Genomic DNA, 72,089 nt, shown 5'->3' on the forward strand with positions numbered 1-72,089 from the left:
TTGAACAACATTTGTCTTATTTGACATTATTATTAGTAATTTTGTTATCAAATTGCGGTTATTTGACTTTTGTGTTATTTAACAGTTTTCAAATATTTCATAAATAAATTTAAAGGCAAGTATTTATGTTTACTTTATTTGTCTCGAGCATTACAATTTAATGTACATTTTATTTGGTTATAACTATGAACTTATCCGTTGTGAAATACATTTCCTATTTACATATATGCCAACAAAAACTCTAGTTGTATATCAGAAGGAGAGGCAGTTTTTAACGCTGATCATGTGGTACTATATGGGAAAATTGGGTAAAGTTAATTTAAATTTAGAAATTTATATTGTGTCTGCAAACTAGTGCCCTTACTTACTAACAACCCTCATGAAATTCAGGGAGTATTATCTATCGGCAATAATATTTTGAAATTTTCTTCAATGGTTTGATGAAAACTTAATTCTGCATTTTTCTTGGACCATGAAGAGCAACCTTGAACTGAACAATAATAGTTTGACAGTTTCTTCTTTCTATTCACAATTGCTGAAGTTTTCCTCACACTATTTTCTTAAAATAACAGTGTTCAAAAAACGAACACTAAACACAGTTTTAAATAAAATACAAAACGGAATGTCACACACAGAAGAAATGTTTACCTTGTTTCGATAGTATCACTTGTCACCGCCAGAGGGCGAGCTCTTAGCTGCATTCGCGAATAATAATTTAAATAACAATTATCTAGTAGGTCAGTGTCAGTTTAGTGTCAGTTTAAATTTTCTTGTCATTTGGGTTGACATTTAATAGACGCTGATCTATTCTGCGACGCTGATCGTTACTATTACCATTTATTAGGAAAAATGTGCGATTTATGTTCAGATTCGGACGATATACCGAGCGATATCGAAGAAGCGGCAAGAAATGCCGTATGTTCACTGATTCCTGAAAAATCCAAAGCGGTATATGACTTGGCTTATGAAAAATTTGATGAAAATGACGTGAATAGAAGAAAGTAAAACACGTCAATGAGACAGTACTATTGGCATATTTTGAAAGTAAGAAGAATTTGAAGGCTTCTACGCTATAGACACGGTACTCTATGTTGAGAACTGAGTTGACTTTAAAAAAAGGTATAGACATTAAAACATACAATAGTTTGATAGCATTTTGAAAAGGCATTCTGATGGATACCACGCTAAGAAATCAAACGTTTTTTTCAAAAGTAAATATTGCGAAGTTTTTGACGGAGGCGGATGACAATGGCTAAGGTAACTAATAATTGCTTCATTTAGTTGTCAGTTTACTAATTCGCATTTTTTGCTTTAGGTTTTGTGTTGGTTGTGGAAAGAGCCGGTGCATGCAAACCTAGAGTAATTCGTGAATTTGTAATCACCCCGGGAGATATAGAAGGACTAAACTTCGTTGATATTATCATTCCTTGTTAGATATAGAAATGGTAAATGTGGTGTACAATCAGTAGAAATTATAATACTATTGGTCAGTTACCAAAGATGATTGTTCAAATGATTGGTTTGGGGCCAATATTTTAAAAGTAAAACAACACGATGGCTGGAAGTCAAATTCTGTTACAGAAGGATATGTTGAAAATTCTATAGAAAATAAAAAAACAATTTCCGGTAATATTCTTGGAGAATCGAGTAATACCAATAACATATCACGGAATATTACTGCAAGTTCAACAAATAAGATTTCTTCTGGAATTAGTTTCACTAACTGTACCAACTGCGTTCTGAATATTTATAATTAAATAATAATAATTAATAAATAATTAATAAAGTGTTATTTGTAAAATTACTGATATTATGTGACTAGTTACATAAAGTAGCACGTTTTGACACTTGTTTCGATAGCAAAAGATGTTACTTTATATGTCAAAAAAAATGTCAGAAAGGCTATTAACACATTGTTTTTAAGCAGGTAAGTGGATTTTACCGTAGAAATGGAAGTTGCTATGGACAACGGGAGGTAAGTGAGGTAACTTACCTCCCTAAGGAAAAAAGCGATTTCAAGTTATAAATACATATTTTATGAATAAATAAATTGAAATTACATTACATTATATTTTATTAATTATTATGAATGAAGGTTAATAGTAATCATACAGCTATTACATTTAGTAACATTTATAATCTAGATAATTATTTCCCTCGCGTTTACTAATTAATTGTCACATTTTTCTCAAAATGATTTGACCGTTCCATTTCAGTCACCGGAGGCTCAATATTATCCGAGAGTACTACTAGAACCTGGAGTTGAAGTATCATTGTAAAGAATCCTGTTGGATATTTCATTTTTGTTACTTAAACTGTCAGTAACATAATTTTCTTCAATTGTGGCTGATTTCCACCCACCATGTCTCTTGATTGCTAATACATCAACTCCTTTATTAGCCAATAACGTTGCCGATGTTCTTCGGAATAAATGGCCTGTATATGTTTCAGGATGTTCTAGTTTCAAAGACTGTGCAATCTTATTATAAATCATAAAAAGGGTATTTTTGCCGACTTCGACTGGTTGGTTGTAACATCTATGTCCCGGGATTGAGTTTATAAGAGGACAAATGGACCCAAAAAGTGAAAGATACGAAAAAAGACATTCTTGATAAAAGTTTTTGCTTGTTTAGAAAATACGAATCACCACGACGAAATCAATTTTGTTGTACCGGGTGGGTCAAAAACATAAACATATTATTTTGAGTAAGAGTAAACATACCTTATTTTGCAAGATAGAAGAAAAGGCAGTCTTGATTAAAGTTTTTGCTTGAAAAATGAATAAGAGTCACGTTATCTCAGTGATATATTATACATATAAATTTTCTCTCCTATTATTCTAATTCGCCTTGACCCTTGGCCGCAAGAACATTATTCAACCCACGAAAGTTTCGACCCAGTCCTAGTCAAAACTAACACTCATCGTTGACGCTGTAAAAAACATATTTGCAGGCGGCGTCGGGTCCTTCAGGCCTGAAAGTATAATGAACCGTAAAGGCAACCCGCGTCAAGCTGAATTTTTGATAGAATCTAAACTTTCTAGTAACTCCGTCACATGACACATTTACGAACACTCAAATTACCCTCTAATACGGTTTACTGACAGGTGCTTTATCTTTAATAATGCGTCCGAGCAGCGCCGCGTCCGCGTCTATCGGAAGAACATAGCACTTCCGGAGTTTCGAGTGGTGTCAATTTTTAAACGGATTTTTATAATTCGATCTGTTTTAGTCTATAAGAAAAATACGTAAGGTAAAAAGAATAATTTAAATATAACTTTTAACGTTTACAATATCTAACAGCATATTTTTAATCCACCATATGACTAGGTGGGCTATGTCCTACCATAACTGTTCATAATATGTGACTACATGGTTGTTAATTTCCTGATTCTGAGAGGAATGTTATCTTACCAGATGAGTGAACTACCAGTTCGAACCCAACGGACACACCATAAGTGTGTACAAATTTACTAATTTAGCCGGGAATAAATCAAGTTCATGTGATTCTTGAGAAAAGTTACCAATATTTTAGTAATATTTGGAAGAAACGTAAGTTCCTTTTACTTTTAACTAAATCCAAAAGCATTTTATCTCTTCACGCCCAATGTGACAATTAAATAATATTTCACACTGTAAATAAATTTCACTCAAATTCACTCAATTTTACTCAATAATGTATCAATTTCTGTCTACACTCGATTGAGTGAAATTTTCACTCTATTAGTATGAGTACAACAGAAGTGAGTGAATTTTACTCAAATCCGAGTTTCTGCTAACTATCAAGTGAGTGACTTTTGATTCTATTCTGAGTTAACTCTTAATTCGTTTTACAAAACCAATTAAGAGTTAACTTTTTCTTTAATATCATTTAAATTTGAGTAACTACATATTGAGTAATTTTGTACTATGATAATTTCCAAGGGATGAAGCCCCAGAGCCCCTCCGCCGCTGTTTCCATTTCATTAATATCTCATACCACTACCACTTTATATACTCTTTAAATTTTAATTCAAATATCATTCTATTAAAATCATAAACTACTAAACTATCATAGTGGTTTCTACACATATCTATTTTAGAGACAACATTTTAGGTCTCGATTAAAGGAATTGTTTAACTGATCGGACGAATAGATTGCCATAACCTATAGTGAACGTTCCGGATACATAAGTAAGTATAAGTAACAATTTAACTATCCGTTTATTTAACCAAATATTAATCGAGATTCAATATATTATTGTTTTTAATTATTGTAATCAAACAACAGCATTTAAACATAATTTTCACGAAAACAATCGGATTAACGGACTACACGCCATACACCACGCTACGAGGTGACCTAATGAGGACGATGGTAACAGACAAAGATAGCGCACGACAACCGTAGAATGGAGTGGGGTCACTCAATAATGGGGACATTTACTCCAATTTAGATACAAGTGCACCAAATACGAGTTTATCTGCACAATTTATTTAACGGGTACTCATATTTGAGTGAAAGTACTCAGTTTTAATTCAAATATTATCATAAATGAGTAAAATAATTAAAATGCTCAATATTGAGAGAAAAATGTATTCAATAATTTCACTCCGTATGTTTATTGCTTTCACTTACTCTGACTTTTTTACAGTACATTAGTCTGCATAATATCGTGCTTGAAAATTTAATAAATTAATATAAATAAAATATGTTACTACCTTAACTTTTCTCTATCAAAAAGACACTTTTAGATACATCAATTTTCAAACAATTGATATTATTATCATATATCTTTTCCTGTTAAATGACTATTAATTCGAAAATATTTTTTATGGTTACATAGTCATAAATGATAGTCAAATTTGCCTGACTGATATACGTTTTAAATAATTCGACTATTTTTTTAATAATTTAGTACTTAGACAAATAAAATAAATCGTTAGCAGTTTTCAAATTGTACAGAATTCTAATTTTTCCAGACATGGTTAACTCTTCTAAAGAACAAGCAACGCCGTCATACGCCACTGTACAGGTCTAAAAAAAAACTACACAGGTTTACAAATTTCGGTCAACTTTTGTGCCCGAGAAGACAAGTGTTTTTTTATTATTTTCGCGAGCTGAATTCAAATCCGTAGCTCATTTTCCGCCATCAGGTTTTTGGTATGAGGGTATGTTGAGCGATTATTGTTGGTCTCTTATACGTGAAGTTGACCCCAAAAAAATACAAATGATGCAGTTCCACCGCACTTCATTTCTGATTTTTGGTATTTTACGAAATAAAGTAAAACACGTAAAAACGGCTAAGAAACCTGAGCTGACTGCAAAAAACAGACTGCGGATTCGTAATCAGTGCCAAAAGTTACCTTAAAAACTGCTTTCAGCTGCATGGGTACAAAACCGTGTAAACTTGTGTTATGCAACGGCACCAGCGATACCGAAGACGAACGTGAGATCACACTGACCACTCTATAAGGTTAAGTAGAGTAGCCATTGGCTAGACTTCAACTTAGGTGAAATTGTATTTTGTTTTGTACAATATTCAAAAATAAAAACATTATTATTATTCCATATAGGCGTGGAATCGCGCGCAGCAGTGTTGACGTCATTGACAACGTAAGCGGGACCTGTCACTACATCCTACCACTGTACTGCGCATGTCAACATGCGCGCGCAGCGACATCGACGCTATAAAACCGGTGATGAGGTTTTGATCGGTGAAGTTTTTGCAGAGTGACTACTGAAAATGTTTGTAGGCCCTAGAGCCAGCAGCAAGAACTGTCCCCACAGAGCCCATTCCGAGAAGAACAAGTACATCGATACAGAGATATTAATAGTAACATTTTTCAAATCATAATTTTGACACCTTGTATTTTAAAAAAGAAGCACGTTAATAAAAAATGGCATAAGAAGGATTTAATTTCTTTCACTCCCAAAATTTGCGGGTAATTGCTTGACATAGTTTTTTGTAACACTCTGTATATTCTTACGACATAAAACATTCCCTTCCCTTCTTTCAAGGGCGACTTTGATGGCATCCTAAATTTGAATACTGAGTGTCTACATGAAGTTCTTGTGGGTGTTCACATTCGCTAAAACTAAGAGCCTCACATCGATTATTGGAAGTAAACAAATAATTGGACTTTCAAATCATGAAAGTTGTATAATCGGAAACAGAAAGGCAATCCATAAAAAGTGGCAACTTTCTTCCCTCCTTATTTGTGATTCCGAGTTCCGGCCGCGACTTGTATCCACCGGGGCATTTCAATAAACCATTCGTCTACGTCTCCATTTATCATACGGGGAAGTCGGGGCGAAAAATCAAAATAAATATGCAGACACTTCTCGCGCCCCCGAGTATTATTGAACTGGAGGAAGTGGAAGGCCTCTAATGCCGGATGCGGCCGAACGGGGGTCAGATGACCTCCGCCTTTTGGCTTTACTCACCCCTCCGCCGCCGAATATCGGGATAAATATTGCCCCTCGCGATATGGTGACAAAACAAATAATTCTTTGTGTGTAACATGTCCTTTTACATCCCAAATATTTGCGGACAGAAGTATTAATCCACTAGAAATATGTCGTATTTGTCTAAGGCTCGGAACTAGGGGTCGGACGATTTTGTTAGATTCCAGGGGGCGACCTTAGAGTAATATAACTCAATCAAGCTTCATCTCACTCTATTTCTCTGTTTAATAAAAACGTTCATCAAACAAAGACTAGGTCCTTCCGAAATCTAATGTCTACAATACTTGTAATTGTTCTATATACAGGGTGTCCCAAAATAGAAGGCCATACCATTAACCACATATTCTTTGGACAAAAATAATCCCACTTCCCTTATGCCATTTTTTATTTGGGCGTCCCTGTTTCAATATACAGGGTGTTAAAGTTACAATTTAAAAAACTATTTTTGTTAATAATCCCATTATTTTGGAAGATACACACTTGAAATTTTGCACGTACTTTTATCTTATTCCGGCATACTTATCATGTAATTTTGATGAAAAAAATCGAAGGGCGAATGGAGGTAACTGAGGGATGCAGGACCCTTTATCCCCTCCAATTATTTCTAAGTACGCCTATGAAGCTTTTTCTTGAAATATCAAACGTAGAATTTTCTTCTGATCATTTTATCTCTTTTGTAAATTTTTGTTTAAATGCTCCGTTTTGGAGAAAAACGACATGTATTGATGGGTTACAAATGTCTTAGCGGCCGATGAATGTCAGGAAGAAATAGTGAGCTGTGAAAACAAATGTTCATCTTGTCAACATAATGACATTAGTTACTATTAATTCTTTGATTAGGCAAATCGAGAAGTAGTAAGTGGTTAATAAATGCATATCTGCCATATCTGCAAAAGTCAAATTAACTACTGTCGCCCTATTAGCCATATTATCTTAAATTAAAAACTTAATAACCACTTACTACTTTCCTATTCAGGTACCTATATTAAATAGTGCAAATAATATAGATAGCCGGATTCGTTGCGCATAACTTTTGTTATTGACATTTTGTTCTATCTCTCTACAGAGAGGGTGGGGGAAGCCCCTAATGTCTGATCAGAACACATTTTTTAAGGATTGACTCATCACAAGCCCTTAGTGTTATACCTCATTGGAAAGGTCTTTCCATGCTTTATCTCCTGGTGAATGCGTAATGTTACACTGAAAGAAATGGGCTTATTAAACTGTTTATCTAGAATAATGTGTATAGCGCATATTAAAACTTTTATAATCAATATACAACTTTTATTAAAAAAAAAGCAATCATCTCCATACTCATTATTCAATCAGTTTAACTGGAAGGTGCTTAATACACCTTATGCATCTATGAAATAAAGGTTATAATGAATTACTTATACATTATTAGGTGTTATAGACTTTATATTCCAATTGTATAGTAGGGAAGATTTGTTGTATAAAGACCAGTATCCGAATTTGTATATAACAATTGTATTAACAGAATTATTCGTTCTTATACTGAATATGTTTCCGTTTTTAACGTGTAAAACGCATCTTATAATGGTTAAGTGATCGTCACCTCTCGGTGCATAATCGGTTATGATCGTTGTTAAGTTATATTCATAGTCTTGTAATAATAATCATATGTCAGACCCGAGAGCGAAGTGCGCCGACTCAATAAGAAACCTGGCTATTCCAGCCGCTGATTTAGGGTTCGCCGCACGAGCTCATCCCTTCTAAGATTTCAGTAGCATGCTATGCATGAAGCAGAACGGTACTCAACTATCTTATACAGTCCACTTTTATTGTCCATACATGTTCAATCATTGTCAAAATAAACACACAAAACCACAACGTCTTTATTATCTTTACTCAAGAAGAGAAAATACAACAATCGTAAAATTTCCGACAGTCCGCTGTGCATCGACTTACACACGTCTAGTTTGATGAAAATGGACAGTATATGCACATGTTTTGTGGGATACATGATCATATCGCGTTGTGTGAAATGGAAAATTATTATGTAAGTATCTAACTGTTTTATGGCTTGTAATTGTTTTGTTTTTTCAAATGTAAATCTTGTCTAAATCTTAAAAATTATTATTTTGTAGGTCCTATTAGAAATCGCTGATGTTAAGTTTTACATAAGATGGAGGAACAGAAGGTTAACGGTGACAAAGAAGAGCATGGGTATAAAGTCAATCAACCAGAGGAAATAAAATTATATGGAAAGAAGCTCAACCTTTCTGGGGATGCTTCATTCTTAAGGTGGAAGAGTTATAGTGCAAATTCTCATGTAATACAAGAAAATACGGGTGCATCGTTGCTAAGAAAATAAACTGGACAGTTTTGGGAGCGATTTGTCATCATTTTTAATGCTTAAAAGTATGTTTTATGTATGTTTACATTAGAACCTTAGCTTGTAATTACAGTTATCCAATAAAATTTCTGAAAACTTAATGACATATGTTTTTAACTCATACAGAGTATACAACAGTTTAATACATTTATTATTATAAAACTTATAACCAGTACTAGATGTTCTAATAACGATATGGAACACTTTAATAACAGTTATTGCTATTATTTCGTAAAGGGTATAAAAAACGTTGTATACTAGTTATACAATAATTTAATAAAGAATAAGGTTTATAGTCACTATACAACTGTGCTAGCAATACGCGTTTTATATCCAATATTCACCTGTTTAACTGTCACATATTGTATACAATGGTCTTACAATGGTATATAGAATTCTAATAAAGAATAAAACGCATTTCTTTCAGTGTATTTACCTCAATATGGAAACGCATAGATGGCGTTATTTCAAGACTGCCGTTTTATAGATTTTTCTCAAAAATTTTCAAATGTAATGCTATAGTTCTTTCCATAAATGAATTCAGCACAAAAAAATGATGGATCTAGTATAAGTTTGAAATTTCTAATGAAAGTGTTGTATATTTATTGGCGCTATTTATCCAAGTTTAGGTAGTTTTCTTAAAAAAGTTTTATAGGTTAGTTTGAAGAACATAAAAATACAGATAGCTACATTTTGACGCCAAAAAGGGTTCGATATCTTTTTTTTCTTTCGTTACATAATGTCAATATCTTTTGTTACAGTTTTAAAAAACGTACAAAGTTAATTATATTAATTAAATAAACAACAAAGTACAAAATTAACCAACTTGTTTTAATTTATTTTTTACTCTTCCTCAGTAACGGCCACCTCCAAATAAAGATCATTTTTAAATAAATAAATTTTTGTGGCCGCTGTATAGTTTTACTGTACACATTTGTGGCAATTTAACGACCAACCAATAGTTATAACAAATAACGGTAGAAACCTTGGTAAAAAGAACAGATACTAGCAATAAATTTAGTAAGGTTGAAATGGTCTAGTAGTTTTCATATTTTTCTAGAATAAAAGCCAAAAATTTGGATGAATCAAATTGTTCTAACAGAACAACACAAATATTTCACTTCATATGCGTAAAAGATACGCTTTACAAAACGGTCTAAACCCATATCTACGGCGCTGATAGCTGAAGTATCAAATGTATCAAATTCTACAAAACTATCATTATGCGTTCTTGAAAAATTAAAAAGAAAGATTTTTTTTCAAAATATCTGAAGGCCTATCTCGGAAACAGTGCTTATTTTTACTCGATATTCCTTGTGCACTTCCTTGTGACTACATTATGACTAAAATTATTAAGAATGAACGATACACGAACAAATACGCAACTTTTTCAATCAGGAAAAGTCGAGGAAAAACTCCACGCTCCGGAAAAGCATCCATCCGCCTTTCGCATCGACTATTTACCTTGCATTAATGTCTGGAGCTAACGAAATGGTCTTTGAGCAGCCATATTTAATTACAGAGAACGTGTGATGTTTTAATCATTATAAGTAGCTACCTAGGAGTTGGAAACTTTATTTGTTTTCTTACACAAAGTCTGAGTAAACGTAGCGAGATTATCTTGATTAATGGCAAATATTTTGACAAATATCGCCTCGGAAGAATCGAGGATCCCACTTTGAGTTAGATTAGCGCGTTATTGCCATCACATGGGGCGACCTCCTACTCCTTTAAAAGAGAAACGTTTAAAGGTACGTTGTTTATGCGCTTAAATATGTGTTGCGCATTTAAACATTTTTATACGACGATGTATTGGAAATGTTTTAATTTGAATTAAAGCATTACAAATAATACAGGAAGAAAACCCAAGTCAACTGGAATTTATTGAAATATAAACGTCGCTTGTAAGATCTACAGATGTGAAATTTAGAGCAAAAAAATTGAGGGTAAACAACTCTGTGTTGAAAGTTTAAAAACACGTTTTTTAAACATTCAATCAAGTTTTGCTTTAACGACTCTTATAAACCATTGGATTTGGGGTTGTCACCAAAAGTAAAAATACAGTGGGTAGAAATTATATAGAACAAATATACGTAAAGTTGAAAGTAATATTAACACTGAAAAATTTTTGACAACAAAAGTCGTACGAAAACTACATCTACATTCGTCCATCTGGAAGATATTGCCTAACAGATAAAAAATTTGTGAATTATTTTCCAATTTACTCTCATAATTTTAATTGAGATTAAAACCTGAGAACATTAAAGACTAAATTTATAATTTCTATGTAAATAGAGGTGGCAGACGAGACAATGCTTTGCTTTGTTTTTCAGATAATATGTTCTATTCTACGGTGGAAATAATCAATAATGCCACAAATATAATTCGTGAGTATGAACGAATATTTTATTCGATAATAAAAACTGTCTCGAATTTAATGGATAATCATTCGAACATATTTACTAAGAGTGCTAACTTCATATAATCTTAAGGAAATGATATCCATCAACACCCATCCATCCAGATCCCCCATGTATGTATATAGTTTATTTATTTTACTGAAATTCACCTATCTTATTTTTTTATGGAATTATTTTCATACCATAAACGTTCCAAGTCAGAGCAGATTATATTCACAGAGCCCCAAAGTGTTGGCAAAGGAAGCGCTAAAGAACGCTGCAAATTTTTATACGTTTAGACATTTTTGGAAAAACAGATCAGAAATCGAGTGATGCCAACGCATTCGAAAATTCATCTTGGGAACCATCATTAAGCGCGATTGAACATCTGTTGCTATGTGTTAATTTTGATGTTTAATTACTAATAATTCATTTGGAATTTGTACATATTCCTTTCTTCTACATACATATAAAAATGAAATATTTTAAATACATTTTAAAAGTGAATTTAATTGTAAACTTAATTATTTCTCTGAATGTGGCAATATCTTATTATGAAGCAGCGATGCCAATATAGTATTCCACTACCACCATCGAAACGAGTAGTACCTTCTTCTCATATTTAGGTACGTCAATTTTGTCCTGTGAAGTACGAAGCATATTCAGAAAATAACTTTAACTTTTATACATTATTGGAACTACTTGTATCCTTCAAAGTACCCCCCCCCCCTCATTCAGTCTTGGTTAGCTTCATTTGAAATTGCCTTTAAAGTCTGTGACGAATTTGATGTCGTCAATAGTCTCAAAACGGTGTTCTTTCAGCATTGATTTTAATTTCGGAAATAAGAAAAATCGAAAGGAGACAGGTCTGGCGAGTGAAGGAGGACAATAATCTGATTTTTTAACACAAAACTGACGAATACAAAGCTGAGTGTGTAGGCGCATTGTCATGGTGCAAGAACCATTAGTTGTCTAGCCACAACTCTGGTTTGTTTTTGCTTTTTTTTTTCACGTTGTAAAACGCCTTGATAGTACACAAGGATCACTGTTTCACCTTGATACAAGAATTCATAATGCACAATTCCATTAAAGTCGAAATAACAGTGAACATCACTTTGAATTTGGATTGAGACTGAGGTGCTTTCTTGGAGCGTGGAGATCCTTCGCCAATCCATTGTGATGATTGTACCTTTGTCTCAATGTCGTTGCCGTAAATCCAGCTTTCGCCTTCCGTTATGATCCTTTGCATGAATCGCCATTAGGTTATCCAAGAAGTTGCCGACAAACGACCACACGATTTTCTTTTTGTTCGGTCATCAAAAGAGGAACAAATTTTGTTGCAACTCGATGCATGTTCAAATTTTCAGTAAAAATTTGATGGCCTGAGCCAATTGAGATGCTAACCTCTTCATCAATTTCTCTGATAGTCAATCGGCGATTTGCACGCACCAGATCTTTGACTTTCTGATCGTGGGAGTCTAAGGCCTTCCTGGTCGGGGATCATCTTCAATTGACTGACGACTACTTTCAGATCGTGAAAACCATTCGTAACACTGCGTACGAATCAGAGCACCATCTTCGTAAGCTTGTTTCAAAATGTTGACACATTTCCGTTAAAGTTTCCTCAAATTCACGCAAAATTTTACGTGAAATTGTTGTTCCAGAAAATCACACATTACAAAAATCGTCAGTAACACTTAAACACGTTGCACTTAAATAACATCACGAAAACTAAACGAGATATCAACAATTCAAGAACATTCGGTTACAGAAGAGGTTATGCGCTACGCAATGCTGCCAACCGCATATAACTACATATCTTCATTAGCGCGTAATTCAAAAAGTTCGGTTATTTCCTGAACATACATAATCTGGTACTTTGTCAGACGGATCCGCAATAACCTACTTCCTTGGGATTGAGGCTTCGATAGCGACTATTCCTGCGAGTACGAACAATGAATGTGAAGGGATACGATACCGTCAACTCCACTTTTACTCAATTCAAATAAATCACCCTGTATACAAACTGCTGATGTCGATGCATTCTTAAGAATACGCCTATAAACACAAAACCAATAATCACCCTGAGGAGTCTCCTCATCCCAAGTTGACAATTGTCAAGAATTTCTGGCAAAGTAGGTATTTGGTGGTTGCGAAGGAGAGGTACAAGTATAAGCCTGAGTAAATAATGTGGATGGAGCATACAGCGGCGCAAGAGTCATATGTAACCGCTTCAATAGTCATTAACCGCGAGGGGATTCGGCATAAAGGAATTAAATCACCGCAGCATGTCAAACAAGCCTACCTAACGGCACCGCCGACTTGCCCGTCTTTATTTGACTTCACGTCGCTCGTACGCACTACATTATTATTCAAATCGTACGGAAATAGCTGCAAGTCCTCAATATAATAGTAGTTAAAAATTGACAATACAAAATGTCTCAAAAATATGTGCCAAAATTTTAAATCATCAAAAGCAACAATTTTTGTTGTACATGTTTATGTATGTACCTAGTATTTTTTCTCATTAAAACATTTACGGGCCGCCCATACGTTTAAGGAATATTTAAGAAAAGAAACCGCTTCTCACACTAGATGTATTTGCAGTAGGGATTTTTTTTTACCAACAATTGAGATACGAGTTATGGAGACTCATCAATTAGCCTTCAGCTCCCGTTGAAGATTTCCATCCACCATACATTTTTAAAGTTGTGATATGTTTATTATTACTAAAAATTATTCGATTTTTCTCATATAAGTTTGTTTTGATATAAAAATTAATAGCGCACTCTGATTTATAGTCACTACTCTTGATACACTTATTTTTCATAAAATCTGGAGTGCACAATTTATTCTGAAAATAATTTAATATGCCTAATACGGACTTTACGGAGACTGAAATAAAAAGTATTATACAGGGTGATTCACAACTTATCCAAAAAAATTTGGGAATAGATGCGGCATGAGAAATGGAGTCAATATTGTAAAAAAAATTGTAAAATCCTTATANCCGTCTTTATTTGACTTCACGTCGCTCGTACGCACTACATTATTATTCAAATCGTACGGAAATAGCTGCAAGTCCTCAATATAATAGTAGTTAAAAATTGACAATACAAAATGTCTCAAAAATATGTGCCAAAATTTTAAATCAACAAAAGCAACAATTTTTGTTGTACATGTTTATGTATGTACCTAGTATTTTTTACTCATTAAAACATTAACGGGCCGCCCATAGGTTTAAGAAATATTTAAGAAAAAAACCGCTTCCCGCACTTGATGTATTTGCAGTAGGGATTTTTTTTTGCCAACAACTGGTTTACGAGTTATGGAGACTCATCAATGTAACCTTCAGCTCCCGTTGAAGATTTCCATCCACCATGCATGTTTAAAGTTGTGATATGTTTATTATTACATACTAAAAATTATTCGATTTTTCTCATATAAATTTGCTTTGATATAAAAGTTAATAGCGCACTATGATTTATAGTCACTACTCTTGATACACTTATTTTTCATAAAATCTGGAGTGCACAATTTATTCTGAAAATAATTTAATATACCTAATACGGACTTTACGGAGACTGCAATAAAAAGTATTATATAGTGGACAGGGCTAGGCCCCAAACTTCTTAAAGGTACGGAGCCGCGTGCTTACATAAACATAGAAATGAAATGCAGGTCAGTATGCGACACTTTTATTACCGGTACTTTCTGATCTGTTGGATATCGATGCGACGGGCGCAGAGCAGATGATATGCATGTGTTCGCTCCCGCGGTTCTCTATGCACACATGTTTATCGTACATATTATTCAACTTTATACATTATATTTATATTCTGGCTATTATGATTAATGAAATTTTATGAATAAATGATGTTTTTCTATAAATTGTTGCATCTTGTTCTGTATTTCACAAAGAAACTGAGACATTTTTGATATTTTTAACTATGCATTTATAAATATAAAGCTGTGTGTACAGACTGTGTGTAAGAGCGACTGCCAAGACAATCCAGGTATAGCTGCTCTACATGTGCATATTGTCCAGGTAAGAACGATTCGGACCCGGGATTTGGAGCCTGGTCCTCTATAATCCTTTTTATTGCAGTCTCCTTGGAATCCGAATTAAGGCATATAACATTATTTTTAAAATAAAAGGAAGAGTAGTGATTATAAATCAGATAATAGTGCGCTATTAATTTTTTTATCAAAGTAAACTTGTATCAAAAAAATCGAATAATTTTTAGTAATAATAAACATTTTTATATATTAAGGTATAACAATTTTTTTTAAATTTGTTATATCAAAAAACTTCGAGTAATATACGTGTTGAGGCATATAGTTCTTTTCATACTTATAGTAGACATAAAAAATGTCAAAGCCTACCGGTAAGTGTGATAGGGGGAGAGTAGGGCAATCATAATGCTTTTATCATATACACTCATGTAGATAAATTGAATACAAAATTAATGAGAAATAAAGTGATCGCCGGACGTGGGCCCTGTGTTGCCGATATGTAAAACTATTCCCTAAATGAATAATTGATAAATTGAATGAAATTAATTCATTCAGATATTTACGTTTAAAATATTAAGTTATGTTCTGAAAATATAAGAATAGGATGAATTTGCATACAATAATTGCATTATTCACTTCATTCTTGAAATGAATGTTGTTCTTTTTAGTACAATACTAACTCGCCGAAACATTTGGCAACACACCTAGGCTGGCAACAAAACAGATTCTGAACATCTCTCTAAGACGTACGTTGTTCTCAAATTCCTAATGTGAGACAGAGACAATCAACAATTAAATACGGTGAACTTATTGCTTTAAATTTCTGATAGTTCAGTTTGCGCGGTACAGGGCAGGAATTGGTGCTGCAATACTGTATTCTTATTTCTTAGAGTAGTGTTTTGAGTAGTGATTTTTGTGTTATTACAAGTTTTTTATTGGATAACTTTTATAATTCACTGCAATTGTTTTCAATTTACAGCCATTGTATAGTAGTGTCTGTTGTGAATTGTTTGAAGGGAGAGAGATATTATATTCTGTAAACTTTGCCTAAATACGACCCTGTTGTGCTAGGCAGACAAGTATTTACGACCCCGTTTTTGTCGTTATCGGCAATATAAGAGTTTTTTATTTCTACAATATATATGAAAAGAACTATACTGCATATTATTCTATTTTTTTAATTAACAATTTTGTCGTTTATAACAGTAACTTAACAAAATCAATTGAAAAAAGTTGAATGAAAAAAATGAAATAAACAGTGTACCTGAACATAAATATTCCTTACCTTTTGAAAAATATATTATATAAGTTTATTATAAATGCACTGTTTCAATGTGTATTTCAACGACAATGCAGCCAACATAAATTTCTAGTCAAACTTACTTTTGTGTGAGATAGCATGTTTTTACTTAAAGATGTGAGCTAGCATGTTTTCCAAGTACAATTCTAGATAACATCTTTTCGTAGTAACGCGTCGAATGGTCTTTAACAAGATAAACTAATGCACCCCTATTTGCTAAAAAGGTTCCTCTACGGTTCTTCAGAATTAGATGTGAACCACAGTTTTCGATCAATTTACTCAAGAAGCATGGGGTTATAGCCTTCCATCTTGATACAATCCAGTTCCCTAATAATTGCAGCTTACTACCCACATGTAAATTCTATCAAAACTAATGATCAGTGGCGTCGGAACTAGAAGAAGCTCAATTGTCAAAAAAAAAAATCGAATTTTACAATTTAGGAACGCTATCCCATAAAGGCGAATATGATATAAATTATCGAGGCGTATTTGCAAAAAATTAACGAATCTCGCTTCAACACAGCCTTAACCATATTATGCAGTCATATTTCCCAGCACCGCAGGGCCATCGAGTAAATATTAAATCCGTTCCGAGAACCCCATAGCGCTGCATAATTGATCGGAGATGCAGTCTCGGCGGGCGCGCCGGCTCTTAAAGAAGTGGGCCGAGAGTCTTATAAATGGGGCGAGGGGCGCCGTATTTTTGAGCCCCTGCCCCCCGGGCCCGAGCTGCTTACCTGCACCCGGCTAATTACTAAATCAGCATCACTAAAGTTTAGCGTGTGCGGTCATTCATTAAACTCTAGAACTTTGGAAGTTCCCTGCCCCTCAATGGAGCGGCTGTACCGCAGCCATGGCCGTAGGTGGGGGAGGGGGCGACGACGGCCTGTAAGAGTATTTCCAAAACATATAACGTTGTTACGTTATTCGTATAAGAAACATTTAAGTACAGGTTGGTTCATACACTTAAATGCATTATACAAACTTTAACACATTGTAGACACACAATTGTTTAATTCAACATAAAAGTTGGCAAACACATTAAAAATAATGCAAAAATCATATAAAAAGTGAAATATCACTATTATTACAAAATCCGTAATTTGTTAGAGTAGTTTCAAAATCTCATGAGCCGCGAAATACGTGAAAAGCGTGGCGTATCCACATAATTCTTCTAATAAGCACGTTGTGAAAACATTGACTCAGAATTAGACCACGTGCCTTATTACAACCAGAAATGAACTAAGGCGCTCGGCATCAATAAAGTCAACTGGCGAACATTCGTTATATATATTTTTATTGCTTAAATTAAAATAATAAAGAATAGAGCAAATGCTAGTAATAAAATTATTGTGATATTTGTAATAGGAGCAAAGACTTGTTTAAGCTACGAGAGCTCGAGATAGACAGTGAATAATTTAGGCGACGGCCGGAATTATGTTTCTGCGCATATCAGGGTCAAAGCTCATAAGATTTTGAAACAACTCTACATGCACCAAAACGGTTTCTTATTGGTTGTGACGTCACACCATTCTATCGAGTTCCGTTTACATCAACATGTTACATGTTGCACTGTCGTGTACTAACCTACATTTCATTTTTTTGTGCTTTTTGAAAGCTGTATTGGCAATAATGATGGAAAAGGGTTTATTTATCAAAAATCTGACAATGTGGATGGTTAACAGTCACGGAATTAAATAATTATTGTTTTGAACTTGAGAAAGTTCATGCATGGAGTAAATGTAAATAGGTAAGCACGTGTTCTCTTAGTTTCATTTTAATAACCATTTAACAACTAAATTTGACAACCTAAAACTTAGAAAAAACATTTTTTCATTACTTTTATGTATACAGGGTGTTTCAGAAAGACCTCCCGTAAATTCAGGGGGTGATAGTACGACAAAAAATAAGAATTTTTTGTCTTATAAACTATATATCGATCTTCTCTTGTTTTCGAGATACAGAGCGACAAAATAAAATTTTTTAATAGAATTTTTACGAAAATTTCCAAACGGTGCGAAATATTTTTATGAAATTTGGTATTTCGGGGTTTTTAAGGACGCCAAATACGCTTATCTAATTATTTTTTGTATATTTTATATAGTGCGCTAGTTATGCTACATTCGTATTACATTTTTAGTTCTATTTTTTTTGAAGTTAGGGTTTTTAGTAGCATTCGGGCTCCAATTTCTAATGTACAATTTTATTTTCTAAAAATAATGTACTCTTGTTAGAACTTTCTAATGTGGGCGGTTATTGGAGAAAAAAGGCTTTTAATTAAACTCTTACAATATTACGGTGTAGAAAATAAGTGACTTTTCTCCAAGTAGGCTTTAGTCAAAACTTATTGATGGATGTCTCATAAACAACGCATACATTCTCAGTAATATTTTAAACTCTAATTAAGTTTATATCAAAATTTTAGTGACTGCAATTAGTCATTACTAACTACAGTCACTAACAATCACTAAAATTTTGATATAAAGTTAATTATAGTTTAAAATATTACTGAGAATGTAGGCGTTGTTTATGAAACATCGATCAATAAGTTTTGACATAAGCCTACTTTGAGAAAAGTCACTTCTTTTCTACACCGTAATATTGTAAGAGTTCAATTAAAAGCCTTTTTTCTCGAAAACTGTCCACATTAGGAAGTTCTAAAAGATTATATTATTTTTAGAAAATAAAATTCTACATTAGAAACTAGAGCACGAATGGTAAAAAACCTAACCTTAAAAAAATTAGAACCTAAAATGTAATAGGAATGTAGCGTAACTAGCGTTCTCTATGAAATATCCGAAAAATAATTAGACCAGCGTATTTGGCGTCGTTAAAAACTCCGGAATACCAAATTTCATAAAAATATTTCGCACCGTTTGAAAATTTTCGTAAAAATTATATTTAAAAAATTTTATTTTGTCACTCTGTATCTCGAAAACAAGAGGAGATAGGCATATAGTTCATAAGACAAAAAATTCTTATTTTTTGTCGCACTATCACCCCCTGAATTTAAGGGAGGTCTTTCTGAAACACTCTGTATAAAACAACATCCTAACATTATATCTATTCTATTGTAATTGTAATTGTATAATTGTATTTACCATTAGTGTAGTCGCATCTAATAAAAATAGTGTGACAACGATTTTTATTTTTTTAAATTTGGAAAATTACCATTATGTCACCAAAGACTGATAAAAAGAATATTCAACACTTTCTGTTTCTCATAAATACGTGTGTAGAATTGAACAACATCGAGATAAGATTAATTATTGAATTCTACAGAAAATACTATTTGAAACAAATGTTATAAAGCTTTGACTCAAATGTTATACCGGGTGTTTCTGGAATAAGTGCCGTTCCTTGAAAAGGGAGATAAAGGGCACGAAAATGAGCAACTTTTATTAAGCAACTGATGGTTTAAATGCTTCTATTTTCGAGAAAATTAATTAAGAAAATTAATCATAAATGTAAGCCGACCCTGTGCATCTTGTTCACGTGCGTTGTGTGTTGCAGTAATTATTTAGCCGGCATAGAAAACCAACAGTACAGTGTGGCATGTACTACTGGTAAGTAAGTAATTGGTTTTGTGTTATTTTTAAACGAGACTTTAATAAATTTCAGCATTTTCTAACACAAAATTTAAACCGTCAAAACCGTCATCAGCGCTTTCGCACTGTGACGCGCGGCAGCTTCGATGTCAAAGGTACAGCTGGCTGCCGCACTAGGGACGGCTTCAAATTTCATGTGATTTTTTTGTTTTCAATTTAAAATGTAATGTTTTAGACCATGACTTGCTTAATAAAAGTTGCTTATTTTCTTCAAGGAAAGCACTTATTTCAGAAACACTGTATTTTACATTTATTGATGTATTTAAACGCTCGGTGTTAGTTGCTGACAAATTTGTCTATGTAGTGACTTACACCCCGTGAAATTCTGTTTCGTACGACAATGAAACTCGGGGCCGTGCTTGAGATAAGAGTTCCCGTTTTAAAACAGGGAGTTCGCTAAATTATTGAGAGTGATTATTGAAAACTTTATTAACGCTGGCATTAACAATGCACCAAGCAAAAACAGAGTTATCGCCTGTATGAATTCTCTAAAGCTAATTTGGGGTTCTTGCTAAATAAGGGGAGAACGGATTTTAGCTGCTTCAGGATGTACCAATCGATGTTTAAACGTATGGTATAACAACTCATCATGCCAGAAAGTGCTGATGATCATGTTTGATGTTTTGTATTATATTAATAGCTAGTTTGTTTTCGTTTCATTAGTTTAGCTGAAAGAAAGATGAAAGAGACAAAAATTGTTGTAAGCAATGTGCGACTTATTATTTTCTGTATGAAAAAAGAACGTAACAGCATCCAGATGGACCAGAAACGGTGCAGTTTCAATAACTGTTATTCCATTAAACATCAGAACCGGTGTAAAAGTTGGAGCATCGAAGAAAACAGAGCAATCAGAGCAGAAACTAATTCAACTAGCGGCGTCAAAGGAGCCGAAGGCCATTTGGCCCGGGGCAAATTAAGTTTTGGTCGCCATTAGTTTTCATACCAACCTAACCAATATCGGCTTCCTGTTTGTACACTTCAATAACATGTCATTAGCGTAAACGACATTAAACTCTTTGTTGGAAACTTTGGTCTTTGGTCACTTCTGGGGACCTGCTCTTAGTCGCGCTAAGAGGTCGGTGCAGGAACGGACTCGATACATTGCTCTAGTAAATATTATGTACAAAAGTGTTGTGTTTTATATGGAATGATCAGTTAAGGCTACGGAGCCTAATCGAAGCCAAATACGACCAGAAAAAGTTAGTTCAAAATATTTTTATGTTCCTAACTTCAATGCTATTGTTATAATATTACAAAAAATTGTCAAAACATCCAAATATCTATTATAATCTGGCTCTAAGTAATACAAGTTGTTTGCCAAAGGTTAGGAAATCTCGAGGCTGAAGATACTGGTGGACAAAATAGTCGATTGGGCCAAATATGCGTTATGCAAATGTTGCTGGTTTCAAAGATGTAGGGCGTTCAATGTTCAATTTTATTTTGAAATTTCTCAATAATTTTGAAAACTGTCATAGTTTGAACAAAATAATTGACATTATTATGTTTTTTGACAAGATAAATAAGAATTTGATTTAATAAATAGGGGAATTTTTTTATATCTTTGGAATTACCAACATTGTGTACTGAAAATATGAAAGGACGTCTTTCGTTTCATAAAAAAGTTGCTCTTGTTCGTTTTCTATATCTCACTTGGTTATCGAGATGTTTGCATTTACAAATTTAAATACATTTCGTTTTTAATTTAAGGATTAACAGTTTCTTAAAAATAAAATGCATTGAAATTTGTATATCTCGATAACCAATTGAGATATAGAAAACGAAAAAGAGTAACTTTCTTATGAAACGAAGGGCGTTCTTTTATATTTTCAATACACAATGTCCGTAATTCTAAAGGCAAAAAAGAATTTCCCCCATTTATCTGGGGAACGTGGCATAACTGACCCCTCCTATACAAGCAACGCCAAAATTAGTTAAAAACTCTTATTTGTCATGTCAAAAAACAATATAGTGCCAATTTTTTTGTTCATACTCTGACGTTTTCAAAATTATTGAAATATTTCAAAATAAAATTCAAACATTGAACTCCCTGCTTCTTTGAAACCAGCAAAATTTGCATAAGGTATATTTGGCCCGATCGACTGATTTAGTCAACCGTTATCTCCAGCTGTGAGGACCCCCAATCTTTCGCATACACCCTGAATATTTTATAATTTCTGTTCAATCCCATATAAAAATTAAATGCAAGCCTAAAACTTTTTTATTTAATAGATACTCAATTAGAAAAATAAATGTAAATATGAAAACAGTAGGTTTGGTCCATAACTCTTTCAAAGTTTCAGAGGGTCCACCGTAAATTCGTTATTTAGGAATAATAGATAAATTTGTAGATGCATTTTTTAGTAACAGTAAAATGATAAAAATTCTTGAATAATTAAAAATTAAAAGGAAATCAGGTGAATTTTATAGAGTTTTAGCATTTATTATTCACACAGAACAAGTTTCTTTTCTCTGCCAAAGTAAGGTTTATATATAAGAATCCTATAAAACAAAGAACTGATAGAGGCGTCTGAATAATAATGCACATTTTTTTTTTTATTTCAAATTTATATTTATTATATTTGTCCGAAACTTTTATATCACTATGTAATAAGATTAAAAATGTAAATCTTAGGAAGAATAGGAATTTATTTAACTTTTCTTAAATAAAGGCAATGGTACAGAACTATTTATCTGAAAACGAGTTTGTATGAACTGGCAGGAATATACTGAGTGTAATTTGGAATACCAAAGCAACCATATTAGAGAACATATACCTTATACTTTTTATTATATGCATTATACAGGGTTACAACTTTTTAATTGTCATATACAGGTATCTTTCTTATTTTAAGAGTTACAGATATGGTTAAATGGACAAAAATGTTCAGAATTTTATGGCGATCATTGATTCGTTTTTAAATTTAGAAAATTCCGAAGATATTCGAAGAAAGCCGATGTTATCTATTTTTTTTTAGTCGTATTTCACTTATTTTTTAAAATTTTTGGACAAAAATATGTAGTCTGATACCTATTATGATCGACCTATGAATCGATTTTTGTTGTCAGTATTGACATATCTCTAAAAATGTGTGCTGTGCCATATTGAATTTTTGCCTCGTTAGAAGAAAGGGAAATTTCTCTTTACAACGATGTGTAATTTATGAGGTTTTCATAAATAAATAACCCAGATATTGAATATAATTATAATTTTAATAAAAAAAAAAAATCGAAATTTCAATTTTCAATTTCTTATCTTTAATACTTTTTGACATAATCTTCGGAACTATTTGGAATTTTCTAAATTTAAAAATTAATCCGTGATAAAATTCTGCACATTTTTGCTCATTTAACCATTTCTGTATCTCTTAAAATAGGATTAAAATGTTGTAACCCTGTATATCATTAGTATGTATGTACGTTATTCTCAATTTCATCATTTTCAACTACCTATCTTAAGTAATCTCTAATAATCACCATTATGACAAAGAAATTAAGCATTGGTTGAAAACGAATATTCAGTATTATTAGATAAAACGGCTTTTTTCATTAGATATCGTCACTTTTTCGTTCAGTAGATGCTTTTGCGTTACATCTGTGGACGCTAGATCCATTACATCAGCCCAAGGAGAGCATAAATTATTTTTCGGTGACACGTATCCAGCCACCTTTATCAAATTAGAATGCAGCCAGTGTCTCCGTTAAATCCCCATTAAACTTTGACCCGGTGGCGACCGCCCCGTGTGTGCACCGAGCGGCGTATTTGCAGGGGCCAGCCGTTAGCAAACACCGTCCTCGTCCTCGCTGTTTGCAGAGAGACTGGGCGATGACAAATTGCGAGTCAAGGTGGCCGGTGATAAACGGCGGCGTTTAGCGGCGGACGCCGGCCGGCTAATGATGCCCCCGGACGCCCCCCCTGCCGCCCCTCGGCCCTTATTGCGCCTTTGATCTAGTGCCGACACCCCGGCACTCCGGCCGGCGATTAACGCGGCTGCCACCGGATTGGGAACTGTAGTAAAAATGCATCCATCGAATGGATGAATTGTATTCAGTTAGAAATACTGTCTACTGACATGTTTTTCACTAATGTAACACAGCACGGATATCTAAAATCGCTACACTTTCGAAATTCAGCAAACAAATTAAAGCAGTGTTCATTAACGAGTCAACACCGTCGAGGATGAATCGAAGTCATCAGGAGAGATCCGTCATCCGAAAGTTCTCCAGATGTGGAGATTTTCACCGACCTTTCCAATTCTACCGGCGATCTATAGTCCTGTGAAATGTTCGCTGCTACCAGACACCGCGTTCGGATGTCAACTGCGAACTCGCATTCTTGATTACAAATTAGTCCAATTAAATGAGCCTTTAAATCGCAATTTGGTCAACTTGTCTGAATTTTTGGTATAAGTTAGTTTAGGGTATATAATAACAATAAGTGTCAGTAATTTTTGTTTCAACCCCCGGCGAGGGGTAGAAAAAGATAAAATAAAGTGGTTTTTCAATGGTAAGAGCTAGAAAAAAGTTTCGTATAAAAGTTGTAGAGCAAAAAATTCTACATAAAAATGGTATATTGACTTTTTCTTATACCATTAAAATTAACAGAGTTAGGGAGACTAGAAGTTATGGAATGATTTCAGAAATTTAAAAAATCATAAGCAGAAAAATGAATGAACTTTATTATTTTTTTTTAATAAATCTACTTTAAAAATGTAAACTTTCTGTTCAGATAAATCTATCTATTAGATCTATTTTTTAATTTTTAATAAAAAAAGTGAAAACACTTAAAATTTTTTAATCGTTAATTTTTATTATTTAACACTACTAAAATATTTTTTTCTATGCCATTCTATCGATTATTTAAAATAAAAAAAGTTGCTTTCGAAATTTTGTTTTATGACTGAAAAAATAGGTTATATTTTTAAGAGTAAATTGGATAAAAAAATTCATAAATTTTTTTGCTTGTTTTGATTTTTTTTAAATTTCTGAAATCATCCCTTAACTTCTAGCCACCCTAACTTTGTTAATTTTAAGAGTACGAGAAAAAGTCTACACCATTTTTATGTAGAATTTTATGCTCTACAACTTTTATAAGAAACTTCTTTTCCTAGCTCTTACCCCTTTTGAGTTATCTTGAAAAACTACTAATAGCTCAAACTAACTTTTTTGATATGTCATTCTATACTAAGTAAGTATTATTTACCAGTCGAGGACAATTTTGCGCCCGAGCGGAGCGAGGGCTGGCAATAGAGTCCGAGTCTGATAAATTATACTTAACTGCTGCATGGTGTATAACATTTTATCTGCTCCCACAGTTCTTTATGGTTCATGAAATAAAGATTAGGTTTTATTTTTTGACATTTCTTAATCAAATCTTGCAAAGATGCCTTGTTTGTTTGGATTTTGTCGTTTCTAAGATGTTTATAAACAAAACTACATAAAAGTTGTAATTTTGCTGGTTTTGAATTATTATTTCTAAATGAGTGAGTTTCAAATAGAAAGTGCAACAAATGCTGTCTGCGAATTTTTATTGCCCGAGAAGTCGAAAGTGCGCTACGGACGAGTTTATAGAAATTTCAAAGAATGGTGCCAGAACAAAAATACTGGTGTTTCTGATATGTCACTGCTAGCATATTTCATGGAGAAATCAAAAACTTTAAACTCACCGGCGAGTTTGTGGAATGAATACTCAATGATTAAGTCAACTATTTTCATAGAGGAGAACGTGGATATATCAAAATACCCCAAGCTGAGAGCATTTTTGAAACGTAAGAATGGCGGCTATACACCTAACACTTCAAAAGTTTTTACAAGAGAACAAGTCAACGATTTTCTCGTTCAGGCACCCGACAACACATATTTGCTAATGAAGGTAGTGACGGTCTTAGGCATTGCTGGAGCATGGCGTTCTGATGAATTATGCAAACTTACTTGGACGTCAATTTCAGAAATTTCGATGATATTATTGTAGTTACAGTTCCAGATTCTAAAAATGGTAAGTATGTCACGTACGTTTACAGTCACTTCTCGTCTGAGTTCTGTTTCCCACCTAGAAATTCTCAAGAAATATATCAAGATTGAATTAGAAATTGAAACTGAAATTTCACGCTTTTTTATGCGCTATCAAGCGGGTAGATATTACAACCAACCAGTCGGCAAGATTCTTAATAAGATTACACAGTTTTTGAAACTAGAACGTCCTGAAACATATACAGATCATTCATTCCGAAGAACATCAGTAACGTTAATGACTAATACAGGAGGTGAAGCAATCAAGTGACATGGTGGGTGGAAATCAGCCACAATTGCAGAGAGTTATGTTGCTGACAGTTTAAGCAACAACAATGAAATAGTCAACATGATACTTTACAATGATACTTCAACTCCAGGTTCTAGTAGTACGTCGTATCATGTTATTAAATGTAATAACTGTACAATTACTATAAATATTCATTCATAATAATTAATAAAATGTCGAGGGGTAAACCGCTTCCTGAATTCTGTACAAAAACTTCTCTATACTTCGTCAAACTTCCTCGGACCTTCTCTAGACTGCTTCGTAACTCCTCCACATAAATGTGTAACATTCTCCGCATTTTTCTATAAAAGATTGTACTGCGCATGCGTTTACCGTTCACGCATGCGCAGTTTGGTTCCAACTTCCCGACTTCCTCCAAACTTCCTCCAGACTTCGTCAACTTCCTTGGAATTCCTAAAAGCTTCCCCGACTTCCTTCGGAATTACTTTCATTCGGAATTCTTTTCAACTTCCTCAACTTCCTTATAACTTCCTCCAACTTCTTCCCGACTTCCTGGGGACATTTACAAAAACTTCCGCAGCGGTTTACCCCTCATAAAATGTAATGTTCATCAAATATTTATATTTATTTGTTCATAAAATATCTTTGCATTTGTAATTCGAAATCGCTTTTTTCCTTAGGGAGGTAAGTTACCTCACTTACTTCCTGTTGTCCATAGCAACTTCCACCTCTACGGAAAAAGTCCACTTACCTTGTTAAAAACAATCTATTAATACTCATTTACTATAGTGGGAGCAGATAAATAATATTATCATTTTACCGGTATCTCGAATACCTATAAGCATTTTTTGAAGTGATTTTTGGCTCCTTTTCTATAAATTGTTGTTTATTTTGCACTCTTGTATAAAAATATTAATTTAAACAATGCTATCCATAAATATTAACAAATACATGTTGCAATTAAACTATTNAACCCTTCCTGGAAGTTGGGTGTTTCCTTTTGTTTCTCCAACCTCAGTGTCACCCTGTACAGCCAGCCAGGATTACAGTCTACGTAAGCAAAAAGGGTAAGTGCCTGGATTTTCATTTTCTGAACATACAACATTTCTAAGTTCCCACGTATGAATTAAAGTATAATGATATTAAACTCCCTTTCGAGAATAAAATAGTTAATTAATTAAAGGTAGATAATTAAAGAAATAACCCCTCAGGTTACACATATGTGGAGATTTTCACTGGCCTGTCCAATTCTACCAGCGATATCTAGTCCTGTGAAATGTACGCTGCTACTAGACAGTCCAAACACCGCGTTCGGATGTCAACTGCGAACTCGCATTCTTGAATACAAATGTAATACTTCTAAAATTAAAATCAATCGATCTAGAATTTAAAATAACTATTTATTAAGAGTTCGTTATCACATTTTTGTATGATATGTCATTCTATTCTTAACACTCAAAGGTCACCCTTGGGCCACCTTAAAGGTCGTATTAGTGCGAATTGGGATTTTGACAACTTTGAACCTTTATGTCTTCTTTATTAGTTAACGAAAACAGCGTATTTATATCAAAACTGGGATAAAATTTTCCGAGGAATCGAATGATGTAATTAAGTTTGAAAAAAATTTTCTTAATCAATTTTTTGAAAAATTACTTTTTTAAATTTGTATTTTTTTTTATAAATAATAGCTACAGAAAAAATAAAAAAAGGACTTTGAAGTTGAAAATCTATATTTTTAAGAAAAAAAATACCCCATATTGAAAAATAGTTATTTACACCATAAAGGAGGTAAATATTATTTACCACCAGAGGACGATTTTTCGCCCGAGCGGAGCGAGGGCTGGCAATGTCCCAGACTGATAAATTATTTTATATGTATAACATTTTACCTGCTCCCATAGTTCTTTATGGTTCATGAAATAAAGATTAGGTTTTATGTTTTATCATTTTTTAATCAATTCATTTTGACATTATTCGAAATCTTGCAAAGTCGTCTTGGTTGTTTGGTAATTTCTAAAGGGTTTATAAACAAAGTTACAAAAAAGTTGCAGTTTTGCTGGTTTTGAATTATTATTTCTAAACGCGTGATTTTCAAATAGACAAATGTTGCCTGCGAGTTTTTATTGCCCAAGAAGTCGAAAGTGCGCTACGGAAGAGCATATATAGAAATTTCAAAGAATGGTGCCAGCACAAAAATACTGGTGTTTCTGACATGTCACTGCTAGCATATTTCATGGACAAGTCAAGAACTTTAAAGTCACCGACGAATTTGTGGAGTGAATACTCAATGATTAAGTCAACTATTTTCATAGAGGAGAACGTGGTTATATCAAAATACCCCAAGCTGAGAGCAGTTTTGAAACGTAAGAATGACGGCTTTACTAAAAAGTCAATTACAATTTTTACAAAAGCTAACGAATTTCTCGTTCAAGCACCCGATAACAAATATTTACTAATGAAGGTGATGGTCTTAGGCATTGCAGGAGCATGCCGTTCTAATGAGTTATGCAAACTTACTTTGGACAACGTTAATTTCAAAAATTTTGATGACATTATTGTAGTTACAATTCCAGATTCTAAAAATGGTATATATAAGAAATACGTCACGATTAGATGGGAATTAAAACTGAAATTTTACACTTTTTTATGCGCTATCAAGCAGGAAGATGTTACAACCAACCAGTCGGCAAGAATACTCTTTCTATGATTCCTAATAAGATTGCACAGTTTTTGAAACTAGAACATCCTGAAACATATACAGGCCATTCATTCCGAAGAACATCGGCAACGTTACTGGTTAATAGATACAGCAGTTGATGTATTAACGGTCAAGAGACATGGTGGGTGAACATCAGCCACAATTGCAGAAAAATATGTTGCTGACAGTTTAAATAAAAAAAATGAAATAGCCAACAGGATTCTTTACAATTACACTTTAACTCCAGGTTTTAGTAATACGTCGCATCATGCTGTTTTAGTGGATCAGTCAGATAATATTGAGCCCCCGGTGACTAAAATGGAGCAGTCAAATCATTTTAAGAAAAATGTGACAATGACCTAGTAAACGCGAGAGGAATAATTATCCAGATTTTATAAACGTTACTGTATGTAATAATTGTACAATTACTATACATATTCATTCATAATAATTAATAAAATGTAATGTTCATCAAATATTTCTATTTGTTCATAAAATATACATTTATAACTCGAAATCACTTTTTTTCCATTGTCCATAACAACTTCCACTTTTACGGTCAAATCCACTTACCACCTTAAAAACAATGTATTAATAATCTGTTTACTGTAATGGGAGCAGATAAATGATATCGATTTCCCCGGTATCTCGAATACCTATAAACCTTTTTTGAATGCATTTCAATTCATTTTATTTTTAGATTATGTATATGATATACATTTAGCCACACTTTCGCTCACATTAAAGTCACACTAGTGCGAATTCGCATCGATCGGACTTTTCAGACTCTCTAGTTTGGCCGACAATAACAGACTGAGGACAGCTGTGGTACGGCTCGACTGTTTGGGCTACAGAAGGAATTATCATGGTGGAGGAACCGCAGCAGCAGCTACCCGAGAAATACCAACTATTAAAAAAAACGGTGGTGCGAATTCGCACTAGTGTAACCTTTGAGTGTTAAAAGAACCTCTAAAATTTAACATTTACTACTCTAATATATTTTTTTTCTGTAGTTACCCATCATTTTATACAAATACAGAACTCAGACTGAGAAATACTCGTGGGCTCAGAATGGACCATTGCGAACTACCCGAGAACAATTATATCTGAAAGATTTATTGACCTTTTATCTATTGAAACGGATTTTGCGGTTATTAACATTAAAAATGTAGGATTTGAATGCTAAAACAGTGAGGCACCAAGCGAGACACCCGACTAAATCATAATTAGATTGCAATGGGGCACAGGTGCATCGCCTGGCCGCAACAAGGCCACGCCATAATATCGCCATTATCTTAAGAGGTTGGCACAACTTGGCGCGAAACAACTGCCGTTAGCCCCGCATTTATAACGAATTTGGCAGAGGGCCCGGCCGTTATTTGCGCGTCGCCGTCGATCCGCTGCCCATGAGGTGCAGTGCAGTTCACAAAGAAAAATGCTCTTCTTACCTTGCTTGATGATATTGAAAAGTTTACGATAACATTGAAATTAAACTAAACTCGAAAATTTCTTGTATGTGCAGAGGTATTCACGCAACATTCTACCCCCTTTACCTTTTTTGACTTTCTATCTTTAAAAATAATGGCGAGCACCAAGGAATTTAAAGAAGATAGGTATATGATAGAACAAAGATTGGATAAAGAAGATACAAGGCAAGAATATGAAAATAACAAAAGAAAAAAGATAGAAACTACAAAGTTAATACAACAGAAAACAGCACAATGGACATATGATAGAAGAAACTGAAAATGCCAGTAAAAATTTATAACACTGTTGTTCTCAGTCTAGGTTCTGTGAGGAGTACCCGCCATAAGAACTCCTAGATGCATCCTGATCTTAATTTTGGTTCTAATTGTTGGTTCTAAGGCTGCTACGGCCGGAACCGTTCCCCACACAATGATGGTCCTCTGAGACATTTCGTAATGACCTCTGCAACTAGTCGTAATCAACGCTTCCAAATGTTTCTTCTTTCTTCACTGTCAACACATTCAGTGTTGACTCTGGTAAAGCTTCGCCGCGACTGAGTCGGGGCTCAGTCGGAGTTCTGCTAGCAGACCGCCCTCACAGAGCCTAGCTTAAGCACAACGAGAACTGGTTCAAAGACTCCTAGTTAAGGCTAAGGAAGTGTAATGTACTCTAACTGGCGACTACCGGCGATATCCAGTCCTGTGAAATCTTCGGTGCCACCAGACACTGCGTTCGGATGTCAACTGCGAACTTGTGCTTTTATTAACCAGAACAAAAGTGCTTGACCACCTCGAAATGTAACAAGGAGTTTAGTGCTCAGTCAACGTGAAACCATAAAATTACGAACATATATAATTATTATATTATATAATGTGTGTTTTATACTACTTGTATTTCATTTTATGTATTATGTAAAATATGTGCTTACTAGAAAAGTAAAACGACACAGACAATAATTATTCGAATACTGAAAGGCTCAAAATTTGCTAATTAAAATGTGCTAATGACAAAACTTCAACAAAAGTTATCTAAGACAAGTTAGCAGGCACAAAAGAACATATCGAAGTTCTGGTAGCAATCCGCCCTTTCAGAACATAGCCCAAGAACAAAAAGGATTGGTTCAAAGTTTCCTAGCTAAGGCTAAGTGCCATATACTGTAACTGGTGGCTACCAGCAACAAAGGTCCACAACATAACCCGAAAAAAACTAGTATTTTAAATAAGAATCATTGGGGAATACCAGATTGGTTTCAGAAAAAAAAAAGGTTTATTGTAGATGTCACGTACGCCTTGAAACAAGTTAATTAGATTAACGAAAATTGATGAGAAAATGAAATAATAAACGGTTAAGGGGAGGGGAGTAGTTTTTAACAACTACAAACTATATCTGCAGAAATGGAACTTTAACCTGAAGAAAGATAATTTCTTTATTTATCTATCTCCCGTTATGACCAGTATCATAACGATATTAGATTGCAAAAGAGTTTACCATTTACTTCTCGAAAGGGAGTTTATAATCTACACTTTTATTAATACGTGGGAACTTAAAAATGTTGTACGTCCAGAGAATGAATTTCAGACAATTACCGTACATCGCTCATGTAGAGTATAATCCAACTATTGGTTGTACAGGAGGTTCCATTCTCACTCAATGAACACTTATTTTGAAAGAGCAAGAGAACACCAAAACTTCGAGGAAAGTTTTTAATAACAATAAAAACAAAAACAAAATAACGAGGACATTCGGCTTTCGAACAAACATTATTAATTAATTTACTCGCGAGACCCGAGATTCAGGGAACCCAACGCGAATTCGTGGCAAAATTTGGAAATACTTTATTCATGACTACATTAACCCGAGACTCTCAAATTAAGAAAACTGCCCAGTGTGGAATCCAAGGAGGAACTGCCTTTTTTGTAGATCTCTCCTAAATTCGACACAGCGCTTCGACACGCCCATTTCTTGTGGTCCGAAGTTTCGGTTCTTATCTTACTGGCGGGGTCCCTAAATATTGGGACGCTTTGGCATAATTATACCTGTTAATAGTTATCTAATTGACTGAATATACAGTTGTATAAATAATTTTGTGACTAAACTGAACTTACAAGTAACCCTACCCTTTCCTCTAGTGACGCGTATAGCAACGCGGGATGGATTAGTCAGTCTCATTTAATCTATTCTTATAGCTTGAAAAATCCGCCTAAAAACCAGCTATTTGATCCATTATTATGTTCCTCCCAACATTGTAACAATTTATTTAAGTATCTTGGCATTCCTACGAATTTTCGAATGTATTTCGCGCATTATTAGAAATATCGATTTTTTCCCTTCACCATGAGCTAACCCATTGCTACCAGATGCCCAACACATGGCCCCGAAGATCTAAGTCTACTTGTTTAAAATCATTGCTAAATTTCATGAGCCCTTCTCCAAAAGACGGTTTTGCAAATTTATTACTCCTGATGACAAAAGTCACTAGTTTCTCGACGACTTTATGGCGACGCTAAACCTACTTGAAAACCCTTAACTTTTCAATAATTATTATTGACTGAAATATTTTACTGTCTGAGTTGGCCCATCCGTTCCGAGCTCTAATAAACTACCACACCACCAATGTTTACCAAAAACAGAAGAATAAAAGTCTTTGAAAATTGTTAGAAGAGGGTTCAATAAAAATAAATAAAGAAAAATATAGAAAAGTCAAAAATAAAGTGGACACATAAATAGAAAGCAGAGTGGTCCAGTCATTAGAAGATTAACAAAGTGGAAGCAGTACAACCTGCGAGAGTCAATTAGAAGCAAAATAGATAAAAGTCACTTACCATCATAAATCAGTCAATGGAATTTAAAGGGTGGTTATAATTCAGCGCATTGCATATAAAACCCTTGCCCAGCGACCTCAAACCAGTGAATGGTGTGACAAAATCTGGTACATACAACAAATATAAATACCGACCAGAGGACTTAATATACAGTTTGAGAGTTTCTTCTGATGAATAAAGTGATATATCTCTCGAAACATCAAGAACCATAATGTGGCAACCAGCTTAAAAACTGTTCAAACAGTGACAACTGATACAACGCTAACATGTTTTCATCTAAATATTAATTTATTATTATTAAAAATAAGAAAATGGATTTAAGACATTAAAATTCATGCCTTATTCCTACGATAACAATGTCTAACAGTTTTAACTCTCGACGAGCTCCTATAACATTTAGCACATCACAAAGCCCCCCGAGTAAACGGGGCACCTAAATCTGTTCCTTAAAAAAGCAGTCGAGTTTATAAAGCAGCTTGCCATGATTAGACGGAACCTCGTTAAAAACAAACACCCCCTCGCTCGTGTTGTTCTGCAAATCGGCCGTTTCCCCCGGCATTTTAAAAAAGAGGCTGCAAGTGGGTGCTCATTGCCTTCTCCACTCCCGTGTCCTCATAATGCAGCAATCAACGCCGGCTAGATGTTGCTCGCCCCGATGTACTTTTGTTTTCCGCCGCGTTTTTATCCTCGCCCGCCGCCCGGGTGTGTATGCAGGGGGCTTTAAAAAGGCACTTGCGTCTGTCATTTAAAGTGGCCTATTTCGCTTGCGGCAGGTAGGCGAAGGACGCGCGAAAGTGCCATTAAAAGAGGAAATCGCAATCTTCTCCTGTCGGCTAATACGATTTGGCGCCGGGGGACACAACAAGTGCCCTTCCTGGGACTCAAATCTGATTAGAGGCAATTAATGCAAAAAATAAGATGCACTCATTACTGGAGGATTTACCGTTTACACGGCTATGAGCTGCTACCTGTTTTTTTTTAATTAAAACAAGAGGATATTATGGAAGACAAAAGATTATTTTCCTCACAACAATTTTTTTTATATAACATATGAAAACTAAAAATAGAATCGACATAACTAAAAAAGTTATAATGAAATACAGGGTGGACCAGATTTTAATAGACAAACTTTGGGAAGTACTAAACAGCAAAAATTAACATCACTTTGCTCTATCAACATAGGCGCAAATAAGCCATCGTTTATAAGATACAGGGCGTTGAAATTAACAAAAATAAAACATTTTTTTTAAATCTCTGGAAAACCACTTCATCAAATTTATCCAAATTGGGTACACATTTTTTTTTTAATAATTCTTCTAGTTCTGTATACATGCAGTCCAAATTCAAAAACCAATGGCGGAGAAACAAGGATATCGTTTCGAAGTAAAACTTCTACGCCGCTGAATTAATTGGTAATATGAATATATTTTATAAGGATCTGAAACATTCCGGATGGAAAAACATTCTCTTATTTTTGTCGAAAAGTGAATGGTTTTCGAGTTACCAAACATATTATTCAAGTAAACATTTTGCCACCTAGACTAAATTCCGATCTTTAAATTTTTTGGACAATAGCCTATTCCAGTTAATGGAGGACGGGGCGCTAGCACATGGCCAGCTAATTCGTGAATGGCTGACAAACAACTACCAAAACAGATGGATTGGTTGGAATGGCCCCATACCTTGGCCACCTAGATCACCTGATCTAAATATTTTAGATTATTTCATTTGCGGATAACCTAGAAAAATGACGTTTATGCCTTTCCTATAATAAATAGAGACCAGCTAGTGCAAAGGCTAAATGAGGCCTGCACTAATTTGAAGCAAAATCCAGTTTTAATCAGAGCTGCTGTGAATTCTATAACCAAAAGATGCCAAAAGTGCATTGAGTTTGGAGATGGACACTTCGAGCAATTGATTTAATTTATTTGTTTTTGATATAACTTTGCTTGTTGTTTGTGTTACTTGAAAGTTAAGCTCGACATGTTTGCTATGATAGTGAAAAATGTGTATCAAATTTGAATAAATTTGATGAAGCAGTTTTCCAGTTAATTAAAAAAATTGTTTTATTTTTTATCATTTCAATGCCCTGTATCTCATAAACGGTAGCCTTCTACGCCTATGTTGATAGAGCAACGTGATATTAATTTTTGTTGTTTAGTACTTTCCCGAAAATTGTCTATTAAAATCTGGACCATCCAAATTTGTTTTATTTTTCCCTATTTCAACGTTTTGTTTACTAAGATAATATGTCTCATAACTCGTAAACACTTTTCGACAGAAATAAAAGACTGTGTTTTGATATCCGGAATGTTTCAGACCGTTATAAAATGTTAAATATTACCAATTAATTCAGTGGCGTAGAAGTTTTACTTTAAATAAGGAAACGATATCCTTATTTCTCCGCCACTGGTTTTTGAATTTGGACTGTGTAGATACAGAACTAGGAGAAATATTTGAAAAAAAATGTGTACCAAATTTGGATAAATTTGATTAAGTGGTTTTCCAGATATTTAAAAAAATTGTTTTATTTTTGATTATTTTAACGCCCTGTTTCTCATAAACGGTGACTTTCTACTCATAGAACAAAGTGATGTTAATTTTTGTTGTTTAGTACTTTCTCGAAGTTTGTCTATTGAAATCTGGACCACCCTGTATTTACACTACATGTATCTAAAGCTTAACATCAGTATTACTGTCGTTTTCATATTCTTATTATCGTGGTTTATTGTTCACATCAATCTTACAAGTGTTCAGATAACAATGTATTAATTGATATTGTTTTAATTTATAGCTAAGGAAGACAAAATGCTTTAGCAGCTTCTCATTTGTACACAGAACGTTTTCCGGATTGACATGTGCCAAATGTGGGGTGGTTCAACGAGGGTCAGGTACTCCAGGCGAGCAAAGTCCAGTGGCGTGTAGTTCAATAGTTCTAGTTCTAGTTCTAGTTCATTAGTTCAGTAGTTTCATACACATACAAAATTTTAAAATAAAATGCAAATGATATTATGTGGCTTTCAATAAACTTCTTTTACAAAATTTACTGGAAATTATTATCATTTTCAGGAAAAATAATAATAATTCGCATTCATTTAGAGTTTTTCTTGTTCCACAAATTATGAACAATCGAATTTTGAAAACTACGAAAATATACCATATCGAAATTTAAAAGTATCTCAACAATTATAGAAATATACTAAAAGAAAATACCTCTATATGAATAAGTATGTATATCATTACATTTTAAACACATTGCTAGTGCCCATATAGCAAACGTACGTAAAATTTGAGCATACATAAACTTTTTGGTTAAAGCTACTCGTCGCGCCTAAACAAATTAGTGAATATTTCAGTCATAAAACATTGAAAAATATTATTTGGTTAGCTATATCGAGTACAGGAAGACTTACGTTATGCTCTGTACGGACACAGCAGCACGTACGACAGTCACAAACAGTAATGGGGTCAGTTTTGGTCAAGCTGAAATATTTCTCAAGGATTCCGCTCAATTTCTCAACCTCGCGGCAATCTGGCGAGGGTCGCAACTATTCGGTCTAAGAATTTTAACAGCTCGACGGCAGAAGACATTCTTCTGGGAGTGTCGCCGGATTCATGACCGCAACCTATTAGTTTGTCCGCTCGAGAACGGCAGTTTGTCACATGGGAGAAACATAATATATCAACGTTTTACTGAAAAACTTGGGAATAAAAATGGTTTTTAAATATTTTATCGTTAATAAATGTATAACCATCTTTTAAGGAATGTGTTTTTATTGCGGATGAATAAAATGATTTTGTACTTCTCTACAAAGAGTGCCTCAAGGATGTATGTCAGGGTCAACTGAATAGAACATATTTATTAATCTATCAGATCATATACCTTTTAAGATACACATAAAAACACATAATTACGAAAAATTTTTGTTCTTTGACGTATTTATCAACTTACGTTTATTAAAAAATCTTTCGCAGACTAAGAAATATTAATTAAACTTAAAGTAACTTAAAAGCCAAACGCCGTCCGCGAAAATAACAAAGCGTCAACCCGACAACCCAACGTTAGAACATAAAGTTATGCATTACTAAATATAAAAGGTGATTATACACCTATACACTACAAAAATTGGCTGAATTCAATGTGAAAAACTGCAAAAGCTGATAAGTTCATCAACAAATTTTACATAAAATTTTCATAAAACTTTAAATAAATATCCAAATGTGAATCATTTAAAAATGTGCCATCTAGTGGTTTTCAGCAGTACTATTTCCGTCAAAATTATCAATATCCTACAGGATATTGGTTACAGTAATCGAAATTAAAAAAATTCGATGGTTACGGTAAACAAGAAAGTCGTCGCTGAAGTCATTGCTTTGGAGATTATTATTCTGTACTAGTGGGAAATTTATTTTATTTATTAATTATGTCGTTTATAAAAAATCGAAATATTTTTCAATTCAAATTTCCCCTAAAATTTGTTTACTGGAATCTATGTTTTAAATTAACATTTAATTTGGTGTAATTAGTTTGTCAATCTAAAATAAAAAGCCATTTCTATTGTGTACTATGAGCAGGCTGTGTATATGGAGATTATGGCCATTTTAGCTTAACGGGTTTGTTGAGTAGTAATTAACTGTATAATTACCTTATTTTTCAATAAATAGTTAAGGCTTCATTTGTTTCATTTACTGCTACATTACCCCATATTTAAACATGACTCAGTCATTTCCTTTTAGCCAGAATACTCCACATTTTAAGTATTTTCGATAAATATAAAACATTTGTCAATTCTCATATTATCCCCATGCTTTGAAGAATTTACAACCATGTCTATTTTATTGTTTGAAAAAAATTAAAATATGTCTTATTACGTGTATTTAAGAAGTTACACAAATTACTATTTTACTTGAATCCTAATAGAATTTAATTATTCTTTGCAGCTGCTTATCTAAATTTAACTCAATAGTAGTGGATATTTATTTAAGGGGAAAAATTAAAGAAAAAATTTAATTAATTTTTCAGTGATTTTCGAAAGGCTGTAAGCTTTAAGTCTCTAGTTTTAAAATCTTTAGACAACACATTTTTTGAGGTATGGTTATCGAATATTCAAAAGAAATACCTCGAAAAAAATATTTCCAAATTTTTCGTTTTTTAGGATAGTCCATGGAATTTTTTCAAACTCAATCAATACAGAGGTCAGTTAGTTCATTTATTCAGCTTCAATTTGATTTTTGCAAAATTGTGGGAAAAGTCGAGAAAAATTGTTCTTTTTCATTTTGATCATTCTTTCCAAAACTTTGATAGCTATTGGTACATTGGGCTGTAAAAATGTCTCTGAACATTAGTTTTTTCAGTATATCTGTAAATTAGCGGTAGATTTAAACTAAAGACACTAAAGCTTCAAAATGTTTTTTTTATTATCTCGATCGACCATTTTTCACTGAGCCAACCTAGTTAAAATCACAAAAAAATTCTTGAAAATATGTTGTTCCTTTAATTTTTTCCAGTAGTGTCTTTATAAAATTCTGAAGTTTCATTTCATATTGCTATACTTCGATGAATTTACAAGCGCGTTCTTGTTGCCTATTTTGATTTGTTTTTTTTTTTTGTAAAATTTTAATGGCACAGATTTTCATTACGAGTACTTAACGTAGAAGTTGCCATATTACTCCAATCCTAATAAAGAGTATTCTTTATTTGCAAAATTTAACCTTTCTGAACTTCAACTCGTTTAAAACGTCTTTAACTCTACCTTACCGGCATCCTACCTAAGGATTCAAGGAAACGATTTCCTCCTCACTCCGCATCCGCCCCCCGCGGCCCACCGACCCCTCCGATTCCCAACGATGCGTTTCTGGTGTTCTTCCATTGTGTCTGGGGCGGTAATTAGTAAGTCAGCAGCGATTAACCACGACGGACTCATTCGTCTAATGCCATTATGATTATCCTTGACAGCACGAGAAGCGGCACACGAAGGGGACGGATGCTCTTATTATTAGCTGCAGCTCTTATAGACCACCCATCACGGCAAGAACATCGTGTAGCGGGGCCTAATCAATGCCGATGGCCCCATTAATTAAGCAAAGCGCGGGTTTCCGGAAAAATATAGGTAGTGTTAATTGCTCAAAGTTAAGGAAATACGGAACACTATGAAGGTGTTCCCTAAAAATGGGTAGGTTTAAATTAAAATAAAATGCTTGTAATTAAATTCCGTATGGCTATTTTGCACTTTATATGGATAAGTATTGTGTAAATGTAAGAATACTGTTAAAAATATTAAATATTTATTTACTTTCAAACAGTGAAACAATAAATTGCTAAAAATTATATACTTTTAGCGGGACATTTGCCATAATCTGAAGAAGTATTGTAAAATTCTAGCTATCTCAGAAAGCTAGAAGTTAAAACTCCACATTGCTACATTTCCAAATAGAAGAATTAAGGCAAAATTTGTAATGCTATCTGGCTATTTTGCTATAGTGTTAAATAAATACGTTAAGCAAACATTAATTTTCGTCCGCTATACAGTATAGGATACAGTATATTTATTTATTTATTTATTTATTTATTGAAGAAACAAACAGGTCGCAACCTAATTAAATGTTTCTTATTTCACTAAATGTTATGCCATATACTTACATAATTGATTTTATAACATAATTACTTAATAAATGGGACCAAGAAGTTCCACAACTCACAGAATCTCCTACAAAAACAATAACGTGTAAATACAAATCCTAAATTGTTTCAAAAATTCCTTTCGAAATTTGCTGTTGATACTTATTCAAGATAATACACATACGATTGAGCAAATTATTGCTTTTTGTTATATGAAAAGTTATATCTTTAGGACATACTCGGTGATCAGGAACACAAAGATTTATTTGAGACAACAAGTAGGGACTATCTAAGCAATTTGTACAAAAACATCAACTGATGGTGGTACCTCCTGTATTCCAGTTTGACAATATTGAATTCAGTGCGATAGGAATCGTATGAAACAAAGTCGGGATTGCTGTTATATTTTTTGTAGAATAAATATTTTATAAACTTATTTTGTACAGTTTCAATTAAACTATGTAATTTTTAAATGCCAGGATTCCAAATTCGTGAACAAAACTCAAGCTTACTACGAACTAATGAATTAAATAAGAATATAATACAGGGTGTTACGAAATTCGCGGACACGGACTATGGGATCATGTAAAGCTAGATAAGGTCATAAAAAATTGTCTTTATCATTTTTCAATCACATCGATATTTTTCGAGATACGGCAGTTTTAAATATCCAAAAATAATAAAAAATTTCAATTTTTAATCATTTAATAAACAATTATGACAAACGAATTGTTCAAAATTGCCACCACCTGCTGCTAAACATGCTGCAGCACATTGTGCTACTGCTCGAACAGAGTTGGGTACCATCTCTGGCGTTAGTTGTTGTACTATTTTAAAAAGACGGCTCTGTAACAATTAATGACAATTCAGAAAGCATTTATCAATACTTTGACATTCGTTAGAGTACAGAAAAAGTACCTGTCAATACAAACTCCAAAATAATAGGTCATAATTAATTATTCTATGGCTCTCGGAGCTTCAAATAATCGTGCAGGTGAAGTAGTGCGGTTGGCTTGGCAGAGGCGGTCCATTTGCCTGGCCACCTCGTTCTCCAGACCTAACGCCGTGTGATTTTTTTCTTTTGGGGCTTCCTAAAAACGTTGGAGTACAGAACCCAGTGGCAAATTTGAATGAGTTACAGATCCGTGTATTTCAATCAATACAGCAAATAACACCAGAGGTGATACGCAACTCCATTCGAGCAGTAGCATAATGTGCTGAAGTATCTTTAACAGCAGACGGTGGAAATTTTGAAAAATTGTTGTAACTCGTTTGTCGTAATTGTTTGTCTAATGATTGAAAATTGAAATTTGTAAATATATTTTTTATTATTTTTGTATATTTGATATTGCTATATCTCAAAAAATACTAGTCTGATTGAAAAATCATAAAGACACTTTTTTATCGCCTTATCTAGCTTAATATGATCCCATAGTCCGTGTCCGCGAATTTCGTAACACCCGGTATATCTAATAATTCTAAAATCATAAGGCGTTCTTTTAACAAATCCTAATACTTTATATATACACAGAAGAAATACTGTAAGAACATAGAAGTTAATAAAATCAGGTCAAAAATATTATTTATGGGAAGTCTGTGATGTCCAATTTGCTTCAAGCTATAAACATCAAATGTGGATTCTGGTGAACCTCTGGATATAATTTATTTGGATTTTTCGCATACCCTTCATAAAGCTGGAATACACTGAAGTGTGTGGAAAATTACTACCATGGATATAATCTCTTCTTGGTGGTTGGTGACTGTCACTATGAGAAACGAGATGTTTCAAATAGTGTGCCCCAGGGTACAGTGCTGGGTCATATCTTATTTCCAATTTATATACCGGAACTTATAAAGAATTGTGCATCTGGACCACTTCTTGGTTATTATCTCTTAATTAGAACCCCAAATGATGTGTGATTTTAAATCCTAAATTAAATTACACAACTGAAGGCCATAACCTGAATGCTATCATGGAGTGACCCTATCCAAAATTGTAAGAAAATGTAACTAGTTAATTTATGTGATTCTCATGATTTATTTCTATTCTTTTGTTCATCAAATTCAATAAGAAAAAATTATTAGTTCGGTGATCCTTTATATGTTTTTTTGTTTCATTTTTTTTAGCTTACGCTAAATGTATCACGCTATGAAAACAAATGTGTTATTCCAGTAATGTAATCATTTAACAAATTGTTTATTGTTATAGTTTATACATAGCTGTTGATTTGAAAATTGTTACAGTTCACTGCGATTTGAAGAAGTATAATTTTGAATAATGATATTTGACAGGGCAATAAAATCAGCTGCTGTTAATAAAATAGGTAATGTTTACATAATTTTAAATTATGTAAATAGGGAAAATGAGCAAAACAGTGAGAGATTAAAGTAAACTACAATGTAGAGAAGGATAGTGCAAGAAGGATATTACGAAAAAATGGTTTCAAATGTTATAAGATGAAAAAAGTGCATCTCCTGAGGCAGGAAGATAAACCGAGGAGATTAGGCTTTTGTAGGTGGTGATAAGAAAGAAAGAGGGAAGATCCTCTTATATGCAGAAGAATTCTCTGGTCAGATGTATATAATTTTTATAACAATGGATCTTTTAATAGAAACAATCACTCCAAATGGGCTAATTGTAATTTACATTGACATGGAGAAACTGCATTTCAACAGAGGTTTTTAGTAAACGTTTCGGTTAGAATAGCAAAATAATAGGACCTTACTTCTATGATGAATGCCAGATATTGCAGAAAAAAGTACATTATATCCATTAAATTTGTTGTTGTTTAAAACATTTTGATCTACACTTTTGATACTAAAATTATAAAAAATGTAATAAATATAAAAGTTAAAGTCGACATGGACTCCAACGAACGAAAGTGGAAAAAACAAGCAATTTTTTGTATCCACATCCTGCTTTTTTTTTTGTCCGCGTAGAGGGCGCAGCGAATTACATACGATACATTAAAAATTTGTTTACACCAGGTGGAAGATATCAATTTTGCCATGAAATTTTATTAAAATAAGTTTTCTCTATCTCTTAAAATAAAAAAGTTAGACGGCCCTAAACATTCGGTACTTTTCCGCTTTTTTATGATTACTCATAAAGTTGGCCATAGATCTCAAATTTGTTTTTACAAGCATCAATGCCTCAAAAAATGCAACAAAAACATATCAAGAATTCTGACGTACGTCGTGTATTAAGCGAGATACGTAGGAGTAACCCTCTTATAGTAGACAGCATGTATATTCTTTAAATAAAATATTGCCATTGTTGTAGCACTTCCGGTTATACTGGAAGTCGCCAACTACTTGCTTATTTTAAATGGAACAGCCTACATATTATTGCACTATCGACAAGATAAATTAAAAATCAAAAATGTTCCCCGTAGCTTAATTCTAATCGTTTTCGAGATACGCGACATTTTATAGAAATTTTGACAGATGCAAGCGTTTCGAAAATTTTATATCTTTCTTTGTTCTGGAAGCTTTCACTTATTTTTCGGAACACTTAAAGAACATAAGATGCACTCCACTATCAAAATTATCTGAAGAAAATTATACTAAGTATCCTATTTTTTACTTTACATTTTGAAAACTTAAAACGGAAAAACTTCTTAAATTCAAAGGGAACACCCTGTATTTTCTTGCACCGCGTATAGAAAATCAAATTCTCTATTCAACGATATAAGAATTGTAGGGATTTCAGTTTCGATTTTCTCAGATATTTACGGTTTTCTTCCGTTCTCAAGAATATTACATTAAAAATATNATTTTATCTTTCTTTGTTCTGGAAGCTTTCACTTATTTTTCGGAACACTTAAAGAACATAAGATGCACTCCACTATCAAAATTATCTGAAGAAAATTATACTAAGTATCCTATTTTTTACTTTACATTTTGAAAACTTAAAACGGAAAAAAACTTCTTAAATTCAAAGGGAACACCCTGTATTTTCTTGCACCGCGTATAGAAAATCAAATTCTCTATTCAACGATATAAGAATTGTAGGGATTTCAGTTTCGATTTTCTCAGATATTTACGGTTTTCTTCCGTTCTCAAGAATATTACATTAAAAATATAATCAAATAAATGTGCCTTAAAAAACAATTATCGGTACTCGTATCGCTATCGGTCATTCAGTATTCTGCAAGTTACCACTCCTTAGTTTTTAATTGTGCAGTGATAAAAACTGAATGGTCTTGGAATTTAGAAAAAATTCCGTCTCGTATCGAAAAAAAAAATAAATAACATTGGTATATGGTAAATTTTATAGAATAGCTTCTTGAACAGCTAATAAAAATATTAGTTCGCGTAGATAAATATTCAAATTGCTAATTTCGTTCAGAAAGCTCTCCCTCCATCCGGAGTATCCTTGTTGATTATGGCGGATGATACAAATAATCCTGCCAGGACGGAATTTCGTTAAGGACGACGTTTTCTGGTCACGATCGCAGCTGTCGCCACAGATTACTCGCATAGTCGTGTTAACACGTTATATCTGCTCTCCTTCACCTTGTATACGAGAATGTCATCAGGCTAATGTGTTTGATATCTTAGGCAGGCAATATCGTGATACACATAAAAGATTTCCCCCGAACTTTCTGGTTATTGGGAAAGGGGAGGATTTAGTTTCGATCCCTCCGCGTCTCCGTATAAAGTTAATTTTTCCGGGAGGGCTCAGCTGAAGGTAACCGATTTATTTTTATCAGAAATATCGCTGAAATATCTTTAAAAACAATGAAAAATTAAATGAAACGAATAATATCAGTTTATAATAACAGTAACAAAACAGGTACAACAGAACGAATAAATTCAAAACATGAGTAAAATTGGATTTAAGAACAAAGAGGTAATAATAGTCATTCTAAATAATATCAACAAATAAAGTAAGTTAACGAGATAGAGTAAGAAAAAAGGTGCATAAAAAAAATTCAAAACAGCTGTAAAGAGAAAAAATGAATTAGAAACATGAGTAAAATTGTATTTAAAAACTAGAGACTAAAGAAAGACTATTCTGATATCTGAAATTGTGTTAGACCGTTTGTATGTCAAAATAATATCATCAGGAGAAATATAATTTAAATTAACCATTTTCCTCAGAAAATATGTAAAGAAAACGAATAACAAATTTATAATAATTATAATATAAAACTTACAAAAAATACTACACTGCAAAAAACTCGGTGTGAGTGAAAACAATAAAGGTTCGGAGTGTATCCATTGAGTGAAATTATTGAGTACATTTTCACTCAATATTGTCAACTATAAGTATTTTAGAGAGAGGAAGAGTAATATTCAAAATTTAAATAATGTAGTCAAAACTTTGAGGCAAATATGTATGGACATATGACATTATTTTATTTGGACACATTTTTTTTAGTAGACTTTTACAAAAATACCCTCAGTACAAATACTTAATTCATTTAATTCATTTCATAGAACAAAATTTATAAATATAATTAAAATCAATTACATGTCAATATTGCACAATAGATTTAAAAGCAACGAAAAGTGTCCAGTTGCAAATTGAACTGACCCTTGCACTATGTCCATCTCTCTCTCTCTCTCTCTCTCACACACACACACTCTCTATAAACTGGTGAACTGATTCAGACATTGTTCCCGATTCTTCTACCGGTGGTTTAATTCTAATGCACTCAGAATTTTGAAAAGAATATTTAAACCCCGGAAACCTGGTGAATCGGGGCCAGTCCGGAGCCTCCACTTGAAAAGCAACCCCTTGGAGTGTAAGTATCTTATTTTATCATAAACTGTAAAAATTGATTGATATGTGTGTTTTTCCCTCTCAGCAGCCAAGTGAGTAGCCCGAAGTAATAATATCTTTTTTACCAGTTATTTTTAGTTTTTACGCGGGAAACGTGACATATTAAGCATTTTGATCATTTTATTCATTTGTTTGATTATATTTAAACTAAAACTGAGTACTTTCACTCAAATAAAGGTACTCCATAAATATATTCTTCACGTAAATTTGTATTTGGTGCACTTGTACCTAAATAAGAGTAAATGTCCTCATTACTGAGTGATTCCACCCTTTTCCTTATTCAGATGCATTGTCTCTGTCTGTTCCCATCGTCCGATTAGGCTATCTCGTGATCGTGGCGTAGTGGATGGCAGTATGGCGTATGGTGTGCTTTGGAGTTGGACAAGTATCGGTTTATCTGGTTATTCTGGTGAAAATTGTATTTAAATGTAGTGATTCAATTACAATAAAGACAACATATTAAGTCTCGATTAATATTTGGTTAAATAAACGGATAGTTAAATTGTTATTTATATTTACGTATTTGTATGATATTCAAATTAAAATTTCAAGAAAATATAAAGTGGTACAAATCACTCCAAATTTTAATAATATGGAAGCATTTATTAAGTAAATTGTACATATTAGTAGACCTAATTTCAAATTACATGACTTTTACCCAAAAATTATCCAAATTTGATAAATTACAAAAAAGTTATTACAAAATACCGATTTTCATCTCTTAACTTCAAGGGTTAATATACAGGGCTGGAAAATCCACATGGTCCATCTGTAGTAGTAAAGTGAAGAAATCCGTGCGATAGACAAGGATGGTTATATAGTAAAGACGTTTCATAATCTGAATAGTCACCGCCCGTTTCGGGTTACAAGTGGGAGTGACTATTCAGATTATGAAACGTCTTCGATGTAACCATACTTGTCTATCGCATGGATTTCTATGACTTACTTTATCGCTCTCACGTAACGGCCGATGTACCATAGGGACTTTCCGAACCTGTATACTATCAAAAAAAAAAATAGATTTGAGACATTATTTTTACAATATCTCTTCTAATTTGAAAGTTAATCATTTGCAGAACACGCTGTAATTAGACACTAATTAATTTCAATACTGTATATCCTAATTAATCATTTATTAGTGATTTATTTTTGCACTCAATATTTAGTTAATTAAAAACCAAGTCTGATTAAAAAATGACTCAATAATAGTTAAATTTAAATTATATTAGAGAAAAAGTAAACTCTAAATTGGTTTTATATACTCGGAATAGAGCTCAATTAATAGTTAGCAGTAACTTGGATTTGAGTAAAACTCACTCATTTCTGATGCAATAGTTTCACTCAGTTGTACCCATACTAATAGAGTAAAAATTTCACTCAATCGGGTGTGGTGTGGAAAGAAATTAATACATTATTGAGTAAAATTAAGTGAAATTTGAGTGAAATTCTGATATTTGGCGATGTGGGTTTTGTAAACCAAAGTAATATCAACAGAAATACAATTTAACCACTTTGTTACATTTATATAAAGAAAACGAATATAAAATAACAGTTACAACAGAAAAAATTAATTCGAAATATGGATAAAACTGGAGATTAATAATTAATACAAAAGGATTTCTCTGACATCTAACGTTGTTTCGGAATGTTTTGTTAATTAACAACATCAGGGGAAATATAATTGAAATATTTTTTTTATATAAATTTATTAAACAAGTAATATAAAGCTGAAATAAACAGATTTAATTCGAAACGTGAATGAAATTGAATTTGACATAAGAACATTTACAAGAGCGATTACAATCTAAATTAACAATTTAAAAAAATTTGTGTAGAAATGTACAAATACGTAAGAGAACAATTTTGGTTTATCCTTATGGCGGTTTTTTTCAACTGTCGAGTACATTTAATTGTCAGTCACTGTCTTATACCTACGTTTTATATAAAACAGATTTAATTCGCAAATGAATTTGAATTAAAATATGAGTAAAATTGGCCTAATGAATAGTTATAAGAGGCATTCTTCTAGAATGTTTGCTAAACTAAAATAATAATATCAGGAAAAATACAATTTACATCATAACTGTCGTAAGCTTAGAGAGAAATGTGAAATATAAATTCAAAGAATCCAAGAAACCTTCATTAAAAGCTGGAATATATTTAAGATGTAGACCGAAGAAAACAGAAAGTGATAATAGTAAAACGCCGGTTCAAGACAATATTTTTACGTCTCTATTAAATATCAATTAAGGGCGATCCTCTTGAAAAAGCTGTCAGCAGGATACTTTGTAGACACGTATTATTCGGGCATAAACCGGGAAATTTGCCTATAAAATTTATTGCGCGCTTAAAAACGCGATTTCACTAGTTTACGAGCACTTTTACACGTTAGTTATAGATATCCCGGTTGTAAATAACCCGAACAACGTCAACAAATTTATGAGTCGTCATAAGCACGGTCAGGCCGTATCCATTTCGATGCAAGTCGAGTAAATCTGCGGTATGACCCATATATAAAGTTTTTGAAATGCCATAAACCACTCGTACAGGTCGTAACAGATAAATAAAACCCGAAAATGCAAACAGGGCGCTCATGGAATACGTGATGGCGGTGGAGGTAGTATTTTTAAATGACGCATATCGACATTGTCGAGATATATCGTAGGGGGCGACATATACATTGCCACTTTGTGCCAAGTGAATTTTCGTGCCACTCTTTTGATATTTTTAACTTTATTAAATCTTAGGTGGTATCTACAAGCGCAAGAAACCGCGACATTTATTGCCAGAACAATAATGGCTTTCGAGACATTTATTGCTAGGATAGGTCACATCAAAGAAGTACTTTGTATTTGAATACAAGAGTTCGATCTCTACAAGATAGTCGAAAATTCACAACAAAAATTTACCACCCAAATTTTATTAGTTTTCAGGGTAACAAAAATCTAAGTCAGCAGTCAACAAACATAAAAATAGATTCTTAGAGCGAATTATCCTGTGTTTTCCGGAGAAATATCGTCAAAATGCAAAAAATGGTCAAAAAATGGCCCGTTTTAATTGCCCAAATTTTTTTAGACTTCATAATCTAATAACTTAGTCAGTACTAGACCGATCGAAATAACTCATTTAGAGGGAAAAAACTTGTTACCTGAACTTTTATAAGTGGAAATGGTAAGGGGGCATATAATAAACGTAAAAAATAAATGAACAGGGGTGGCGGAGGGTTGATTTGGGGATTGAAATGTTGTGAAAAATTGTATCATTGGGATTTCTGGCGAAAGTTGACATCAAACAAAAAATTATCCAATACAAAAGTTGTAGATCATGCAAAAATCTACAACTTTTGTAGAGGTCACTTTTTAATGTAACCTCAAAATTTCCGAGAAAAATGTGAAAACAGGTTTTTTTCTTATTTTTCGTTTTTTATTTCTCATTTCCGCAATAATAATTTCATTTTGACGAAACTTGGTGAAAGTATAACTTTCTCTGTCTTAAATAACCACAACCATGCTCATGGTGTAATCAGTTTTTGATTTTTTTAAATTTAAACAAATTATCAACAATTATTGAAAAATTCATTGTTGCGTCATTTTTTATTTTTTTTGCAATTTTTGAGCATGTTTTTGAACTGTGATTACAGATTTTTTTATTTCACCAAAAAGTACCTATATGTCAAAACAAAAAAAAATTATCACCGGCAGAACTCTGTACGATTATTTTTCTAAGTAGAATTTTTCTTTAAAAAAAAAGTGTTTCAAACCGGGAAAAAATGAATATCTCGGAAACTTCTTGATTTTTTTATCTAAAAAAAATTGTGGTTATTTAAAATACAGAAAGGTATACTTTCACCAAGTTTTGTCAAAATTAAATTATTTTAGTGGAAATGAGAAATAAAAAACGAAAAATTAGAAAATACCTGTTTTTCGCATTTTTCTTAAAAAGTGACTTCTACTAAAGTTGTAGATTTTTGCATGATCTACAACATTTGTATTGAATACTTTTTTGTTTGACGTCAACTTTCGCAAGAAATACCAATGATACAATTTTTCACAACTTTTCAACCCCCCAAATGAACCCTCCGCCAGCCCTGCTCACGCATTAATTTTTTTTACATTTATTATAAGCCCGTTTACCATTTCCACTTAGAAAAGTAAAAGTTCAGGTAACAATTTTTTTCTCGAAGTGTAATTTGGTTGGACTATACGTCAAAAAACATAAAAGACGCTACTTTTAGACAAAAAATCCTTTTTTCCAGAAAGATATGGTCTAAAAACCAAAAAAATGGCCAATAATGTCTGTTAGGTACTAATACTTCTACCACTTTTGGACTTTACGAATATAAACTTCGGATTCAGAATGTCCAAAATCGTAAAACTTACTATTAGATTGGGGTATTTTCCGTGGATAGATAATTTTAAGCTAGGTACTGAAATTATTTATTTTTTATTTCTAATTATAGTCGCCATTTTGCATTTTGAAATTTTCCAAAAAATGGCCATCGCTTATTTAAAAGCTCTTCAGTATACGAACATTTTGAGACCTTACACTTATTTTTCCTTGCTTTTATTTTTGAAGAACACAGTAGGTATCCCGGTTGACATGGAACGTCCCTTATATACATTTAACGTGGATGTACATGCATATATCAAAACGAATATCCATGGACTACAAATAAAGGACATACTTTTAGTTTCTCGGGTTTGGACTTATTGCCTTCTAAATAAACAAGGTTAGCTTCAAGGTACTGAAAGGCAACGAATATGCTTGAATTCGGATCGCGTACTTAAACTGGCTAGAGACTTTGGCTCTGGTTATAGATCTGTGAGATACCATAGTCGACGTTTGATCACACTTCATAGTGGTTTTACAAATACACAGGGGCAGTTGTCGATTTGGATTCTGACATCTTAGTCTCTTTCTATTCATGTGATTCATGACTGTTGAGTTCTCCATCCTATGTCGTTTCCCAGCTCGAATTTTGTAGCATTCCTGGCGTTTTCGACGTCGGCGATCGCTCTGCCAGAAGTGCCAGGCTCCCCAAATGCCGTCTGCTGCGGTTGGGGGTATTTGGAGCGGTTTACGCCTCTATGGATAGTCACGGCGATTGACTTTGAAACAAAACAGAGTTTTCGGTTTACGCTCAACATCTTCTACTTCACAGAGATGGTCTGTAAAGTCCTCCTCGAGCATCGGCAGCTACCTTTAGCTTAATTTTCCGCACATATGGACTCTACAAACGACTTTGTATGACTTATCCAAAAGTTGAGTGAAATTGGAATACAACTTCACGACATTTTAAAAATTGTAAAATACTATGCGTTAATGTTCTTTTCTTATATGTTACTTGACAGGCAACTTCTTCAGAGACGCCCTGTAGAGCATCCCTTCCGACTCCGTATAGCACACGATCTCCGAAGTAAAATCCCCACACAGGGGCTAATTTCTTAAGCCCGGCGTAGCGGCTCCGGCTTTGGTCTTCGGGCCTTTATCCCGCACATTATCCACCCTTTAACGCACCGCAACAATGCAGCGGAAGCGCGAGGAAGTGCATTGTGTCCGATACGGTGTTCTTTTGTTTCGGGCGTAGGAGGAGCGGCCAGGCGTGAGGCAGCGCTGGAGGAAATTGCCGCGACGTAGCCGGTGTACAAAGGAACGCGCTAATTAAAATTAAAATCCAGTTGGCTCACAGGCGGCGGTGGGCGGACGAAATTTCAAGCACGGCACGGGCCTTCCAGGGGTCGCAGAGGTGCCGACCGACATTTTTTTTTGCTTTTTTTAATAGGACATTGTCATGACACGGGAGTATTGAAGAGAGAGATATTCATTTTGAAAAATTTTCAGTGGCGTGCAAATTGTATTAAAAATAGGGGTTATCAGAGCCCCTTACGGACGCCTATGATTGATCTATTTTCAGAATAATTTGTAAAATCGATACAGCTTTTCATCCGTACATTTTATACTAAATATAAAACAAATGGCTTTCATACTAAGAAAAAATAAAGAAGAACAAGAAAAATGTTTTTCAAGAGCTTATATCTCCAAAAGGAAGCCATTGGAAGAAAAAGTGGATACTTCAAAATGACATTTATTTTTTTTTGACGAGATCTATCGATGGTTAAAGTCCTAATCATAAAAAGTAAATCACCCTGTATATGTAAACTAAAAAACTAAAATAATTTATATATATAATAATTTTAAATCTTAGTAACAAACCTTGCTGCTTTATAACTATAGTCCACAACCGTACGTACATATATCCGACAATATGTCTGCCATAAATGCATACCATGTCTTGCTTCAGAGTATTAGAAAAATTGTTGTGACCAGGCATTATGAATGCCTCAAGTGGAAACTCTGTACGAACTCAACAGTAAACCACATTGAAAAAATATTTTGCTAATTAATTGGACACAGTCGATTTTACCATTGATAATTTTACATAGATTAATAACATCCACTAATACTCTCCTGTTAGCTAAACTTGTAATATTATATTCAACACAGAATCTATGGAAATTGTTGTTCAAAGTCCATCTACACTTAAAAGAAAAAAAAGAAATATTTTTGTTGAATCATTTCAATGCAACTAATATATTACATTGAGGAAAATTAATTTTACTAAATACAAATGGGTAATATAAAAGCAATATGGCTTTAGAATTAGTGATCTGTTTCGACTGCCTCATAATGAAACCCAGCATCTTAAGTGTACCTATTAGATATTAGTTTATTAATATGGGCATCAAAACATTTTACTAACAAAAATCACTCCAAGGTCAGTAATTTCATTTTTACGATTTAAAATTAAGTCATTAATACTATATTGATATAGGAAAGGATGTTTATTTCGAGTAAAAGTGATTATATGGCATTTGTCGATATTAAGAAACAAATTATTGTTTTTACAAAAAATTACAAAAGCATCAAGATCGTTCTGAGTTGTAGACAATCAGTAACGTCACGAATAGTAAAAATAGCTTAAAATCATCAGCATATTCTAACAAACTACAATAATTAAGGCATGCTTTTATGTTATTAATATAAATTATGAACATTAAAGGCTCCAAGTGCGATCCCTGAGGTACTCCTGAGGGAATCATAGTGAAATTTGACGTGAATCCGTTAACTTCAGCAAGTAGGCTAGGAAAAAGAGCTGGGAAATGGTGATTTCGCGACTTTTTGTTTCGGCAGGCTGAATTTATCACTATAGATGCTAAATGTTATGTACAATAACATATTAGTTTCCAAAGTCATAAAAATAGTATAATTTTTACGTAAATTCACGTTTTTCGCTTATAACTTTTTTCCGTTCATTTCCACGAGAAAACAGTAACGTACTTTTTGTTCGTCTTCAAAAGACCTACAAAACTACCGTCAAAAAAATGATTAGATCAAGAGTTATAAACAGAAGAAGTTTATTTATGACTTTTGTATTAAACATTTATAAACTGCGTTATTATTACCAGAACGTTTTTGGCATCGCATCCTATCATTCCTTATCACTGTCTAATAACTCACACGAAATCTGTAATCGGTAAGTTGAAAAGTTTACAAGTTATGGCCTTAAAACAAATTAACTAATTATTAGTCTGGACGACCCTAGCATCTTCCACAATGCACTGATTTTTTTCATGGTAGATATCATAATAATATGTACATTGAGATCTATCACTTTTTTTAATTTCAAATTTGCAACCTGTATTTTTTTATTTTTTAGCCTTAGTTGCAAACTGAAATATACGATGCACGCTCCTGATACAGTTATATATTATTACATATTCCGAAAGCTTATGAAATGAGCTTTAAGTAAAAAAAATCGTCAAGATTCGTTGAAAAACAACGGAGTTGTGTCAAATATATTATTTTCAAGCGAATTTCCCTTTTTACCGGCAGGACTATGAATATTATCGTCATTTTCTTCGGACTCGCTGTCGTTCGCTTCCCCCACCCCTCCGTCGCGCCACGGCTCGCCGAAAAATCAAGAGACCCTCTGACATTTAACAATATTTCTTATGCACTTAACATACTTCCACAAATAAAATATTTTTACCTGGGAAAGTACTCGGGTTGCCGGTTATGACAGTATTTTTTTGCCGCTACCAAACCTAATTTGTTTAACAATAGGCCGTCAATTTTGACAGTCTGTAACTCCGTTGTTTTTCAACGAATCTTGACGATTTTTTTTAACTTAAAACTTCTTTCATAAGCTTTTCGAAAATGTAATAGTATATAACTATAAACGCGCGTGCGTCGTATATTTCATTTTGCAACTATGACTAAAAAATTTAAAAAATTTCCAGGTTGCAAAGAAATTTAAAAAAATATATAGATTTCAATGAATTATTATGAAATGTACCATGAAAAAAATTAAAGCGATTGTGGAAGATGCTTGGGATCGTCCAATAATTAGTTAATTTGTTTATAAGGACATAACTTGTAAACTATTCAACTTACGGATTCCAGATTTCGTGTGAATTATTAGACAGTGATAAGGAATGAGAGGATGCGATGCCAAAACGTTCTGATAATAATAATGCAGTTTATAAATGTTTAATATAAAAGTCATAAATAAACTTCTTCTGTTTATAACTTTTGATCAAATCAGTATATTTTTCTCTAGGCTCTAGGGCTAGTTTTGTAGATCTTCTGAAGACGAAAAAAAGTACTTTACTGTCTTCTCGTGGAAATGAACGGAAAAAAGTTGAATTTACGTAAAAATTATACAATTAACCGCCCTGTAAACAATATTCCCTCCATTTTTATGACTGTAGAGACTAATATGTTATTATACATAATATTTAGCATCTATAGTGATAAATTCAGCTTGCCGAAACAAAAAGTCGCGTCCAACTCTATATTTCCTGGCCTAAAGTTGCCACCCACACCGACCTCAACAAGCCTATTCAACAAGATTCCATGATCAATTTTGTCGAAAGCCTTACTAAAGTCGGTGTAGACCGCATCAACCTGAACCTGACTATCCAAATGGTCTAGTATAAATCCAGAAAATACCGTCATCTGAGTGAATAAACATGATCATAGACAAAAGTTTCGAAAAGTTTCGCAAACAGAGAAAGTTTGTTTATAGGTCTATAATGGGGAAGTTTCACATTTTTTTTTCTTTTTTATTAAATTCCTTTCATCGTAAAAAGTCAATTGCCACATAAATTTTAAATTTTTAGTTAATAGTTTTCCTATAAAAAAATATATAAATTCAAAATAATTTTCTATGCACTAAAACGCAGTCTTAAATAAAGACGGCTGACTCTTACGTCACGATCCGGTATCGGTCCAAATTATACAAGTCTTGTAGAGTCGTGTTCTGTAGTCTGTCTCACTCTTACTCATTTGTGTTTATGCAAACTACGTATGCCGGATAGATTTTATATTATTTACTTTTATTTAACACAATATTGTTAGTTATTTTAAAAATTGTACATTCTATGACTACAGAAGCTGGATTTGTCCAAGAGCAATCTAGATGTTCTATAAAATATGTTTGCATGATTTCTTCCTCATTTTCTCATCCTTTGGTACATTAAATAGTTTGTTGGGGGCAGTTAGTGTTGTGGAACTACACATGGGTACTATAATATTTATGATCAGACACTGTTATGTTTTGCACGTTCTCGTGTTGTAATTCTGATCCTGAAGCCGCCACGCATTAAAGCTGCCTGGGTAGTTATTGTGAAAATGTTCGTAGACTCTATGAAAATTAACGAAACTTGTCTTTAAATTTATACACTTAAAACTAATTACTCAAAACTACTCAGAATTCAATGCGAACACAAACTAATTCAACACAAGATTAAATGACAGCAATGCAATGACAGCGCCAGCCTCCCGCGTCTTTACAGTCTTAACACTCATATATCGGATCCTGACGTCACAAATTGCTTGACCAATTAGAAACCGTTTTCGCCCACCTAATTATATTCAGTATTTTAATAATTAATTACATATTAATAGTTAAGTTTAAAGTGGTTTTACATATAGAGACATACTTTTATAGTAATTTTCTGCACTTTAAATAAATTTAGCTTCAAAAGAAAATTTGATGCAACTTCCTCATTATTTATAAAACTACGTTGGCCATTTTTAAAGATAGGTATAATACAGAGGCCCTTCTATCTTAGCCCTTTTTATCTATGGAACGTGGCAGCTTCGGAGCCTAGAATCAATAATAACTATTTCTGTGTCGTCCGCTTTATAACTTCGTCTGCGTATTTCAGTATTCCGTCTCGTGTAGGTTTGTTTGCGGTGCAAACTACTTCACTTATTAAACTGAACAGGGCCAGCAGGAATCGAAGTCAAACTCTCCTCGAAACAGGCCGTCGAGCCTTCAGTCAAATCCCTGGCGCTCACTACTAGTTTTAAATTTTAAATCCGACAACATAACTCCGCAGTAAACAGGCCGCATATCGCAACCCCAAACGGTCCGGGGAATACTCGGACCCAGGCCGAGCGTGCATTTAAAGCTGGAAAATGTTTGATCTGCGAGTGGACTTTGAGATGCTCACTTATGCAAACCCGCGGAGGTTTTCAGATTTCAGCCGGAGAGTTTGGGGCCCGCCAGTAATCGAGTTAGGCGTCGGAAAGTGACGCGGCGCACGTCCGCCGGCAAATTAAATCGTTCTTTTCTTTTACATAATTACCCAGAACTTTGCTCTCGCCGGCCCGCCAGGTCCATCGCACATGTGAGTTAAAGCGAACTCTCCCGTCCTCGGTGATCTAATTATTCCATCTACAGCGGCCATTAAGCTAAAGGCTAAATAACGCGTCTTTAATCTCGGTGCAGCGCGGGAGACATTAGCCGCCAGCGGCGTCCGCAGTCGACGCCGAAAACTCGCTACTGAAGTAAAACAGTTACTTCGATTGTCGGTTCCAAACTATGGCTTTAGTATATAAGAATTTTAACAAATAACATTCGAGAATACAACTTTGCAACTGTATAATAATAATAAAAATAAATTTATCTGGAAAAAACATAATAACGCACGAACATCTATCTTGAGACAAAACAATATCTCAGTTATTTCGAAAAAGTTTCAGACAAAAATTTTAAGGCCCCGAGGGGACCTTGAAAATGAAATGACCTTGACCTTGACTTCAAGGTCGTTTGAAGATCAAATTCGAAATTATAAATAGGACCCTCTTTTTTGTCCTCGGAAATTACAAGAACGGGGAGTGTTACAATCAGATATGGACTTAACCTCAAGAACAAGATCAGATATCAAGGTCATTTTAAGGTCAATGTATAAATTATTAACTACTTTTAGCACTAACCAGGAATAGCGACATGGACGCCGTAGTTTTTTATTCTGTTTGGGGTGCTTGTTTTCCGTGAAATGAAGAATTTCTTCAGATTTTTATGATTTGCTGAAGACTGAAGTGTGTAGGAGCAATTCAAGGTCATATATAGCCCCCTTTCACCCTACAACTTTTGTAAGAAATATTTTTTTTAAAGTGATCCCAACAAGGATCCGTTGACTCAAGATTTTTGTTTTTTTTTTGTTTTTTATGGCCATTTTGTGGCCTAAATATGAGTTAAATCGAAAAAATAATAAAAACAAAACGATTTTTTTTTCGCTTTTCAATAGAAATCCGTGGTAAAAAATTAGTGTTTCCATTTTAAAAAAACAACATCCGGTCTAAAAATATCACTTCCGGTCTAGACCGGAAGTCGTAATATGGAAACTTTTTTCGAAATAATCGTGTCCAACCGAAATATTTTGTCTCAAGATAAGTGTGCCACTCGGTATATCATAAAAAAACATACAAATCGAAAAAATTGTTCTCGACCTTTTAAGAAATAAGCGGAGTACAAAGTGTTCGGATGTTGTAGCGAAACAGCAGATTTCGCAGTCGTCTTAACAGGTATCGTCTCGTCCAGTTTTGCAATTGCTTTCAAAATCAAAGTGCAACAGATTTCAACTTTATTAAGACTATATGGACGAATGAGTGAGTGTTTTTTGGCCGTATTGACATTTTAAATAAGTAGGTACCATACAACTCTGAAAGAAATACCTCACACAATAAGGTATACGTACTACAAACTGAATAATTACTTGAACATTACTAAAAACTCATTTATAGAAATGTTAAAAATACTAAATTATATAACCTAACATTCGAAACCAATTATTATCCCTATACATTAGTTTTTATTGTAAAAAAATATCTATTTCATTCATTTCTGATTAAAAAACTCTATTTATTCAATGTAACTGTTTACAGATTAAAAATGTATTAAAATCTAGGTTAATGACGGTAAGTACATCAATTAAGCTTGTAGGTCAGCGGTCAAGAGCTGTCCGAAAAGGGTTTTAAATAACGATTTGAAAAGTGTTTTTCAGCGTAAATACGCATTTGAAATTTTTTTAATCGCTTACTCATATTCTACTCATTTTCCCTATCTTCCTTTAAAATTAATGACATAATGACTGAATCACCCTGTAGATTAAAACCAAACATTTTTTTCATTACAATTATTGAGATTTATTCAAATTCTCGAATTTTTTTCCAACATTCAGCAATTCCAAAAGCGGCCTTAAAAAATTTAATTAGAAGCGTTCAATCAAAAAATTTACCCTGTATGCGATTTTTTTAAATATAACGAGGTATTTTAAAAGCGGATAAATGGACACTGAAAATTATCTGTTTGACATTTTTGTCAATTGTTCTTGCTTCAATTACATTAATACCGTCAGTTTTCTAATTTCCAGGACAGTATTTAACAGTTTTTTGTCATTAGAAAAAAATATCTTTTTTTTTTTCAGTTGATGCACAATAAATCAATAAAAAGATCAAGTAAACATTCAATATTTACTTTAGATTTTCTCATACGTTTACGAATTTACAAAATAAATTTGTATATACAACAAAGAAAAACTTTAAAACAACGTTTAAAAAATAAAACTGCATAAATAACGAATTCAGGAACCAAAGAAAAAAAAACAGAAAATATTTAAAAACACTGATATTTTATGTTCTTTAATTTTTATTTCAACTTTAGTTTTTTCCGTTTTGTTATATATAATTTGTGCTTTTTAAGAAAAATGACGAATTGTTTCATAAATCATTTGAGTCTCAAAATGATAAATGTCAAAATCGCTTATAAAGAAAATCAGTAAAGGTATTGATTATTTCTTGGGAATTATCTAAACAAATTTGTGACATAACAAAGAAAATCTCTTTTTAATCTTTCAATTTGCCAGAGCTGTAAATCATTACAATCCGGCAAAAACACGATATATCTCACACGTAGTATAGATTTTTTATGCGATTTATATTTTCTTATCGAAATACCTTCTGCCGCCACTGTGTGCAGGGCTTTCTAGATGCCCCTTCGTAAAAGGAACGACCGACATCGTCTTCCCTTCCTCACTATCTGATCTCGTTTATACTTCACCCTTTTGGTCAGATTCCAGTTAATTATTCACGCACCGATTAATGTATAAGTTCCAGCTTTTTAATTGCGGATAAACTTTTTACTTTGCACACGGGAAACGCAATTTTTTCTCTTCCCGATATACAGAAAATTTCCTAATTATAAACATATGTATACTACTTGTTCAAAATGTATGCACTCGTCCTAAAGAAAATGCATTTAATTGTCAAACTCACAACATTCTGTCGATTTGTTGAGGTTTGGTTACAATGAGAAACACTCAGAAACGGAATAGTGATACCTTCACTTGCCAAATTCATAACCTACTTAGACAGATTTATTGGAAAAAACGATTTTTGTGGTAAAATAAGATAATATACAGAGTTCAACAATATTCCATCGACAAAATTAGACGTATGTATAATTATTTACCCAAAAACAACCCATTTTTGGATGAAATTCTATTAATTAAAAAATGACATGTGATTTGTTGTAATGTAATGAGTGAAATAGTCGCAATAAAACCATGTCTGGTTTTAATTCAGAAATTTCACATCTCCGTTTTGTAGCCAATCAAATATTATTTTAAAATGTTATTCCCTATACCTACCGAATTGCGCTGAAATTTTTTTGACAAGATAGCTTCAAGTAAGCAATTCAACGTCAATGTGACAGCATGACTTTCTTTACAGTTTCGATTCCAGTCAATCAAATTGTCAGATACGATTTTTAATTTCATTACCGAATATTACGCATGCTTAAATTATTTGTTTTGTGTTCGACTCGGGATAAAATATTCGTGATCTCGAAAAACTTTGCTGTTAGGTAACTGAACTGAATTTTGAAATATTAAACTAAATATATTATCAAATCCTTAACATACCCTTTAAAATAAAAAATCCAATTAGGAATAAACCTCGCGACAAGCTTTTAAATCGCATTCGCATAAAAACATGAGCATACTGATTAGAGATAGTATTGATTTTTTCTTTTTAGAGCTTTTTAATAAAAGCTTGTTTTTAAATTATTTTTTTTACTTTTTATTTATTTACACCTTTTTAGTTAGAAATATTCCTCAATGTATCCATTTCAAGTAACGCCTCTGCTACTAATCCTTGAGGAGAGCCCTTATGAGGGGACAATCCTGGCTGCAGCATTAGGTTCGGTTACTTCTATCATTTTTGGATATTATCACCAGAACTGAACAAGCATGCAAAAATTCAAAGTTGTAAGTTTAGAGGAACTAAACATACATACAAACAAATAAACAAACATACATGTGAAATTAAATAAAAGCTTGTAATTATTAGCCATTTGTAACAAAAGCTGGAATGCGTAGTCATTTATTTATTAGTTCTCGAAACGGATGGGCTAACTAAAATATTTTCGTCAACACAAATTATCGAAAGTTGAGGGCTGTCAAGTAGGTAGCGTCGTCCTTCGGAGAAATTTACCAATATTTTTAACAAGTTCACTTAGAGTCGGGGCCATGTGACAGTCATCTGTTGCGTCTGGAAGGCGCCAGCGTAGAAACCTATACTTTTAATAACGCGCGAAATCACGAGAAGAGCGTAGAGGTTCCAAAGTAGAATTAATTCAAATTGAAATTGATAGTAATCCGAAAAGAGAGTAATGGCTGTTTTTTTGACGGATTTTCCAAGCTATAAGAGTAGATTAAATGAGATCGACTAATCCGTCCCGTATTTGCTACACGGAGTCGCTAGAGGAAGGCTAGGGTTACTTGTAATAAGTTTAGTTTCAGAGTTCTTATATAAATGTAAGTCCAGTCAATTAGGTAATTATTAACCTAGTATATTCAGGAAATATCTCGAAAACTCAGTTCTTTCTTGGGTTTCACATTGAGCAGTCTACTTAATTAAATTTAATAATGGATAAAGTTTTTCCAAATTTTGTTATGGAACGCGCATTCCCTGAATCTCGGTGCGCTGTCGCGTGTAAATAAATTAATTAATAATGTTGTTCGAGCCGTTGTGTTGTTATTTTGTTTGTTTGTTTTGTTTATTGTTATTAAAACCCTTCCTGGAAGTTTTGGCGTTTTTTTTGTTTCTCCCAACTTCAGTGTCACCCTGTATAGCCAGCCACTGGATTACATTTTACGTAAGCAATAGAGGGTAAGTGTCTGAAATTCATTCTCTGAACATACAACATTTCTAAGTTCCCACGTATTAATTAAAGTATAATGATAATCATAAACTCCCTTTCGATAATTAAACAGTAAACTCTTGTGAAATCCAGACTCGTTATGATACTGGTCATACGATAGATAGATAGATAGATAGATAGATAGATAGATAGATAGATAGATAGATAGATAGATAGATAGATAGATAGATAGATAGATAGATAGAGAAATAACCCCTCAGGTTACAAATTATTCTTCCCAAATTATCGTAAAAAAGTTATCACAAAGGATCCAATTAGTCCGATTAAATTGACCTTTAAATCTCAATTTTGGTCAACTAGCCTGAATTCTTGATATAAGTTACTGGGAGGTATATAATAAAAATAAGTGACAGTAATTTTTTTTCAACCCCCGGTTAGATGTGAAAAAAGATAAAATAAAGAGTTTTTCAAGATAACGCAAAAGGGGTAACAGCTAGAAAAAAAGCTTCTTATAAAATACTTTTTTCAAAACTTTTTTATTAAAAATATATCTATTTCTCTGAAAAGAAAGTTTACATTTTTAGAGTAGATTAAAAAAAAATATAAAATTAGTTCATTTTTCTGCTTGTTATGATTTTTATATTTCTGAAATCATCCCGTAACTTCTAGCCACCCTAACTCTGTTAATTTTAGTACTACGAGAAAAAGTGAATGGACCATTTTTATGCAGAATTTTTTGTTCTACAACTTGTATAAAAAAATTTTTCCTAGCTCTTACCTCTTTGGAGTTATCTTGAAAAACCCCTATATTATAATTAATTTGAATTTTTTGTTAATGAACGGTTCGTTTTAAAGCAAAAAAGTGAGAGAGAGGTAAAAGTTTTAAAATAAACCAAATAATCTGATACGTATTTTTGAATATTCAATTCTTGTCAACTAAAAAAGTTGTAGCAAAAAATAACTTGGTGGATGCTTATTTCAACCTCCTCCAAGGGGTAGAAATTCGAAAAATTGTTGAGACATGCAATAGTAGAACATTTGTATAAACTTTTTTTTGGAACTTTGAGAGGTTGTTGAACATTTTACTAAGGTAATTTTATAAGCACGTGAGAATTTGCAACACTCCCGCAAGACTTCGTCAAACATATCGCTTATTTTACTCATTTGTAATATAATGTACCTACTAATTATAATAGAAAAAATGCATTTAAATATACCTACGATTTAATAGTGATTAAAATTAACAGGAGCCTTGTGTGAGCCCCTATACCCCTTATACGAGTAAAGCCGAAATAAAATTTCAGCAACTCCTTTCTAAGGCAAAAAAATGGCAATTAGAACCCGGAGTGGCATCGTCCACCCGCCCCCCCCTTTCCGCCCTACGAGTTTTCCGTGGCATATTAAGCCCCCGCTCTTAAGACTGCGTAATTAGCAACCCCAGAGTAAACAGCACAGCCGTCCGGGGAGCTCCAGCTTTGGATCTTTCTCGGACACGGGCGTCGTGACGCTGCCGACGTCCAAAAGATTATGCGACACTAATCATCCAACTAATATTGCCAGATAATAGCCCCCAACAATTCCCGATATGCGATAAAAATGATCTACCTGCCAATATCGGGGATTAATGGGAATATTGTTTCAATAAGAGCGGATCGCGGTGGGCCGCGCCCATTGTTGCTCGGTACCTTAATCGGTCCGCAAGCGATATAAGGAAGATTAGGTTTTTATTATACATTATTGGATTGAAGTTTATTGGGAAATATTGGAGATTAATTGGAAATTGATTGGGCGAATAACGCTATGGAGTACGCTCGCCGTTAGCAAACAAAAGAAGTACGATCTAAGTTCGCCTCTGGATAGAGGTTTTTTCTATAACCCTTCATTTGGTGAAAATTAAGGTTAAAAGGCATGTTCCTAAGCAACAGGCATACAAATAATCAGCAGCGGAACAAAATTTTGTTGGAATTACTTTTTGTCAATTTGATTAAGTTTCATTTAAAATTTCTAATAAAACTCGAAACGGCAAAATAAAAAAAAACTAATAACTCAAAGTACATCAAAGATTTCTTCTTTCTCAGAAACACTGCTAGGAATTAAAATTAATTAAAAAATTACCGAATTTCGCTAATATCCAATGACGTCGAATTTCTGTGGTTTTCTAGGGGCATGTTTCACCACTCTACGCACGCCTTATATTTTAAGGATTAGAAAATAATAGAATAAAGGCTGGTTATTACTAAAACTGCGAATGTAATTTTTATGCAGAAAAATGACGGAAAACTAGACATAATTTCAATTTATTTTATGACAACTCAGAACTAACTGATAATTAGTGGGGCATAACCCCCATACCATTCGCTGAACTTTAATAGTACATTAAACAACAAGTTTAGTAAACTGCTTTACTTACGAGGTTTGTTTATATTATTTTTTCACATTTTGTGTTAGTATGTAATTATGTATACCTAAACAAATAGTGATAGATATAAAAGCATTACAAAGTTAGAAATTAAAAGAGTTTCATAGTAGATAGATACTTGTGTAGGATTTCCATAATCTAGCAACCTGACAGGGCTTTGTTTATTTATACAGGACTAGTCAAAATTATGGAAATCCCCAAATATCTCAGCGGGAAAGCATTTTTGGGATAAATGGTCTCAATCAAGGTCGAAAGAACATGTCAAGGTCATATAGGTTTTTGGAGTAACCAACCCCTTATTTCGACGCTAGAAACAGAAGCGTACAATTCTACATGTTACTATGGTCTTAAACATGAGCTTAAGGTCAATGGTCAAGGTCAGGTAGAGGTCAAATGATTATTCCGGCTGTTATTTTTTAATTTCGACGAAGGGATTCACAAATTTTTAGTGGTCGCAGATGATCGAGTTAGCCTATGAAATTCTAACCTTAAAACTGAAAGATAATACGACTATTGAAGGCGAAAGTAGGAAATAAACCGGCCACTGAAAGCAAGAGTAGGGAATGATTCGGCCATTCATGGCAAAATCGAAGATCAAGGTCACTAAGAAGTACCATCAGGTATCTACTCAAAGGGGGTCACTCTTTCTGATTCCGTAGTTAAAAATAAAAAATTACAGTAAAAATCAACATTTGATCTTGAATTGACCTTGATCATTGACCTTGTGGTTACGGTCAATGTCACATTCGGATGCAGAATTTTCTTCTCTTTCCATTTCCGGGGTCGAAAATGAGGGTCGTCATTTAAAAAAAACGACTTGATCTTGATATGACCTTGAACCTTGACATTGATCTCAAAGTCAAGGTTACCATCGGATGCGCCGTGAAAAATGCTGAGACTTTTGTCCCAAAAATGCTTTCTTGCTGAGATTTTTAGGGGTTTCAATACTTTGAGTAACCCTGTATAGTAACAGTTAAGATTCATTTTTGTGAGTTATAAATTAATTATAAAAATGAGTCTTGCTACTGAAAAGAATTTAGAAAATTTTTCTGGAGACCTTTTAAATGCCGATCGAGAAGTATCTTTGAGCTTACTTCCTTTAAAATCAAAGGAAAAGTTCGAGAAGGTGTATGAAATATTTTGTAAATGGAGAATGACAAAAAACCACACTAAGAACTGGTGAAAGTGTAACGCAAGCGTATCTTTTGAGAAGGAAAGTTATTAAGTGTTTTTCATACAATGTATTTCGTTATTTTAGGCAGAATCTCTTAAGGCATCCAGTTTATAATCTACATATTCCATGTTGAAACGTACTATACAAATAAACGAAAATATGGATATATCACAATATAAAAAAACGTCAAAGTGACACATACTAACCAAATAAATCAAAAGTTTTGATTATGAAAAACGTTAACGTTTTTAAAAGAGGCTCTAGACGATAAGCTCTTATTAATGAAAGTGGTACTAATAATCGGTTTAAATGGGGCATGTCGGCGTGCAGAATTGTGCAATTTATCTGTTAAAGACATAGAAGATACGGGGAAAATTTTGGTTATAACTTTACATGATACCAAAACCAAAAAGAAACGTGTATTTACCGTAGGATCAGAGTGCAACGGATACGAAATTTATCATAAGTATTTCCAATCGAGACACAAATAAGTAAAATACAATAGATTTTTAATTTACTATAATCACGCTAAGTGCACAATATAACCAGTTGGCATCAACAGTTTTGCAAAAATTCCCCAAAGAGTTGCAGAATACTTAAAATTCCCAGATGTTACACTGGCGATTGCTTGAAAAGGACATCTGCCACCTTCCTCGCTGACAGTGGAGCTGATATTCAAATACTTAAAAGATATGGAGGATAGAACTCAACTAGTGTGGCCGAAGGGTAGATATATCGAGGAAACATCATCAATAAGTTGAAAATTTCAAAAAGTATATTTCATCAGCAAGAACTAGTGGTACTTCAAGATCATTCAGGAATGCAAATAGATAATCATAATAGTTTGAAGGAAGAACAAGTAGAATTGGATAAGTTTCGTGTTGTTAACCTTTCAAATTTGAATAATTGTACTTTTAACATAAACAATGTTTCCAATATTTAAATAAACAATTTTCTGTCAAAGCTGTTTTTTTATTAACAGTGATATTTTAAATTAAGAAAAAAACAAAATAACAAGCAAAAAGCCAAAAAAAAATGGTAAAACAATATTCAAAAAAAAATTGGAAAAAAAAAAAAAAAAACAAAAAAAATTTAATGAAAACTAAAAATCAAGAAAAAAAAAACTAAACATTATAAGTACACTTTGAAATAAAAAGTATGAAAATTTTGCCGCTTTGAGGGACACTTTGTTTTACTCGGGAGTGTATACACATTTCATTCTTTTCTAATGGCGTGCCTATAAACTTGTCATGCTCCATTTTTTAACTTATAATCGTCTATCTAAAATAAGTTAAAACTTATACCACTACGAAAGCCATACTTCCTCCAGCGTAAGCGTGTGTATTTTTTTACAAAACATTGTTTATTTTAGCAATCCTACAACTTATAGTTAATAACAATAAATATAATTTAAAAACTGTTACGACACTGGTCCAAACCGCATGCAGAAGGAAAATTTTTGAAAATATTTTTATAATGTGGCTTCTTTTGTTGATTATAAAGTCTAAAAACATTTTAATTCCTTCCTTTATAATTACTACATGGACTTGATTCCAGATATTATAAATTCGCAGCAAAACTGTGGATTTTCTTGATTAGTTTATAACAATACCACATCACTGGAGCTACATACTGAGTTAAAATTGTATGAGCTAATTGATGACCATATTATCGTACTTTCAAATTTGAAATTGAAAATAAAAACAACACGAATGAAATAAATCACAACTAGAATAATTCGAAGCCAAATTAATAACCAGGTTTCTGTTTATTTCTGATATTACATGTCATAATTTATTTGTAGAGAACTTTACGTCCATTAAAATACCAACAAAACAAATCCCCGTATTACACACACTGTTTAATGCTGGAAATGATCTATTTTATGGGTCGTCAAAATTATATGGACTCCCTAAATCTACTTATGCCCCATAAGTGTACAATTTACGACCCTTTTGAATAGATGGATAAGCAAGCACACGATTAAGAGAAAGTAATAATACGGATACGTGCAGGAAAAATATTTTTAGTAATCTAGTATAGATGTTTGTAAATTTTATTGGCGTAAGTAAATGTCTTGTGTATGTAAAAGATACCTACAGATGGCGAGTAAGAAACAAAAAAATTCATGTCGATTTTTATTTTATGAGAAGATTTATCTTTTGTTTTTGTAAGTTAAGTGAGTTTTTGAATTGCAGCGTGATGATTTTTTTACAGTAATTTCTCATAAGAATTCGTTTCGTTTTCTTCTATAAATAAAGTATTTATCTCAGTTAACAAAAACCTCACCTTAATCGCAGGTAATAAGAATTTTCATAAATGTTTACAAGCCAAGTGACAGCCGAGCTTAGGAAACCTAACATTGTACAATTGGTACTGGTAATGAAAATTCCCTAGATCTTGGCGTAACCAATATTAATGACTCGTTTATAATGACCGATTACAGACGCTCGAGATAATGAGATCGCTGATTGGTGAAAAATTACATCAATCTGTTTCTGTATTATAACAAAAGTTTAGAAATGTTAATTAACAACAATAATAGCAGTAAATATTTAAATTGGGCACCATTACAATTAGCACCATTAGTTTTCTTCAGTATATCATAGCTGTTTGGATGTTCTGCGTATGGGAGAGGTATAGCCTATAAACGTGTTATATCTGAATTGTCTTTACTACTCAAGGTCAACTGACACCAAGCATAAAAAAATGGAAATTATTATTAAAATTCAACAAAACTGTTGAAGGAAATCGACCTGTTTTGACGTTCGCAAAAAATTTTGTTTTTGGTGCTTCACACTCAACATACTTGACTTTTTTACGCACTGTATATAAAATATCCAATAACACAAGCCATGGTAAATTTATCTTTATAGATATATAGAATAAATATTTTTCAGTTTATTTAAAACTTTGTTTAACCTTTATGTACTAAAATGGTTTCACGTTATTTACTCAGAACTTTTAATTTTATGACAATTTTGCAAAATCAGTTTTTTTGTTTAAAATTTATCAGCGATTTGAAAAATGTCAATATTTCAAAAAAAAACCCATAGGCATTGAAATTCTGTGTAAAAAATGTCTCTGACTGAATAAGTTGTAATAAAGTAAATCTATTAAATCCAACCCTGACCTATAAAATTTGAACCCACATAACCCAGACCCATAAAGTTTATACTTTAAACTAGCACAATCTAAACCCACAAAACCTTAACCAACGAAACCCAAACCCATAAAACCTAAATTATAAGACCTAAACCCATGAAACCTAAACCCAGAGTTTTATAGATTTAGGTTTTGTAGGTTTAGTTTGTATGGGTTCATATTATATGGATCTGGATTTTGTGGGTTTGGATTTAATGGATTAAGATTTCATGGGTTTAGGTCTTATAGGTTTAGGTTATATGAGTTTGAATTTTGTTGGAATAGGATTTGTTGGTTTAAATTTTGTTGGTCTAAATTTTATGAGTCTGGGCTTTATGGATTTAGTTTGATGAATTTAGGTTTATTAGGTTAGGTTTTTAGGCTTATGGTTTTAAGAATTTGTGATTAAACGGTTTACAATTAACTGGTTTTAAAATTTACCTTACTTTTTTATAATCGCTAAATATTGTTCATATTTTGTGGCATCAAGTATGGAAAACATTTCTGATTGTTGTTTATAAGAGATTTTAAGACATTGCAAGTTGAGATCTTAAAATATGGCAATTAATTGTCGCAGTGAGATAAAAAAGCGGACATACGAGTATTTTTTAAAATATACATATATATACTTATTTCAATTTGGACAACTTTTACTACCTCGTACGGAATTTTGAGCGTTTTCGCGGTGGAAGACACCTTTTATAGAAATAATATTCGGAAATATCTAAATGTATTTATCATGCATTTTCAAAATATTAAGTGCCGTCGAAATTTGGATGATCTTAAATACATGGCCACCCAGTATCTCCACAATTGTTTTTTCTTTAATTAATCAAAATATTAGCCTAGTTTCCAATAACCTTAGTCAAACATCTTCAAAGATATTTGAATAAATATAACATTTTCTTTTTATTGATCTGGAATACTATTGACTTCAGTCCCTTGCTGAAATTATAACGGACTTAGGGAACATCCAGTACATAAAATGTTATTCAATAATTTCAATTTTATTTGAAAAGAGTCTACTGCTGAATCTCAATATCAAAATATATATCTAGTTGCTGTTTCAAGTGAAGTGTGACTACTGCTTGTTGTTTGTTTAGATGTTATCATCGCCTTGATATGTACAAATCCAACGAAGTGTAAGCAAATTTATAAAATGCAAAACATATGTTTGTTTATCGATAGATAATGAAATACTGATACCAAAAACAAAATATTGATCCCTAAAATTTACAAAATGGAAAACACATGTTTGTTTATCGATAGATAACGAAATACTGATACCAAAAACAAAATATTGGTTCCCGAAATTTACAAAATGCAAAACACATGTTTGTTTATCGATAGATAATGAAATACTGATACCAAAAACAAAATATTGATCCCTAAAATTTACAAAATGGAAAACACATGTTTGTTTATCGATAGATAACGAAATACTGATACCAAAAACAAAATATTGGTTCCCGAAATTTACAAAATGCAAAACATATGTTTGTTTATCGGTAGATAATGAAATACTGATACCAAAAACAAAATATTGATCCCCGAAATTTACAAAATGCAAAACATATGTTTGTTTATCGGTAGATAATGAAATACTGATACCAAAAACAAAATATTGATCCCCGAAATTTACAAAATGCAAAACACATGTTTGTTTATCGGTAGATAATGAAATACTGATACCAAAAACAAAATATTGATCCCCGAAATTTACAAAATGCAAAACATATGTTTGTTTATCGGTAGATATTGAAATACTGATACCAAAAACAAAATATTGATTCCCGAAATTTACAAAATGCAAAACACATGTTTGTTTATCGGTAGATAATGAAATACTGATACCAAAAACAAAATATTGATCCCCGAAATTTACAAAATGCAAAACACATGTTTGTTTATCGATGGATAATGAAATACTGATACCAAAAACAAAATATTCATCCCCGAATGTTAAAAAAAGATTAATAAATTCGACACGCTATATCTCGGTTAGGGAACGGTTTACGACCCATGTTCATATGAACTTTTTTTTTCATAATCAAATCGTCTATCAACTTTAACAGTTGATAGAGGATTTTAAGTTACTACGTTAAAAAAATGGGACACCCTGTATAAAATGTATTGACTATGACTAATTAAAATTAGAATCATAAAAATATACTAAGAACTATTCACAATACTGTTAATTTTACCCTTTTTTTCTTCTAAAGTGCTAGTTATTTTAGGCGGAAAAAAGAGTTTTCTCTGAGAAAAATGTTTGTAAGGACAAACCATTATTGTGGAAGTTATTCGAAAAACAATATTGGAGTCGATATAACTATTGCGCCACCGTGGTATTTCAACAAATAAAACCAAAGTTTTTGTGGTAAATTTTGTAATGTTGCAAAATAACTTATTAATGGGATGTCTCTAGAGCCCTTTCCGAACAGGATAAGGTTAAATACGTGGAGTAGATCCGAAATTATACAATTTTTAACAAATCCCGTATCCCAGTCGATAAGAAACGCGCGTATACAAGCAGGAACACATTAATCCACCCGCGGCGAATCAGGTGAAGCGCGCCCCAGATAAAACCAGCCGAGTCGAGCGAAACTCCGGGGCCTCCGGGGAGTCCGGAGGAGAGGCGGCCACAGATATGTAAACCGCATTTCCTAGCGAATTTCCGTCGGATATTTTATATTTGCCGTTATTTTATTTGATTCCCTTATATTTATTAGCGCGCCGTTCCGCTCGATATCGGGCGGATGCGCCGGTTCTTCCGGGAGGCGAGGCGGCCGGCCGGTCGGGGCATTAGTATGTGACAATGGAGACAAACGGGAACAGCGTTCGTCAATCTGTACATTTCCGCTTGGGCGGCCGCGACTCTCAGAAGTCTTATTGTCCGGGATTCTTGGAACGGCCAACCTATTATTTTCCGATACCGCGGCGGATTCCTTTTTCCTAAGGCCACTCCGGCCAAATCGACCAATACATCAGCCTTTGGCCGCTGAAAATTGATTCTATAAAAAGATCTAAATTATGAACTTATTGTTAATTTAGTTATTTCAAAATTAAGTTATAGCACCAGGAAATACTGTAAAATCACAATAGGCAAGATTCATTAGTTAAATAAAAATACAAAGTTATCATAATGGTATATGCCTTTTATTTACCCTCAAATTGTACTTTGGTATAATAATGGATACACATTATCTTTCCATGAAGAGACAGAAAATTTGATGTATAGTTGTCATCAAATGTAACAATAATTATTTCTACTTTTTTATTTGTACTGTAGTTGCAATCACCTACATCGAAATAGCCCTTTTGAAGCTGTGTTAAATACATTTGTAGCTGCCATCTGCACATAAAACTTCTGGGTCGGTTTTCCTTTTTCCACGTAATTTTTAAGTCTTCATATTCGTGGTACATTTAATTTCAATAATACTGCATTCACAGATTCCGTCAGGCGATCCTGCTATCATGGGATAGTTTTTGCAAAACATTATACCACATTTTTTAAATTTTTTCCCCAAACTGGTACTCACAGTTTTCCTCACTTCATCCTCCAACATTCTATCGCGTTTCATGACCGATGCATCTGAGATTTTTCCTCCCATTATTAACGTGATCAGAGTTGAATCATTGGTTTTGCACAGACTAAATTCAAACGCTTGTGAAGCAGTCACTCTGCCATATCTTAACTAATGCCAAAAACAGCTTTGAGTTGGTTTCGTCTCTTCTTAAACTTTCATGTCATCTTCATTAGTCAATACGAGTATTTTCAAAAATGTGTCGCAGGACTGTTCTTTGTATTTCAGCACCAATTTATGCATGGATAAGCTTTTGATCACAAACATAGTCTTTTTGATATTTCATTAACTTGTACTGTTGTATTGTTGAGCTTTATTTTCTTTTCTTCTTTTAAAAACTTTTCAAGTACCTAATGTTTCCTGATTATAGTTTTGGTAACACAAAACTAAGCAACTGATAGTTGGGAAACACAAAATATTTAAATGAAGATAAATACTGCGGATATTGTCGCAGTACAAATGACACAAAATGAC

This window comes from Anoplophora glabripennis, unplaced genomic scaffold (genome assembly GCF_000390285.2).
Source record: "Anoplophora glabripennis isolate ALB-LARVAE unplaced genomic scaffold, Agla_2.0 scaffold12, whole genome shotgun sequence".
In the NCBI taxonomy this organism is placed as follows: Eukaryota; Metazoa; Arthropoda; class Insecta; order Coleoptera; family Cerambycidae; genus Anoplophora; species Anoplophora glabripennis.